Consider the following 72089-nt stretch of genomic DNA (forward strand, 5'->3'; position numbering starts at 1 on the left):
CATTAACATGTTAACATTTACATTGATAGGAGTGCAAAATTAGCCCGCGGCCTGTGGCCGGCCCGAAACCCGCTCGTGGCTCGTGGGCTGCCCTGGGCGGGCCTGACCCGACCCATTGATAATGTGAATATTCACATTGACATGTTAACATTCACATTGATAAGAGTATAAATTTAGCCCGCGCCCCGTAGCTGCCCGAAACTAGGCCACGGCCCGGCCTGTTGACAATGTGAATATTCACATTGACATATTAACATTCACATTGATAAGAGTGTAAAATTGACTCACGTCCCATGGGCGGCCCGGGGCTAGCCTGGTCCGGCCCGTTGACAATGTGAATATTCACATTAACATATTAACATTCACATTGGTAGGAGTGTAAAATTGGCCCGTGGCTCGTGGGCGGCCTGAAACCTGCCCGCTGCCCAGGGCGGGCCCGGCCCGGCTCGTTGACAATGTGAATATTCACATAGACATATTAACATTAACATTGATAAGAGTGTAAAATTAGCCCATGACCCGTGGGCAGCCCGAAGCCCGACCCCGGGCCGATGCGGGCCCGGCCCGTTGACAACGTGAATATTCACATTGACATGTTAACATTCACATTGATAAAAGTGTAACATTAGCCTGTGCCCCGTGGCTGCCCGAAACACGCCTACGGCCCGTGGGCGGCCCGAGGCGGGCCCGGCCTGGCCTATTGACAATGTGAATATTCACATTGACATGTTAACATTCACATTGATAAGAGTGTAAAATTGACTCACGTCCCATGGGCGGCCCGAAGCCCGTGGGCGGCCCGGGGTGGCCCGGACTCAAACCCGGGCCACCCCGGGCCGCCCACGGGCGAGCTTCGGGCAGCGGACAAGTTTTACACTCCTATCAATGTTATTGTTAACATGTCAATGTGAATATTCACATTGTCACGGATCGGGCCAAGCCCGCTTCGGGTTGCGATCGGGCTTCGGGCCGCCCACGGGCTGCGGGCCAATTTTACACTCCTATCAATGTGAATGTTAACATATCAATGTGAATATTCACATTGCCAACGGGCCGGGCCCGCCCCGGCCCGAGGTCGGGCTTCAGGTTGCCCACGGGTCACGGGCCAATTGTATACTCTTATCAATGTGAATGATGTTAACATGTCAATGTGAATATTCACATTGTCAACAGGCCGGGCCGGGCACGCCCTGGGCCGCCCACGAGTCGTGGACAGGTTTCGGGCAGCCACGGGGCGCGGGCTAATTTTACACTCCTATCAATGTGCATGTTAACATGTCAATGTGAATATTCACATTGTCACGGGTCCGGCCAAGCCCGCCTCGGGCTGCAATCGGGTTTCGGGCCGCCCACGGGCTGCGGACCAATTTTACACTCTTATTAATGTGAATGTTAACATGTCAATGTGAATATTCACATTGTCAATAGGCCGGGCCGGGCCCGCCTCGGGCCGCGGGCGAGCTTTTGGCCGTCCATGGGCCGCGGGCCAATTTTATACTCTTATCAATGTGAATGTTAACATGTCAATATGAATATTCACATTGTCAACGGGCCGGACCGGGCCCGCCCCGGGCCGCGGGCGGGTTTCGCGCCGCCACGGGACGGGGGCCAATTTTACACTCCTATTAATGTGAATGTTAACATGTCAATGTGAACATTCACATTGTCAACGGGCCAGGCCGGGCCGAGTCGGGCTCGCCCTGGGCTGCTATCTAGTTTTATACTCTTATCATTGTGAATGTTAACATGTCAATGTGAAAATTCACATTGTCAACAGGCCGGACCGGGCCCGCCCACGGGCCGTAGGCGGGTTTCGGGCAGCTACGAGGCGCGGACTAATTTTACACCCCTATCAATGTGAATGTTAATTTGTCAATGTGAATATTCACATTGTCAACAGGCCGTGCCGGGCCCGCCCCGGGCTGCTGGCGGGCTTTTGGCCGCCCATGGGCCGCGGCCCAATTTTATACTCTTATCAATGTGAATGTTAACATGTCAATGTGAATATTCACATTGTCAACGGGTCGGACCGGGCCCACACCGGGCTGCTTATGGGCCGCAGGCGGGTTTCGCACCGCCACGGGACGGGGGCCAATTTTACACTCATATTAATGTGAATTTTAACATGTCAATGTGAATATTCACATTATCAACGGGCCGGGCCCGCCCTGGCTCGCGGGCGGGTTTCGGGCCGCCCACGGGCCAATTTACATTCCTACAAATATGAATTTTAAAATATGAATGTTCACATCATTAAATTGCTAATCGTTGAAAAAATGTTTATAAGGGTATCAAAATTAAATATAAGGGCATAAGTGTCCAAGAAAATAGTGTAAATCAAGAAAATGGACTTTATGGAATAAAACTGTACATACATGGGACTAAATGGGTTAAAAAATTCCTTCATGGACTTCTTGGGTTAAAACACTTCTAAATTGGACTTATCAATAAAAATCCCTTTTCATTGCTTGGTTATAAATTATGATTAGAGGATGAAACTGATTCATGATTTGAATTGAATGTTTATGTAGAATGGAACCTCCTAAAAGGTGAAGAATATAGTTTCTGTCCTTAATGCTAGTGAAGTGCCTTCTCAGAATGTTGTGGGTAAGTAAATGCAGAATGAAACTTACTGCTAAATTGGTGTGTTTCTATTCTAATTTATATGCTTTCTCCTGTTACTATTTTTATTAAGTACACCATTGGTGATTTGCACATAAAACTTCATTAAACTATCTTGCAGAAAATTAAGGGTCAAAGTTTTAAGAATGTTTCTGTCATATGCTATGTTGGTCTCAGAATATGGGAAATCTCACATGGAAGCAGCAATCATATTTTATATTTTATCCTTTGGCTATCATTTCGAACTAGGATTGTTTAGAGGCTAAAATTAGGATTTCGGAGAACTTTCTATTTTTGCTTCCGTAGTTTCTATCCTATTAATTTTCGTAGGCAAGAATAAATTGATTGGTATTTAAGTACAAATTCGAAGTATTTGATGTTGTCTTTTGGTTCTTCAAATTATTGATGTTTGATGGGTTTTTTTTTTCTTTCACAGAGGTGGTTATGAGCCCGTATGTGTTCTTACCATTGGTAAAAGATTTGTTGAGGCCTGATTTTCACATTGCTGCTCAAAATTGTTGGGTCAAAAACGGAGGTGCTTTCACTGGTGAGGTTAGGTATGGTTCATTATGCTCTTAATAATCTGTATTGCATTGGCAAGAGTTGAATTAATTAAAGGCATTCAGTTGCTCCTTTAGAATTGCCATTTGGAAAGTTGTAGGAGGTTTCCTTGTGTTATGGCTCAAGGATAAGTAATCAACACGTATTATTTGAGTATCATGTCCCAATTTGAAAGATGAGGTATTTCCTCATGCACTACTAGTCCCACAATGATCCTTCTATCGAGAAATGGTTTCATATATTTCTGATTTTAATTTTATGAATTTACTTCAGCATCCCATTTCCTAGTTTAGTCTTCTTTAGAGTTATTATAACTTTTTCTACAGTTATCCATTTTCATAATGTGCTTCAAATTTCTGAGCATCTATCATGTGCTTCAAATTTCTTCAATGTAAAAAATTTAAATTGATTCTTTTGAATGTGCAGTGCAGAGATGCTCGTCAATATGGGCATTCCTTGGGTCATTCTAAGATGAGGGCTCTGTTAAATGAATCAAATGAGGTAACCATTGTTTCATTCATGGTGCAACGATTTTTCGTTTATGATGATGCCAATTGTGTTGTTGATTATTATTTCACATGTTCATAACTTGGGACATTTTCATTTTAGTTTGTTGGAGATAAGGTTGTATATGCTCTTTCTCAAGGTTTGAAGGTAATTGCTTGTATTGGAGAGACTCTTGAGCAGCGAGAATTAGGATCTACCATGGATGTCGTTACTGCACAAACTAAGGCAATTTCAGGTACTTATTTCAATGCTGTTTATAAAAACCTGTGCAGCATACTTTAAAACACGTTTGTATATTGTCTACTTGTGGACATTAGTTGCCTCTATTATTTTCTTGTGAAATAAGCTTATGAATGCACACTACCACTCTTTTTGCTCGGACCTGTAGCCTTGCATGCGTGGGTTAATGTTCCTCTTTATTTCTGATGATAATACTTTCATAACTTGATTTGCCACAAGGTTCCTAGAATCTGAGTCAGTGGGTTTCTGGTTTTCTAAATGGAGCTGACCTGAATGTTAAGTTATTTTACTTCTCTCTGATGTAGAGTAGAACTATAGGGGATTCACTCTAAAATTTCTAGAACAACTTGTTCACCTTATGGTTGAATCATCTGAGAAAAATGGAACGAACTAAGGTTTAGGGTTTATATTCAGCTGAGAATTGGCCTCCTGCTAATGGACGATAAAACCTATCTCTACAGTAGACTGGCCTTCCATCAACAGCTGCTGCTAGATCATCATCAGACTTCACCTCCATCGACAATCTCAGCAGCTCATCTTTTCTATATATTTACATAGACATAGCAATGGCAAAATAAAAGTAACATTTGTATATCTAAGCTGTAGATTTGAAACTAAATCTATTTAAATACCTTATATTGTTTTTTTTTTTTTTTTTTTTGTTTTGATCTTTGAAGCTGAAACATTGAATGAAATCCTCTACTGGGGTAGCAAAGATAAATAACACTGCTGAAACTAGCTCATTGCCGAGAAGATGCCAAGTATGTCAATTGCTTTCCTGTCTTCATTAGCTCATTGACAAGAAGATGCCAGAGTTGTTGGATTTTGATAAGGATCTCGTTCATTTGGAAGCAGCCTCTAAGGTTTGCATTTTTCTTAGTGTAATATGTGAGTGAGGTGTCTCTAGTTGATTTGTACAATTTATTGCTTGTTCTATTTGCATATCAAATGGCTAGATCCAATTAAAATCTTTAGCTGAAGAAATACAAGCTGTGAGTGAAGGTCTTAAAAAGGTTGAGCAGGAACTCACTGCTTCAGAGAATAATGGTGCCATCTTTGCAAGCTTCCAAAAGGTAGGGGACATACTTGGGACACTAGGTTACTTCTTCGTTTTTTTTTTTTTTTTTTTTTTTTCAAATTTATGTTGGATTTTCATAGATGTACATAATTCTAGTTTCATGACAAAACTGGTGTATGTTTGTTGACAGTGATGCTGAGATATAAAATAAAGGGGATTTGCCAATATTGAAATTTTAATCCTAGTGAAAAATTCAGCAGTAAATTTGGTTTGATTTTTCTTTTGTTAAAATTTGCAAGTTCTTGCTTAGTTAAGTATACTGACACATTTATCTTGTAGGGGAAGCGCAGTATTTTAGAGGTGTATCTGTATGTAGGTTAGATTAGATGATGGAAGTGAAAATACTAACATATTTTTCATTGCATGAGTCTAGCTAACTTGGTTAAGAGCCAAATTTAATTGAAATATTTCTAACAGTGTTACCAAAAAATGCCTATGCCTTAGAGATTTAGGGCTTTAAGTTTATAAGCTACTACTTGGTTTGTTCACAAGTTGCCGCACTTTATAAGCAGGCCTTTGTTTGGATGTGCATACGGTTATGGAAGGTTATGTTCTTGTTTGTGTGTATATATATATTAAAAATAACTTTCTACGGCATGCAAAATTATGTCATGAAAAGTGTAATAATTTATGGTGTGTAAGAAAATGTCGTAAAAGATTATATACGGCATACAAAATATGTCATAAATATATTAAAAATGACCTTCTACGGCATATAAAATTATGTCATGAAAAGTGTGATGATTTATGACATGCAAGAAAATGTCATAAAATATTATATACGGCATACAAAGTATGCCATAAATATATTAAAAATAACTTTCTACGGTATGCAAAATTATGCCACGGAAAGTATGATGATTTATGACATGACAAAAATGTCATAAAAAGTTATATACGACATACAAAGTATGTCATTAATGTTTAATTTATTACTTTTTACAACTGTACCTACATGCCGTAAATGATACTCAACTTTTCACGGCATGTCATATAACGGTATTTGTGTGCATGCCGTGAAAGAGTTTTTACAGCATGCATCGCAAGCCGTAAAAATTCAATTTTGTTGTAGTGTTAACACACATATTTCGAGTTTGCACTTTTATCTAGATCCAAAGAATCTTGTATACAATTTATTTTTGATATAAAAAGAATACAATTTATTTTTGGTATAAAAAGAATAAAAACAAATGCCATGCGTAAAGAAAAGTATACAAATAAAGGATTGTTTTGGAAAGTTGATTAAAAGTTAATTTTTTTTTTAAAGAAAAAAACATGTAAAAAAATAGAGAGGTGATGTGATCTATGAAGTTGTTTGGGATGTGCTATGTAAGTGTACTTTTTGACTTTTTAATTAAAAAAGTAGAGGAAAAAATATGTATATTTGGGATAATTTTTTAACTTTATACGAAAAAATATGGAAGAAAATATTGTAGTAAAATCAAAATGATCATTTTACCCTTTTGACTTTTTGACTTTTAACTTTTTGACTTTTTGAATAGTTGAATTCAAAATGCAAAATAATAATTTTACCCTAGTGGCTTCCCCCACAAGCTAACCTTGAATAGTATAGACTTTTTTAGTTTTTTTAGATTTTTTTAGTTTATCCCAAACAAGACCTAAAACAGATTAAAAGCTAAAAATTAACTTTTCGTCAAGTCCTCAAATTAGGCCAAATTAATGTGTTATCAGAATGAATCTAAGGGCTTGTTTGGGAATTTAAAAAAAAAATCAAAAAATCAAAAAGTTATTAAAAAATTTAAAAAGTTATCACTATTCACCAAAAAAAATATAAAAATATTAATATATATAATATTAAAATATAAATCAACTTCACGCCACTCTAGGGGTTGACATCAAACCAAAGGCAGTGAAAGAAAAAAAAATTATATGTGTATATTCACTAAGTCGGATGGTAAAGTCGGGCTCATGAGGGCCCACCATGGGTCCCGTTTTGATAATTCGAATCGTTCAATATGTAGAACTCATCTAGTACTATATGCGTGTAAAAAATCACGTCTATCGGATATCGCTAACTACATGATCAAATCAGTTTTATATAAAAAATGGATGGTGTTATAGTTAACAGTTGACCAAAAAAACTAACACGATCATATAGCTATCAACATCCAATCAACGTGATTTTTACAACATATAGTACTCGACGAGTTTTACACATTGAACGATTCCGATTAGAAAAACGGAACCAATGGTGGGCCCCCACGGGCCGAACAGCACCGTCCAATTAAAGCTTGAAAAGAAGGCAATCTTTTCCAATCTCCTACCCAACCAACTGCACTGCCCAACCCGTACGGCCTACTTCACTATCTTCTCCTACACACTTATTTATATAATTTTTTAATACACATTTTTTCATAAAAAGTCAAAAAGTTAACTCAAACATCCATATTTTTTTTAACTTTTTATTTCAAAAAGATAAAAAGTACACTTATTTAGGACACCCTAAACAACCCCTAAATCATTTTTATTGATACATTTCTATATATTTTTCAATGTGTTTATTATTTTTTTTACTATATTTTATTTATTATTTGATATGATGCATAAAATTTATTAAATATTAATCAGCCGTACTTGAATGTCATTAAATTTAATTAATTGTAACATATAATATTATTCAATGTATAGCAGTCTCTTGGGAATACATTATAAAGGTCAACTTCCTGATTTTTTAATTTTTTTAAGTTAAAGAAGTCAATTTTTTTACTTAAAACAATCTAAATTTTTATCAAAAAAATTATTTAAAAAATTAAAAATTAAAAAATTAATTTTTTACTAACTTTTCAAAACATCCCGTAATTATTTTGTCGGTGATTATGTTTACAAAGTCGAGTGGCAGCGGTGCAGCATTTTTGTTGTCATGATTATCTACAAGGGTAAGATTCATAATCACCCATCACTCTCAAATCATCACAGTTCAGGTATAACATCATCATCATCATCAACTTGCTAGATACAGTTATATATTATGATGATGGTGATATACGTAGTGATTAAAACAGTAATTCGTGCAAAAGTCAAATTGAGAGTTGACAATAAAATTCACTGTAATTATTAATTTGTGATCTCCCTGCAACGCTGTGATACCATTTACTATTATGGTGTTTTTTTTAGGAAATAGTTAAAAATTGACTTTTGATTTTTAATTAAATTTTTTAGATTTTTTAAAAAGTGATTTGAGAAATTAATAAAAAATTATTTTTGATTTTTTTGATTAATATTTATTTATAATATTAAATTACAATAAAATGACCAAACTATCACCACTTAATTTAAAAAATTTATAATTTCACCTATGTGGCTTATTTTGATCCATGAATGGTATAGTTGTAATTTCGCAAGTAGCTTTCTTTTACCTTCCCAAATGATTTTAATGGTAAAAAATTATTTTGGCCTTTTTGGGAACAACTACAAAACACAACTTTTTTTGCAAGTTGCCAAACACAGCACTATATCGTTACTATTGTACGCCAAGCGTAGTAAAATATCAATTGAATTTAAAGATAAATTATTAATAGATCTTAATAGTTGTACTTAAATTTTATTAAGTGTTACTGAAAATAAGTTATAATAAAATCGTCGTTGAATAATTTTTGTTAACGATTTTTTGCATGTTACTAAAAATTAATAATTAGGCCTCGTTTGGCAAGAGGCTATTTTAGCCAATTAGTCAAAAAGTTACTAAATTAGCCAAAAAGTTACTAAATTAGCCAAAAAGCCAACAACCCATACCAAAAAGTCAAAAATTCTCTTTTCTCTCTACTTTTTGCACATCTTTTCGTAATTAGCCAAAAAGTCATCCCAAACATACAAGTTTTTTTTACCTACATTTTTAGCCAAATAGCCAAAAAGTTACTAAATTAGCCTGTTCCCAAACGAGGCCTAGTAACTTTTTTGTCACGATTTTTATAAATTGTCACTATTTATAATTAGTTACTTTTTCTGTGATAAAATTTTCAAATTGTTACTGAAACACTACAACATATGAAAGTTTTAGAGACCAAATTTTTTGGTCTCTAAAAGTGAAAATTTTGTTACAAAAGACATTTAGGGATCAATTTACATCGTCGTGAGGATAGTCACTAAAAAGTCTTCCCGAAAAGTAAAAAATAAGGCTTTTAGCGAAATTTTTTTGAAAATGTCACTAATAAATACACTTTTAGAGACAAAATAATTTGATCTCAAAATGATTTATTTTTTGAGACAAAAAATTTGGTCATAAAAAGATAATAATTCATCACTAATGTCTAATTTTCGTTGCTAAAAATATAATAACGACACTTTTCGTAACAAAAATATTTGGTTTTTAAAAAATAATTTTGTCACTAAATTTTGGTCTCTAAAACCTTAATTTTTTGTAGTGAAAGTTGAAAATTAGTAAAGTTTTTTTGCGGCGATTTTTATAAATTATTGTTAAAACTTATAATTAATAACATCTTTTGTGACAATTTTTAAACTGTCGCTAAAAATTAATAATTACTAACATTTTTTAATAGTATTTAATGAAAAATACCATTAATTATCATAAGACTTATTAAATAATAAATTCACTTACTAAAACATATAGGTAAGTCCCCTTGATTTAATTTATTTCCCATACGATTGTTATCATTTAAAAAGAAAAACAAAAACATAAGACTATTGTTTATATGGTTTGGACTGATAATTGTATAGATTATTATGAATATGTTTTATGTAGACATGGTTTGGTGACTCAAAGGTTGATTGTAAAACTTGTAATTTCTCTAGACTTAAATATAAAGTAGACAATGCTTGACATGCTCAAATCATAATTTTTTATATAAAAAAAAAATAAAATTGAAGTTTGTATGTGTGTGTGTTTTTTTATTTATTTGATGGATCAAATAAATAAAAGTCACGTGCTATATATCTTAGAACGTTAAAGACAAAATGATATATACATTCAGTTTGGCTTTCAAAATAGTTAATTATACTTTTTGACTTTTTATGAAATATGGGTTGGATATGGGTTGGGTTTGAAGTGATGTGACTTAAATAAGATGATGTGACTCAAATAGGATAGTGACTTTTTGACTTTTTGAATTTTTTTAGGAATGCCAAACTTCTAAAAGCCTATGAAAACAACCCTAATGTTTCTTTAAGTTTTTGAAAATCCTTTTTCATACAAAAATAAAACTATGAGTGCTTTAAATTTTACATTATTTTTACCAAAAATACAAAAAATAAAAATGAATATGACGAAAAGGAAGACGAAGACAATGATGATCAAAATGACCCCGATATTGGAGATGTTGCAAATCACATTAATGATCTATTATTAATTTGCACAACTTGGAGTTCCGAGTGTGATCTTTTCAGGTGTTAAGTTCAATACTCACAAGTTGGTCTATCAGAATCAATTGAGATCCGTATAAGCCGGTTTAGACATTTGGTTATAAAAATAAAAATAAAAAGGTTAGGTTTCTCTCCCGTCTATAATTAGATTGGAGCGTATTGTGGACCCATGAGGACTCACCACGGGTCCCGTTTTGATAATCCGAACCGTTCAATATGTAGAACTCGTCGAATACTTTATCCGTATAAAAAATTACATTGATCGGATTTCGATAACTACTTGTTTGGATTAGATTTTTGTCAATAGTAAATATAATTTTCAAAATAAATTGTTGACAAAAGTATGATTCGATCAAATAGCTATCGATATCCGATCAACGTGATTTTTTATAAAAATAAAGTACTAAACGAGCTTTACACATTGATCGGTTTAAGTTATCAAAACAGAACCTGTGGTGAACTCTATGAATCCAATAATACCGTCCAATTCACTTTGTGAACTGGAGACAACCTGCCCAAAAAAACTAGTACAATCTTTTTGTTACAACTTATAAGTTGTGATATTTTTTAAGTACATGTAAATATATATATATATATATATATATTTTTGGGTGTGGGTAGAAGTTTCAGTTCGAATATGTTAATTCTTTAAGTTTATTTAAACTAGACTCTTCTAATTTTTTTTAAAAGAATTAGTAGATTTTGAAAGTTCACAAAAAATAAGCATTTTTTTTTATAGATTCTTTCTTTCTTTCTTTTTTTTATAAAATTTGATTTTTGTTCATCTTTCATGAATTTTTTTTCCAAATTTTTTTTTTAAAAAAAATAGGAACGTTGATATGAATGTACCCAATTTTTAAAAGAATTTATTAATTAAAAAAAATGACTGCACACACAAAAAAAAAAAGAAAAAGAAAAAAGAAAAGAAAAGAAAAAAAAAAGTAAAATAATAAGTTGGTGCAAAGAATCGAAAATGCACATGTTACTGTAGCTTTATTCTAGATTCTATGAGGTCACGATCACGAGTGGGAAACGTAGACTCTCTCTCCATTGTAGGCGGACACGCGCCATGTTCCCAAAGCGCTAACTAACATGTGACAAATATCGTCTTTTTGTCAAAAAAAAAATTCGGGGAAATCAGAGGATGTCAAATCCTATTTACTTGTATGAATTTTTTGTGGGTAATAAAAGTGCATTAAATAAAAATAAATTAAAGTATCATTTCTTAATTTTTTTTATTAAATTTAAATTTAATAAAAACTAATCAAACATCGTCCCCAATTAATCAAATTAAAAAATAAATATTTTTTTTATCAAATTAAGAATTCATAAAGTATTAAAAATATTTTTTTTTCATTAAATTTGACAAAAAGGAAAATTTCGAATAAGAGAGAAATTGTTTAAAAAAAGTAAATGAAAATTTGACAAAACAATTGAAAAAACTCATATCAAATTAAATTTCTTTACTTAAATTTAAAATAAAATAAAATAATAAAAAAATTGGGGAGACACTTAGCCATACATTATAATTGACCCATTAAAATCATCATACAAGTGACAAGTGTCACAAAGAAGAATAGCATTGAAAATTTATAAACTAGTTTCATCATTGCTCTCGTGGTTTCCTAAGAATATTCGAACCGTAAAGTTTGACTTAAATTTTTTTACAATATCCTTAAAAAAATTAAATTTTAAGTTCAATATTATAGTTTTTAAGTTAGTCTATACTAATACAAATTTTAAAATTTATAACAAATAAATAAATAAGTTTGTTGAAAAAAATAAATTAATATTGTTAGTTTTTGAACAAAATTTTAACTTATTTTTTATAGTGAGCTTTTAAAAATTGTTTCAAATATTTTTTTTAGTTTTTAACTTCATTCAGTCTAGACAGACAAAAAATAATAATAATAAAAGTTTATTAAACAAAAACAAGTTGAAAAAAAAGGTCAAGAAAACTATAATTGGACTCAAATTTCTGGTACTTCGGAATTTTCCAACGTTTCAACTCCAAGTAGATAATTTCTGCTCAAATTAGAATCAGTAGATGCTTATGATTTATATCAATCAGTCCTTATTGCTATTCTTACTTTAAAAATGGCAATCGTAATTGTTGGAGAAATGTTTTACATTATGCATGTTTACATATTTGTGATTGAAGAATGCTAATAAAAATTTGAGTTAGGTTAGGGATCGTAAATGATTTATCAAATTTTTACTAAACTTTTTATCAACAATGATAGAGAGTTCTACTTTTGGAGCTTTAAAAGAGTTCTAGTGATGTGGCAAGAGGGAAAAAAAAAACAAACAAACAAACATAGGCACACACATCATATTACTGAGAGCCTTGATCCAACCCCAGGTGCAGTCGCAATCCGCAGAAATAGCTTCAATCAGAGGTTGCGCGCAACCGCCAATAAAGATATTGCTCTAAAACTCCTTAGAGGTTTGAGAGTGAAAGAAGATTCATCACCGGGCTGGAGATGTCCGAGATATAAGAGCAGAAGAGGCCAAGTGGAAGGTAGCTAACTGCAAGACATAAAGGCCTTTCAGCAGGCAGTCAAGCAGAAGTCTTAGAGGGGATTTTGGAACCGCATACTGACTTTTTTTAATTTGAATAGAAGAGACCTCCAGAGTCAAGAAAATGAGTTTGTTTTGGCCAACGAAAGGTTTGGGCTAATGCGCCGCAGTCGAGGGATTCGACCGATTGATTCGAAATCGATTCTACTTCATTCCCACTCCTTACCGCATCACTAAAACTCTCTTTGGAACTTCAAATTAAAACTCTCAATCTTTATTCATTTTTTATATACTTGTGAGACTTACACACATAAAAATTCTTAATGATTTATCAAATTTTTTACTAAATCTTTCACATAGGCGTGAGATCCAATATAATTAAAAAAAAAATTAATAAATTATTTGAGATTTATAATATTTTTCTAAAAATTGATTTAGTACGTCACATGTACTTGTTTCAAAATTATTATATAATTTTTCAATAAGGCAAAACAAACTCCACTGATGGCGATAAACTATAATCACTACAAGTCATTGTGGGGTGTATTCAGATTTCAGTCCTAAATTTTTCTACAAAATTTATCTATCATATAACGTGATATCTCATATGTCATTCAAATTGTTAATATAGTTATTATATATTTTGTTTATTATACATTAGATCTCTTTTGATGAAGGTTAAAAGCAGTTTTTTTTTTTTTAAACCTTTTTTTAAGTAATATTATCTCTTTATTTTTTTTATATGTTTTTTTCAAAAAAAACTAAAAAAAGTCAAAAAAATTAATTTTTAATCTATTTCTCAAAACAATCTATACCATATTATATTTATTATCATATTAGGTTTTTCTCCTTGTATATAAGGGAATCTTATACATTGTTATAACATCTAATATAATATTCTCCTTACCTCTCTTACATATTGTATTATGGTATCAAAACTATAAGATCCAACCCATCTTTCTAGTTTACCATAGGCAACCGGTGGGGAACCTTATCTTTGATGGCCGCTAATATTTCAAGACATACCTTTACTTTTTGTCTTAATTTATGGCTCCAACTCTTTCGTCTCCATTACTTACTCCAGTGGCCTACTGCTTTGTGACCGCCTACAACTTCTTATTTTTGGGTACATCGGAAATGAAACCCCCTAAAACTTCAACAGAAGGCCTTAGCGAGTCCTAAACAACTGAACATATGTTGTCACTGAAAAAATATTAAGAATTTCAAATATTTTATTAAATATTTTATCAAATATCTCACATAAATATATAAATCTCATATAAATCTCATAATCATATAAAATATTTAATAAATATTTAAAATTTCTAACATTACAATTTCAATCGCCCTTCTTTTATATCATATGGTCTTTCACATCTGATTTGTCCGCCACTTTGCTATTGTTCAATCACATGGGCTGGTCGCCTTAGTGATTTGTTTCCTTTTTGTCTACTTCTCCGTCTTTTCAAGCCCAATTCTTGTTGCTCTTACGAGTCATCATCTTCCACTAAAAAAAATAAAAAAAAAATTGTTTTTTTTTTTATTTTTATTTTATTGTTATTATTTTAATCATCATTCCCTTTTAGTCTTGCTCGCCACTGTGATGCCACCCCCTCTGGTACCATCAACAAATTTTCAATTCACCCACTCTCACTACCCCCCTCTCTAGAAGAAAAAAAAAAAAAAAAAAAATTTCTTTTATAATAATTTTTTTTTTCTTTCTATAATATCACTATATTGATTTATTTCTACCCCAACTCATTTTGTTTTATCCCCATCATATTTTATTATTTTTACTTGCAATTCAATTTTATTATTATTATTATTTTTTTGTTGTATGCTTCCACTCTCTCTTAGTTATCTCTTTCAATCTCAAATAGGTTTCTATTTTAAAACCTATTTAAATTTGAGAGGGATAATATACTTATATTATAGTAAGCATGGTGATATACCATGCAAACCACCCAATCCGCCCTCATTGGCTCACCACCTAAGTCATCCCTTGGCTTACCACCCAAGTCATCTTCATTGGCGCACCACCTAAGTCGCCCTCCTCGGCATACCACCCAAGCCGCTCCCTTAATGCAACCACCGAAATCGCCTCCTTAGCACACCACTGAGGCCACCCTCATTGGCATACTATCTAAGTTGTTCCCTTGGTGTACTACCTAAGTCTTGGCGCACTTCTTTAACCATCTCCCTTGGCGCGCTCTCTTAGCTACCTCCCTGGCACACTCCTTAAGTTGCCCCATTGGCGCATTTTTTGTTCCTTTCCAAGCCACTTCTTGGCGCACGTGGATTATTTCCAAGCTGCCCCCTAGCGCAAATGGTTCCCTTTCAAGTCTCCCCTTAGCATACTTCTTTATCTGTTGCTATCATGGTTTAACACCACGTCATAGGTTAAGTGTGTGCCATGTTTGTTAGTTTAACATCCAGTTCTGGAACAGTCCAAAATGATCCTAAAAACTATCATCCGGTTAAGATTTCTTTGCTCTCAGCTTCTTCTATGACGGTCCGGTACGACCTCACCAAAAATTATCTCCCGACATTAGCACTGACCTCTAATCTATCTCAAGCGCCCTTGCACTCCAATTCGAACTCTACAATCTATTTGCCTTGGTTCTATCCGTATTTTATTTTATTATTAGTTTTATTTCATGTTTTAGTTTCTTTTTTCAATATATTCGTTACCATACTTAGATTTCTCTCATCTTACATAAAGGAGTCTTGTATACATCATTACAACATTTAATATAATATTCTCCTTCTCTTTCTTAGATATTGTAACATAAATATTGGTATGAAATATGAGATTTGTTCTTCCAATAGCGTCATTATTGGATATACAACTCCTTATAAGATTGCTCTAAAAACAAGTATACAGGTGAGATGTCAAATACCATAAAATAAATAAAATAAATTTTAAAAAAAAAGTGAAATCCTTCCTAATACCAATTACTTTTAGGAGATATGAAACTTGATTTGATAAATAGAATGAGAGCTTGGTTGTCATAGATTAGAGTGGTGGGAGCCTCATCGTGGAAGATAAATTATTGAGTATATAATACCACTCCCTGTGACCTCCCTAACACCAATTGTTTATACCTATCCCAAAAAAAAAAATATCAGTTGTTTTAATAATGAAATTTATCTTAGTATTCACCATAGGAAATTCGATTTTTAGCGGTGTTTTAAAAACGCCGCGAAAAGCCTGAAAAACGCCGTAATATCTTATAGTGACATGTAAAATTTTCGCCGCTGATAGGGCCGCCGCAATAGCTACACAATGTTTGAAAAACGTCGCTAAAAACATTATACGGCGTTTCTTAAAACGCTGCAAAATCTTTGACGACCGTCTCGCCTTTCGTCCCCAATTAACGAAAATGCCACTGATTTTTATTTTTTTATTCCCTACACGAATTAAATGTGTGACGTCACAATGACGCCATTTTGTGGCGTTTTTTCAGAAAACGCCACTTTTTTTTTTTGGGTGGGGGTTGGTGGGTTCTCTGCCGGTGGTGGAAACTGAATTCACAATTTGGGGATCTCATGTTTTATGTTTGCTCTATGCAACCAAACTGCTAGATTTAAAACCAATCCTCAATACATGCCATATACATGCATAATATAATCTCACCAGAATCATCGTTTCAAGTGAAAATTTCACATCTAGTGTCATATACATGCATATTGTCAACTAAGACATCTAAGCAACCATGAGTCTGTAACACATTGTTTCCATAGGACGCAATTCAAACAAAGGATTCCATGTCCACGTTGAGTTTTAGAAACTCAAGACAACCAAAAAAAAATTTGCTTGTACTTTGACGGGTCTAAGGCTTTCCCTCTCAACCATGATTCCAAAGCTAAAAATTTCCACCTGGCAGGAAGATTATAGTATGGTAAAAATCCTATCAAAGAGCCGAAAGATACCTGTAAAATGATATATTGAAATTCAGAAACAAAAATAGAAATAATAATATAATAAAATGGAAAATTAAATTGCAAGGATAAGACAATGCGCAACAGTGTGAGAGAAGGTAATCTGATTAAATGTCTTTAAAGGAAAAGAGATGTAACCACCGTTGCTAAAGGAAATGACCCACACTACACAATCCAAGACCTATTTTCCCTTGCCAATGTAATTTTTTATCCTTCTCTCTTTGTTTTATTTTCCAGTCATAGGCAAGAGTTGGATGTGAGCTCCATCCCCCCCCCTCCCTTCTGTACAAAGCATATGCAGTTTAGATGCTTAGCTCTACAGAAGTTTTTTTGAGGTGAATAAGCTCTAAAGAAGTTAAAACAGCCGAGAATGCATCAATAATCATTGATTATTTATTATGTTGGCTGAAAAAGCATAATAACAACACAAGCCCATCACAATACTAGGGCTTTAACTCTCAACTTCCGCCAATAGGATATACCACTCCCACAAATGGCCAGAAGCTATCCATATTGATAACTTGATAAGACACTCAATGCACGTACCTTTCCCACCAGTGAGGATTGCTCTATCCGCATGTTATCTTCCAAGTCTTGTAGCTTCTTTTCATGGTAATCTAAAAGATCAACCTTGTGTCCAAACAATCCCAAAAAGCCATCACGCCTCAACCTTTCTCGAGTACGATTTGTTGACTTCAAGCGAACAAGCCTCCTATTCAATTTATCTGCATCACTCTAGAAGAAGAAAAAAATCAAATAATTAGAAGTCACAAAGGAAAAAGAAAGCAAGTTGATATAGGTTTAGGATGTGCACTAAACCACATCTGATGTGTTATATCTAAAATAATTTTGTTCTAATGCTCCAATTGAACAATGTATCAAAAAGAGTGCAGACTGCAACTAATTTAATCTTCCAAAAGGCTCAAAATTTCATTCACATGAACCAATTACACAAAAAAAAAATGACGATGACAACAGTAACACACTTACCAAAAAAGGATGATGATAATAATAATTCCTTCGATTCTAGAATAAAACTTAACTTTACCAAAAAAAAGATGATGATAATAATAAGAGCACAATAAACTATTCTAAGCTTTTAAGTATGTCTTGAGACACTTAAACATACAATCCATGCATTTCATGTATTAAAAGAATCAAATCTAAATGTTGTCTGCCATACAACTTGAAGTTGGTCTCCATAAAACATCAAGTTACACATGTAGCCCACAAATGGAGGAACCATGATGGGAGAGAGAGCTGAAGGTAATGGTGAAGAACCAGAGAAGACATAGGAGGAGAGAGAAGAAGAAGAAAGAGAGGGAGCTCGTTAGTGCTTAGTTTTTCAATAAGTAAGTTTTTAGGCTTTACCAATAAAATAAAAAGCGCTTTTCTCGAAAAGTGAGCAGAAAGTGACAATATATATACATACTATTAGCTAAAATAAATAACCCTCATAAAAGAATGAAACAATAAAAGTTTCCAACAAATAGAATTTATGACCATGATAAAAGGGTAAGCAAATAAAACTGCAGTTTCCCATCAGAAAAGAAAAGAAATCTATAAAGCTTCCACACAAAATGCTTACAAGTAGCTGCTGAAGTTTGCCTGATTGACGAACCACTGAATGCGAGAGATACGTGGAAGAATGATACTCTGTAAAAAAGTTTTGAACACTTTCAGGGACGCTGGTCCCAGATGAGACGGGGATACTTCTTACTAATATAGTAAATTGATGCGGCTGAGGTTTGGATGCATAGAAATAGGCAATCCTTTTTGATGAAATATAGTTAAACTCCTGCAGATTATATCATATTCCAGATGCGATTAGAACTCCATTGATGTTTTTTCTCCCTCCAATAAACCAGCAATAAAAATGGTACACAAAATATTACTTACAAAATAAAGAAGATAGCAGACAAATGCCGTGAAAACATAAACAGCACAAAAGTGAATCCATAACCTTAGGAAAAGCCAAAAAAACATAGTCAGGTTTTCTGCATCAGACTTAACTAAATACATACTAGAAGGCAAAACAATTAAAATAAATTGTGATTCCATCAATGACTCCATTCAGAACTTCTTACACATTTATATATTTTAATATATTTTTTTAAACTTCCAAACTGATATACCCAATTAACAGAACTGGACTACCTTTCTTATTTAAAAAAGAGGATTTTACACAGATTTACTTATTTTCCCTTTCTGTCACAATGTATGATACGGAACAGAATGGTTAATATAGGGTTAATCTCTAAGCCCGTACCGAATTGAGACTAATCTATTACTAGATTTGAGAGAGGTGTTCATACCTTAGTCATGGATGGATCTCTAAGAATGTTGAGTTGGCCTCTCCAACATTCTGAAATGGGTTTCAGACAAATGTTAATAGACCCATATTTTTAGATTCATAAATTCATTTACAATAATGTGGCCTATTAGATTGATTAATCCGGAAAACTAATCTCACCACTCTCTTATGGAGATCTCAACCTTGTATAGACTGACCCCAAGAAATTGTTTGCACATAAAAAGTTATGAACTTGAGACTTTAAGAGCACACCTCAAAACCTGAGGCCAGCCCCTTGAGTCAAATTAAAAATTGACACGTACCATATCATATCATTGGGCTAATTGTGGGAGCTTTTTGGGGAATCTCAGACATTTTCCTAAATTTTCTCAACAAATTCAAAATCTAAATATAACATAATTGATTGGTGAAATGTGTGAAATATGGTATCAATAGACTCAATACAACTATTCAACTATCTTCTCTTATACAAATATATGTATACACACATAAGTTTTGTGTTAGGGGAAAACAATGACATTAGAGAAAGAGAAAGACAGAGAAGAAAATAATAGAGCAGAAAATCATGGAGGTACAATGGCTGTGGAAGGGGTTTGCAGTGGCCTGCCACCACTCCATATTATATTGGATATGGGAGCAATATGATGATTGAAAATTAATTTTGTAACTTCAGAAATGATAATATTAACAAAATGAGATATGCTATGGTATATTATAAATAGTGTTTTATAAGCATAAGAGGTAAAAGATATAAAATAAGAAACAAAGTTAAAATGAATTTTTTTTTTTTTTTTTGGAATTTTAGGGAAATAAAATATATCAATAAGTGCATAACCAAATCCTCAGATGAGAAGCAATAATTAACAATGCACATCATAGAACTCAACTAACTAGACTGAATCTGAAGCCAATCAAGAAATAAGTGAGAAGGAGGAAGCAAATCCAACTATAATGGTTTAGAATGAACTTGAGTTTGTCATATCTACTTCTTCTTCTTCTTCTTCTTCTTTTCTTTTTTTGATATGTGAACCTGCATTTGATAAGAACAAATAACATGAATAAAATGTCATATGAAAATTTCATAATTAACTATTACTCACTTCCTCAGACGAACGATGACAATTAAACAATGAGGTGTATGCATGGGATTGTTGTTGTGAATGCACATGTGTAGTAGCTGGTGCAACAGGCCCACCCATGGCCTGTTGAGACTCCAATTGCTCTATTCGGGCTTGTTGAGCTTGGATTGTGCTTTGTATCTCCATTTGTACTTTCTGTTGATTAAGCATAGCATCCATCATCTCCTTCATTTGCATCTCCATTTGTGCTTTATATTGGTTAAGTTGCTCTTGGACTTGCGTTTGGATGAAACGAGTTTGTTCTTGCGATTGCCTATATCCGCCTCCAAAGACATCTGTCGGGGAAGGACCCAATCCATATATTCGAACACGACCAGGTCGCTCAGGCCCTAGAACCTGTGTGATAATTTCTTCATCTGTAGCATTGGATTGCGCCCCAAGGTCCTTCATTTGTGTCTACAATTGTTAATTAGTAATTAGCCACCAATAAAATTGTTCATAACTAGTGCCGTTAAATGTAACCTGCTTCCATTGGGCCATATGAATCACTACAACAAAAGTAACCTATGGTGACGAAAAGTAGTGAAGAAAATAAATTTCGTCACTAAATAAGAATAATTCGTGACGAATTACAAAATTTTGTCACATATAATAGAAAAATAAAAATAATAGGTGACGAAATTTATTTTCGTCAACAAATACTTATTTTTAGGTGAGGAAAAAATAAGTTTCGTCACCGAAAGTTTTCCACTAATATTTTTTTGGTGGCGCCAAAATTTTGAGACTTTTGGTGACAAAAAAATTTGTCACCAATTATAAAATTATTAGTGAGGAATATATTTTCGTCACCAATAATTTTATATATACATAGATATATTTTTTTTGAAAAACTTGATTTTAAATATTTTAAGACCATTTGATGAGAAATATATTTTTATCACTGATAATTTTTAATATTTTGAGGCTTTTTAGTGAGGAAATTATTTTGTCACTAATTTTGGAAGGAAAATTTTGACATATTGGGCGGTAATGAAAAAAATAGACTACTAACTCCCCCTCCCCTTTTTATTGTTTATCAATTTTCCTTTCCCCTTTTTTCTCTCTCTCTCACTCTCAAAACAAAACACAAGTTAATTAGTTCTTTAAGTAACCTATGGTGACGAAAAGTAGTGAAGAAAATAAATTTTGTCACTAAATAAGAATAATCCGTGACGAATTATAAAATTTTGTCACATATAACAAAAAGATAAAAATAATAGGTGACGAAATTTATTTTCGTCAACAAATACTTCTTTTTAGGTGAGGAAAAATTAAGTTTCGTCACCGAAGGTTTTCCCGCTAGTTTTTTTTTGGTAACGCTAAAATTTTGAGACTTTTGGTGAGAAAAAAATTTGTCACCAATTGTAAAATTATTATTGAGGAATATATTTTCGTCACCAATAATTTTTTATATATATATTTTTGAGAAACTTGATTTTAAATATTTTAAGACCATTTGGTGAGAAATATATTTTTGTCATTAATAATTTTTAATATTTTGAGACTTTTTAGTGAGGAAATTATTTTGTCATTAATTTTGGAGGGAAAATTTTGACATATTGGGCGGTAATGAAAAAAATAGACTACTAACTTCCCTCTCCCCCCCTTTTTTTTTATCAGTTTTCCTCTCCCCTCTTTCTCTCTCTCTCTCTCTCTCTTTCTCTCAAAACAAAACACAAGTTAATTAGCCCTTTAAGTAACCTATGGTGACGAAAAGTAGTGAAGAAAATAAATTTCGTCACTAAATAGAAATATTCCATGACGAATTATAAAATTTTGCTACATATAATAAAAAATTGAAAATAATAGGTGACGAAATTTATTTTCGTCAGTAAATATTTCTTTTTAGGTGAAGAAAAATTAAATTTCATTACCAAAGGTTCTATTTCTAATTTTTTTGGGTGGCGCCAAAATTTTGAGACTTTTGGTGAGAAAAATATTTATCACCAATAATAAATTATTAGTGAGGAATTTCGTCACCAATAATTTTAAATATTTTTTTTTAAAAATTTTGATTTTAAATATTTTGAAACTATTTGATGAATATTTTCATCGTCAATATTTTAACATTTTAAAATTTTTGGGGAGAAAATTATTTTATCACTAATATTGGAGGAAGAAGTTTGTGATATTAGCGGTAATGAAAAAAAAAAAAAAACCTACTAATGTCCCCCCTCCCTTTGTTTTGGTGTTTCAGTTTTCCTCTCATTCTTCTCTTGCAAAACACACTGTCTTTGCCATCAGCCCCCCTTCTCCTCCTTCAACTTTTTCTCCTCCTTCTTCAGTGCCACCACCGACGTCACCCGCGTTCTCTTCCGAGCAATCATTAGCGCCGCCGATGTTGCTTATTCGAAAAATAAAATTTAAAAATTTTAAAAAATTAAATATATATATTATATCTGACTAAACAAAAATTTAAAATATATATACATATATAATTCACTCCACCATTGAAAAATAAAATTTACTTGAGATTATTGTTTGAAAAAAATAATTCTTTAAAAAATAAAATTTACTTGAGAAAAATAATTCTTTAAAAAATAAAATTTACTTGAGATTATTGTTTGAAAAAAATAATTCTTTAAAAAATATATTTTTTTGAGTTCATCAGACCACTTGGTCTGGCTCTTTTTCCATCCTTTTCATTCTCTCATCTCTCTCTCATTTGTGCTCTCCCAATCCAGAACCTTCTCATCACCGACCCCCTCACTTTATCTCATCAACGACTGTGAGAGTCTTTCTCCCAATCCAGAACCTTCTCTTCTCGTTGTCGATCGGTCTCTCATAGTTGACATCCCACCCCCCTCTTTCTCTCCATCTCTTTCATCTCCCTTCGGTGAACAACAGTTGACGAGGATCTAACATCACAAGCCCCTCTTCGATAAACATCTGTCGACGAGATCAAAGATCACAAACCCTCATCGCAAATCGCAGCCCTATTCATAGATCACATATTACAGGCCCAAACTCGCAAGCATATTGAAATATAGGTATTTCTTGTTTAAAATTTACATTAGATTTTGGAATCTTTGCTTGAGATTGTTGTTGTTTGGTTGAGATTTGTTGAAATTTGTTTGAGATTACCAATAATTTTTTTGAAATTGATTAATGCTGTTGTTTTCGGTGAATTTGTTTTTTTTTTTTTAAATAAAAAAAGTTTGTATGAATCTGTTTAAAACATATCCAAAAAAAAAAAAAAATTTGTTTAAAGAATTTTGTTGTTAATTTGGTGAAATTTGTTTGAAAAAAAAATTAACTATGTTTCAATTGACAAGGTGTGCCAAGATGCATTTGATTTGATCCTATGCCTGTGAATTAATAGACAATGTGATTTATAGGCAACAAGCTCATCCTCAATTAAATGTTTAGGTTCACTCCTTAGAAATAGAAATTGAAGATGACAGTTTTGTAGGTATGCCATTTGTCCTTATGTCAGGTGGGAAGTGGTTAACGAATGATGGTTTAGACATCTATGTTAAATTTGATACTGGATACAAGCAGGAGCAAAAGGTTGCTTTCAGTTATAGGTTTATTTTTCTTATTTGTCATCCCACAACATTTTTCAGATATATTGCTTAGGCATTGTTTTCCTAAAAGGGATGCTGGTGATGGCCAAGGTACTGCAAAGACATTGTTGGATAAAATAGCCAATATGGAAAGCGAGGCACAAAAGTCCTTTATGCACCGGTCAGTAATCTTTGGATACTTTGATAGTCTTTTTTTTTTTTTTTTTAATGCCTTACCTTCTGGTATCTTAGGTAAATTTTATGTATGGTTAGTTTCAGTGTAGTATTATGATTTGAGGAAATGAGTGTTTTGGCTTTAATAATAGAACTTAACCTTTAATGTTTGTTTTTTCACATTTGTTCTGTCAATGTGCATATGTTGCGTCTGTGTGTTGTGAGCATTGCTTCTAGAAATACGTTAGTTGAGTAAGCCTAGGTAGTCTATGAGAATTTTGTAGTTTCATCTTTTTCTATTTCATGGATGTTGTAAAATTTAGATTGTTTTCAGTATCTTGCATAATAAACCATATGTGGTAGTTAATTTCAAGTGCGGTGGTGTAGGCTTCAAGAATGGAGGGCTTGGACTGGACTTAATAGATTTTAATCTTTTATGTTGTGCTTTTTGGGGCAGAAATATGATAGCTTTAACTTTATTTTGGTCCTCTTTGGGTTCAGACCATTTCATCCTCACAAAAATTATGCTTTTATGGTTTTAATGTGGCTCAACCCTGCATGTGTAATAAATGCTCACTATAGGAGCAATAACCACTAGGACAGTTAAAATGCTTTATACCTGGTTTGATTCTACACTATTTCTTCTGTCATCTTTCAGGTAATTTTTGTTTTTGGCTCATCTTGATTGTGGCTTATGATGAATGGCTGTTATTGTTGGTATATATACAATCTGTCATGCATGGAACTTCAACTAATATTTTTGGTTTTATTTGCTAAATCATGTTTGGGGTGCTGATTTGGTTCATTGTTATTGAAGTTGTAAGTGTCAGCAATAATCACTTGCATCAGTCTGAAGAACTTAAATCAACTAGGCATGACTTAGAAGGCTCCTGGGTGGCAAGGTAATGAATAGAGTAGTTATCGGATTTGAAATTTCAAATTTCACCAAAAATTGAGACAAAAATTACGCATTGTTTTGATGCTTGACTTGTTTAATAATCGAGTCAAGTTTGAGTAGAGAGCTTGGTTTGAATGGGTTCGTAGACACAAAGATATATAAATTAATGTTTATTTTAATAATATATCAAGTATATTTGTATAGGTTTATTTTATTTATTTATTTATTGTTTATATTTAATGTTTGTGCAAACTTTCATATGGTCGAAGTTTGCTTATTGTTTACTGTTTGTTAATTTCTAGTTGGTCATAACAGATAACTTTTCTTGGACATAATCATGTTGGTTGTTCTTTTGTTTAGTCGAAATCAAACATTGTACACTTTTAACTTTTTTATGTCTGGCCCCCTCTTACTTTTCTAGAAAAAGGAAATTTGGCTGTCACAGGGGGCGAAAATGAAAAACAATCCCTGAACCAATGTATGGCTATCACAGGCAGTATCCTTGTGATTTGGCTTTTTGGGCGAAAATGCAAACAATCCCTGAACCAATGTTAACACTTAAATTGTCTGTTTATTTTTTTTTCTAATCATTCACACAGGTTTGATTCTTGACTGTTTTATTTTATTTTTCCCTCCAAAATACTATGTATATTTCTTGAGAAAAGATTATCTGCTTGTTAAGAGACTGACATTGGATTGAATCTGTGTTTCTGTTTTGTATTTGACAGGGTTGAATAGTCACCTACATGTTGCAGGTAAAGCTTCCATTTTTTCACTTTTGTTCCCTAGGATGCTTTTTGGTCTCACAGTTAGCACATGTAGATTTTATCAGTTTAGGGTATAGCTAATGTTACCTGAAATTAAAAAAAAAAAAAATGCCAAAGCCAGGGGGTTTTATTGGTTAGGGGTAAAACAATGTATCCTTAGTTTAAGTACAGCAGAGAGAATCTAATCTAATTTAATATCACACATATTATTATTTAAGTATTCATAGTTTCTTCCATATTAAAAAGATGAGAGAGGTCTGAGACATATCCTTTGAGCATATATCCACTAACATCTATTAGTCAATTGAGACAATCTAATATATTACATCAGATTCCTTGCAGAAAACTATCATCTCAAAACTGTACTGCATATCATAAGTCCCTGGTTTAGAAAAGTTGAACGTGGCCCAAATTTATTTTGTTGTTTTCTCTTGTAATGACTTGATCAAATGATAAACAGCCGTTGATAGACATTTAGTTTGTTATTTAGAAATGTATGAGATGAAAAATTCTGTTCAATACATGGTAAACTACATTAGCCAGACATTCCTATGATGGAAAATACATGGGAAAGCTTGTAAGCAAGCAAAAATTCACCAAAACATGTCAATGATTTAATATGTTGCTGATAATAAGTAAGCAAAAATTCACCAAAACATGTCAATGATTTAATATGTTGCTGATAATCTTTGAATTGGCATGATGCAACAATATTTTCTTTGGTGTTGTGACTGGTGTTTCAGTCAATCATCATGTCGACAAGGCAAAATTGAGAGCGACTTTTGAAGCAACTTTAGTCATTGCATGTTTTCTAATGGCCTAGTGTAGCTTTGAGTTTTTATTTATGAATTATGAAACTTGTGAATGGGACAAGGGTATCCATCTTCATCTTTGATGGATTGCAGAACATGGAGATTGATTAAAGCTATTAATGTGAAGCCAACAGAAACTAGGACTTGTCCTTCTCATGGCTGGTTAGTTTGCCAACCAAGTGGATTGGCCTTGGCCTCCCTCCTTGCAATAATGCATATTTCGTTTAGGACTGAAAATTGATATTGTATAGCTTAGTTTTATTCACCAACATGTTTTAGTGATGTTGAATTGCTGAGTATTAAATTGACTTTCTCCTTTCAGCTATTGAATCACTTAGATTCTGCATATCAGTTGATGCATATATTTGTCAGATTTCATTATGTTCTCCTTCTATGGTTGTGTTCATTTAGATCTAAATAAATGGTGGAAAAGAATGAGATAACAATTAGACAAGTGAATCAGGTGGTGCAGACATAATAGCCATTCATCTTTTTATTCTGAATGGGAATCAATTTTGAATGACTACTGTGGTGAATGCAATGGGGCTTGATATTCTTTTCCTATTTTTTTTGTTTTTTGTTTTTTGGAGTAGAATGGAGAAAAAGGATTCACATAGCCTTCCCTACTTGATTGGGACACAAAGCTTATTTTGGTTTGGTTATTATTTTCTAATGCATTTTTTTGTGCCTGTTGATATTCGAGTAATTTTCAACATGGTTCTATTTTTAGAGTGACTAAATTTTATCCTGAAGATGATGGTCTATGTGTTGGCTTCCTCTGGATGTTTTGATTTTTAATTTCCTGACAATTATATATAAACTAATTTCTCCTTTTTAAAGGTGTATTGGATGTTGGAATTTGTGTGGGTGCATTTGTTCTCTCTGTACAATTCATGCCTGTTCTTTTATTCTAGTAGTTGAGAAAATTCACTCAAATCACCCAAATCCTACTCAACCAATCCCACTCAAATCACCACTGTTATTAATTTGAGAAGCCTGAAGTGAACTTTTTTGTTGATTATAGCGAACACCATATTTAAATTTGTTGGCACCTATTGTTTTGACGAATATATACACAATATGTAGCTCTTGCACATTAATTTTGGTTGTTGTTTATGTCTGTCCAGAAGCTTCGGTGTAAAAAAAAAACTATATATATCTTATTTAATGATAGCAACACAGCGCTGCTGTTTTCGAACAACGTGGCTTGATATGTCTTGGATTTGTGAATTTTGATATGTAATCCTTGATGTAGTATCAGTATTACTTTTCTTGATGTTTACTGTTCAATAATTTTTATGTATCTTTTTATCACATAAGCATAGTCAACTGGTACGAGCGTTTACATCTACTTATCTCACACTAGAAAAGGTAGAACTAAATGAAATCAGGGTACGAACTTTTTACTTCTGCAGGATGTTGTTTTGTAAAATATACTACTTCTGAAGAAGCTGACAGGGCAATGAGTGCTTTACAGAACCAACACACTTTGCCTGGGGTGAGGTCTTTTGCTGCTATGCATGGTCTGTCATGTGAGTTGACTAGCTTTTGTTTAATAGTTTGATCATTCTTGTGTTTTTCAGGGAGTGCGTCCTATCCAAGTAAGATATGCTGATGGAAAGGGAACGTCTGGGTAATATATTATGACTTTCTGTGTCTTTTGCTAATGATACCTTCTTTCCCCAGGGTATTGTGCAGACATACAAAATCATATACCTATCCAATCTAAAAAAACCAAGCTTCTGACCTGCATAGCCTATTTATGTCGGTATAAGCAAACTTAGTGTTCAATGACACTCGTCTTGTTTGAGTTCTGTGTCTCTTCTATAATATATTATTTTCCATAGTGGTCAAAAGTTGACCAATTGTCAGATCGAGTTTCTGTATTATGTTGTTATGCATTGTACAAAGACCAACTTATGTGAACTAAGGGAGGGGATAAATTTCTTGCATTTTATTTTATTCTTTTACTTTTTTACAAATAACATTTTATGATAGCCTTTGTTGGTGAGTGAGCAATTATTATGTTTATTTTGGCATTTTTCTTGGTCAGTTTGGTGGCTGTTTATCAGGCAGTGTGATTAAAATGGTTCGAAAGCACGGACACTTCTAAGAAGGTGACGTATCCGTGTCATGTCCGTGTCGGACACCGACAGTCTTAGGACACGTGTCCGACACTCTTCAAAACGTGTTCTATTTTTAAATTTTTTTAAAAAATTCAGACACTCTTTGGACACTCGGATGACACAAGTGTAAATCGCTGAAACACACGTGTCTATCGATTAAACACATGTGAAACTAATTATAAATTTGAACAAAACAACTTAAGATACAATTATAAAACAAAACCCATATAAATTTATAGGAATTAGTGTCATATTGCATTTTTTATTATCTTTGAATGATATATTTATGTATATAATATATAATAAATATATAAAATTATATATTTCATGCGTGCCCCCCATGTGTCATGTCCTGCATTTTTTGAAAATTAATGTGTCGGCGTGTCTGTGTCGTATCCGTATCGTGTCACGTGTCCGTGCTTCTTAGGTTCGAAGTGATCGAGCTTACAACTAGGCGTCTAATTAAACCTGGTTTTGTAGCTTATTGAGTTTTCTTTTACACAATATGCTTTAAGAATATTTCCACATGGACAGATGTTAAATCGTTGGCCAATGATTAATTACATTCATTACTGAATTATATGCTTAGAATTGTCTCTCTGCGCGCAGATTCTATCCACGAATGAAAATGGGCCAGATACTTGCTTTTCTTGAAGTTAAGGTTGTTTTTCCTTTTCCTCTCATACCTAATTATTCATTTACTTTGAAGAACAGAAGTTGGTAATAATTCTGTTCTATATTGTAGCCTGGCTATGGGACATTTGCATATGATTTCCATATTTTGAAGAATGCAAAACCTTCTGCAGAAGATAAAGTGGTAAGTATTGTTTAAACCATTTTGGATAACACAAATAAAGTTCTATATGCTCAGGCAAAGTCTTTGTGATTTATGAGATATATTTGATTTCAGTGGAAATGTTTTACCAAGGTTCCTATATTTATAATCCTCTTTGCTCGACCTAATTTAATTGGGAAACATTCTGCTATGTGACAAACCCACCAAACTTGTGTCGCTGAAATGCATGCTACTACTTTCTCGAAATTATTTAAAATAAGGCCATCATGTAGCTGTCGTCCCATGTATTTGAGGTATTGGAAGGGCTGAGGGTTATAATGGATGTGGAACTAGCTTAAATCATGTGAAATGGCTGACATGCTTGACTGTTTGAAATTTTACTTCTGCACCAAACAGTGGCTCTATCTTTCAAGAAGTTATAAATATTCTCTTCTTAAGCTACTTCTTAATTAATATTATGTACCTTTCCTTGAAAGTCCACTCCATTTGACTTTTAGGATCACTGTCCAGCTTTCCTTCCATACCACTTTTTATTGCCTAGCTTAATTCATGGGACCATTTTTGTTAAACATAATTATCCAAGTTCAGTTTTCTTTTTCACCTGATTTGTAGCTTTTCTTCGTACTCGATGTATTAATGTAATTAATTTAATATATATGTCATAAGTCTTGCTTATGTTCCAAGAAGCAATCTGTAGATTGGAGCAATATTTGTTTTTTTCCAAGCAATCAGGGCTATCAAGAATTTTCTCAGTTTTTGTTTATTTATTTATTTTTCCTATGGCATTGTCATGAACACTGTTGTGCAAATAATCGGTATGATCAGATGGATTGAGACCATAATACCTGTCCATTGTGGGTGGTAAGGGGATCAGTAGGCTGTGGTGCCCTCTGGGAAGTGACAGGGATATATCAGTGTCTTCTGATTCAATTTTTTTGATTCCTCATCTTGTTATTTTTCCTATCTATTAAATGGTAAAAAATATTTATTGAAAGCACTCAGTGGGTTGCTTGCTTAGTTAGTTTGCCTTTGTTTTTCCTGCAGCGGTTATTTGTGGCTCAAACAGATAATATTGAGACATCTTCATGTATCACAACACCCCCACAAGTGAAGTATGACCTTTTTTCTCCCTTGTTTTTGGCTAAGTTGAATTATTACATTTTCATTCTGACCAGCTTTTTGTTGTTTAACTTCTGTAGCTTTCTGTTAAATGGAAAAGGAGTGGATAAAAGGACTAATGTGTTCATGGTTTGTGCTTGTTTAGTTTTGGGGAAGTTATTTTTTGTGACAACATTATGCACAATGAATGCAAATTGTAACAAACATTTTGTGTTTTCCCCCACCCCCATTAGGACACTGGTCCACAGCTTCCAACTGTCGTGATGCATATGCTTAAATATGGAACAAATCTTCTTCAAGTTGTGGGTCAGTTTAGTGGTATGCTTGAACATAGGTTTTCTCTTACTTTCTTGTTTTTGTTGCTTGCAATTCATCTGCGCTCTGACCCAGTCTATTGTCTTTGTAAAGGAGACTATATCATAGTGGTTGCCTATATGGGCGTGATTTCAAACCTTGATCGTCCTGTCCTACAAGATTGTGTTCAGCCTGCTGTTGCTGCACTGGATTCAGGTATGCTCATGGAAAGGAATGAGACAAAAAAATAAATTATGTCAAGTGATTTTGTTTTGGTTTTTTGATGATTATATATCTTTGTGATGCTTTGAATAACTATTGTTTTTTTCTCTCTCTTTGTCATATTAGATTCTGAGATTATTGAAGGGCCATCACGAATTTCACTAAATTGTCCAATAAGGTATGCCATTATATGTGTTGCCGACAAACTTTGCTGTTCATTTATCTTCCGAGGTTGACTGTAAATTGCTCCTTACTTCCCCTCCCTAGTTGTATTAATCTTACATGCAGTTTTTTGTAACGCCACTTTAGCATATTGCTATGTCATTATTAAGTTCAAGTACAAAGAGAGGAAATTCAAGCACAAAATAAAGAGATAGAGAAGATGAATGGGTCGATTGACGAGCATTTTGAGATCACATCAAGCATCATGGAGTTTCTTAAGAAGCAAGGTTTCAAAGGACAATTTAGAGGATGAGGTATCCCATGAACTCGTACATCGCCTTTTTGGTAAGTCTCGCTCGCTTTATCATTTTATTTTTCTCATGTTGGTTAGTATATACTAGTTAAAGTACAATAGTTTGACTACTTATTAACTAAGATTTAACAAGTTTGAAGATGTATTTAATGAAAATAGATTCATTATCAAAATTCTTACTTAGCATGACTCTAGTTAAAATACATACGAACCAAAGTAGAGACAAAACTAAGTCAGATAATAGCCTGCTGTTAGGTGTGTTTCCATCTGTGGATGTTGGTATCTGTATAGCCTAAGTCACAAGTATCTGTATGCTCTGCTGTTGGTATCTGTATGCTCTGCTGTTGGTATCATTCTGCTTTGCTGGTTGTATCTCTATGCTGTGTGAGTGGACAGATCTGCTGGGCAGCTGGTCTGGGTAATTTTGCTTCAGTTTTGCTTCAGTTTTGGATGTGAATCTAATTGTAGGCCTGGTGATGTATATTTTCTATATACCTTTGCTGGGATGGGTAGCTTGCTGTGTGCGTTTTATCCTGCTGTCTGGTGTGTTTTTTGTGTTCTTGTTGGTCCGTCACCAACAGTTTGGTTTTGGTGCTGTGCATCATCCCCCTCTCCCCTGTCCTTTCTTGTCCCCTTTATTGATGTATTTTCTCCTTCTTGTAAGGTTCTTTCATCAATAAAGTTTTTGTTGATCAAAAAAAAAAGAAAAAAAAAAAAAGGAAGCAATCAATGTTAAAACAAAATAATACGTATAGCAGTGTGTATTATTTTCTAAATTTAGAAGGGAGCTGTTTTTAGGTTTTGTGCGTGGCCTTTTAATGCTAATGTTAAAAATAATAAGCTTATTATCTACATCCATTTTGGTCATTGCTGTCACAACTCACCAAGCTAATGGTCCAGTTTTCCATTTTTTGCATTGTAGGTTGTTGCTCTCTCTCTCTCTTCAAAATTTTTTTAAATCCCATTTGTGCAGTAGCCACAATATTTGTTCCTTCCCATTCTCATTGACTGCATGCTTTGGTTCTTACCATGAGATGTTGTAGTGTTATAACTGGTTTGGCTGCTGTCCGTGGGTCACAGCCAGTTTTTGATCCGAGCATAATTCTAGGGATATAGTTAATTGCCATGTTAAGGTGATCATTGCAAAGCCCATGGGTGGGAATGAGCATGGTATTCATCTTTTTAGTTAATCTCTGTTAATTTCTATTCAAATAACTTCAAGCTTGTGATCTGGAGAACAGTTCTATATATTTGTTAAGTTTCTGATATTTGGCTTTAAGTTTATAATAAAACTTTGCTATTATAATAAACTTTATATATATACATTCTATGCTAATGTTTGCCTTGTTTATTTTTTTTGTAGATTGGTTTTGATGATGTTCGGAAGCATACTTGCAAATGAAAATCAACTGTTGAATTTTTTTCCTAAACTGATGCTTAGTTGTAGTTGCAAATTAAGATTGAGTGTTGATTTTTTTTGGTGGACTCCACGTTAGTTTATTTTGAGATTTACTTTGATGGTTTTTTTGTGATACTTAATTGATTATTATTAAAGGTTGTTTGATGGATATATTTTGATTTATAAAATAAATTGTTTAGTGAATTTTTTTGTGGAGTGCTGTATAATAGCTAGTGGATTTCTTAGTACAATTAAAAGGCTATTGGGATATGAGTAGGGATATTTGTGAAATAATAATTTAAATTGAATATAAAATATGGAACAAGTTTAGTGATGAATTTGTTTCGTCATTTGTACTTGTTATTATGACAAAGTGATTATTCGTCACCAATAAACTTTTTTTGTGACAAAATTTACTGCAGTTTATATATGAAAGTTTTTATTTATTTTGTTGTTTGGTGACTAAAAATTTCGTCGCGTATATATATATTTATGACGAAATATATTTCGTCACCCATGTATGACTTTTGAAGACGAAAAATTTCGTCACCTTTACATCTTATTGTGACGAAATTATTTCCTCATCAATGATCAACATGCGTGACAAATTTATTCGTCAACTAAAATTATAAATATGGTACTGAATAATTATTTGGTGACGAAAATGAGAATTTTTGGCAACAAAATGTTATTTTATTGGTGACAAAATTATGACTTTTGAAGACGAAAAATTTCGTCACCTTTACATCTTATTGTGACGAAATTATTTCCTCATCAATGATCAACATGCGTGACAAATTTATTCGTCAACTAAAGTTATAAATATGGTACTGAATAACTATTTGGTGACGAAAATGAGAATTTTTGGCGACAAAATATTGTTTTATTGGTGACAAAATTATGACTTTTGAAGACGAAAAATTTCGTCATCTTTACATCTTATTGTGACGAAATTATTTCCTCATCAATGATCAACATGCGTGACAAATTTATTCGTCAACTAAAGTTATAAATATGGTATTGAAAAACTATTTGGTGACGAAAATGAGAATTTTTGGCGACAAAATGTTGTTTTATTGGTGACAAAAAATTTCGTCGCTGAAGTAATTTCATTGGTGACGAAATTATTTTTCGTCACGTTGGTTTTTAGTGACAAACATTCAATGACGAAACCGGTGACGAAAATATTTCCTCACAAATATCTATAGTGACAAAATTAGCTCTTTGAAGACAAAAAAATTTCGTCACTCAAGGCCCAACTTGTTGTAGTGAATTCAATAACATCATCAATCCAGATTCAAAATTGTTTCAATGACACTTCCACTTCATATGCTCAAATTCATAATTCATAAAAATACAGTCCTTGACTTGTAGATTTGATAGCAAAAAAAGGTAAATGGAATCAAACAAGAAGTTTTCACTAAATTCAATTATGTGAAAAAATTGAATGAAAGATCCTGTGTTAAAGTTACACAATGGCCTTAGAATAGCAAAGGGAACAAGACTAAATTGGAGTTTGAGTCAAATTAGAAGGGAAAAGAAATATCTTAAGTCAATTGAGTAATTTGATGTAACATATTATGTGGTAAAAATTAAATTAATCTCTGAAGAAACACTAGAATGATCACACTTTCATTAGGTGCAAAGGCTCCTGAGAAGTTTCTGCCTTCTAGGTTAGGCACACTAATCAAAAATAATTACTGAGTACCTTATATATATGTTAGTAGCAGATTTATGTCTTATTGAGACAAGTATCTAATACATTCCATACATGCAAAGTATATAATTATGGTGCTACATACCATGACCTCAACAACTTTATCATTACTTGGTTTGTTATCCTTCGTGTACCCAGCCATCCACACCTCTAAGTGAGTTGCAGGAACTCCATTCTTTTTATTAGTTTCCTACAATTACACTTAAAATTAAGTAACAAAATCAAAATATACAATTTCAACTTGAAATATAAAGAAACTATATACCTCTACTCGAACAACTGAGAATGGTTTTCTGCCAGTTATGTGATTTAATGTCTTCTTCTTCCGAATTTCTTTGTTTTTTGTACTTTTTTCTGTTACATATGAACACAAACACAAGATAATTTATTAATTAACAAACTTATCTTATGAGATTACAATAGAGTTCAATAAACAATTTAAATGATACATGTGCCTTCCGAGTGCCCCAATAATAGACTAAGCTTCGTCATTGATGCTCATGTATTCTTTCGGGCCGATGAGTTAACCTATCAGCATCGTTGTCGAATGGCGTATACCTCAATTGTTTAACTCTAGCCTTCCATTCTCTCCATTTTTTTTCCAACAGATGCCAAAACAAATTTCTTCATTGACTCGTCGGCATCTATATTGACCTGCAAATAATTGGCAACTTTGTAACTATTGCATACACACAGCAGCAACAACATACACGCAGCAACATACACACAACAGCAAGCCCACAATAGTAGCTAATTTCACAAATCAAGATAATATTAGCCGTTCCTGTGACCCAACGATGATGATTGAAAAATTCCAAGTGTGCAATGGCAATGCTGGTATTTGTCTTACAAACAAGCACTATTTTGAGTAATTGAATATAATAATTTTTATTTTTTATTGTGTAAGTACATGTAATTACTTGTATAAATACACACACATATATACATAGATATTCAGCTACTTCATCGAATTCTCTCTGTTCATCTTCAGTTCCTTTGATTCTTTCCCATTCAATCCCATAAACCCATTTTTGAGATTATATGTTTGTTTGGAGCCTTGCAAAAGGGGACTTTTAGAAGGTTGTAAACCATTTGTTGGACTTGATGGTTGCCATATAAAAGGTACACACAGTGGGCAATTGTTGACAGCAATTGGTATTGATCCCAATAATTGTTGATTTCCAATTGCATATGCTATAGTTGAGATTGAAAATATGGACTCATGGGAGTGGTTCATTGGGTTGGTTCTCCAAGATTTGGGTATTACTCCTCAACAGCAACATCACTGGACTTTTATAACAGATTAACAAAAAGTATAATACTTGTTATTATTAATTTTTACTTTTACGTTGTATATAGCATTTACTTACTTCTAAAATTTGATTTTGGTTTCCATTTGACAGGGTATAATTCCTGCACTTAATGAACTAGTCCCAGAGTCAGAGCATAGGCATTGTGTGAGGCACCTACACAACAACTTCAAGAAACAGTTTCCTAGTTTAGCACTGAAGGATAGGATGTGGAGATGTGCAATAGCAACCACAATACGAAGGTTTACAGCAGAGATGGGGTTGTTAAAAGAGCAGGATGAAAAGGCTTTTGATTGGTTAGCTAAGGAGCCGGCAACATATTGAAGGCATTTGTGGTGTTGCAGCAGCATACACACAGCAGCAAGCCCTAAACATTCGAGTTTACAGCTCGCATCACAATTGACCAGCACTAGAAGTTAAAGAAGAGTCCTGCCAAGGACTGCCCACTTCAGCATTAGAAGGTAAAAATTCAATACACATTTCAACAGTCTCAAAATTCAATACACATTTCAACAGTCTTATACACTTTTATATATTTCTATACATTTTTCACACATTATACACATATTTCATGTTAACCACTCCCAATACGCAGTGGTTATTCATAAAATTAAAGAGGCTTCTAAATCAAAAATCTTAAAGATAGAGAGAGAGAGAGAAAAGGATTCCAATTATTCAAGGAAACAACAAAAGGAAGAAACAAAACAAACTGGCAACTATAAAATATGAAACAAATAAAATAAATAATAATAAATTAAGATTAAAATTGATATGTAAAATGAAATAATTCTTTTACCTTTACTTCTCTCCAAATTCTCTCTTTGTTTTCCTTCGGTACATGGCTCCAAGTTCTATAAGTGAGGGGCATAAGGTTCCCATCTCGAGCTAAAACACCCAAACGAGAAGCCACGGGTGTATACCTGTCAACCACTTGGTTCAACTCATTAGGCACAATATGTAAAATGCCACCACTTGGGTTCTAATCACTACCATGCATGAGTGTTGGGCCTCTCGAACTATGACCTACTCATCCAAATATCAATATCAAGTTAGAAGATACTAGAAAGAATGATAATACAAGAATTGAGCAGTCAATGGAGCAAATGGAGTAGTGTCACTTAGTTTAAAAAAAAGAAATGTAAGACATCAAAAGAAAAAAGAACATCAACAGAGAAATCTAATGGAGTAATTCAATTGAATAAAATAATTCATACCAGCAGTAGTGTCATGTGTCGAACCAGTACTCGATGATGTACTAGGCAAGCTACCTGGAGGATACCATGACATGAGTGGATCAGGTATGATGCGTGTACTCTCCTCTGGACTCTCATCTGAACTCCCACTATAAGAACTCTTATCGGCACTCCCACTATAAGAACTCTCAGAATTTGCAGCGGCTGAATGTTGCCTCTGCCTAGAGCATCGTCGATCTGTTATCCTAGTTTACAAAAGACCACAAGCATACGTGTAGAATTTTATGGGTTAGCAATGAATATAAAGTCCAAAATATTAAAAAATTTCTCTACAAATTTAAATTTTAAACACAATCTTAATATAACAGATATGATCCTTCTCAGGGACATAAAAGGTTGTCTCAAGGACAATCACGTTGAAAAGCAAACAAATGACGCATTTTAAAATCAAAGGTTTCATTAACATGAATATCCATGCTGAAAGCACAAATGTAACAATGAATATGAAACAAAATTACAAAATCATATCATTTCTTCATCATCTTCAGATTGTGTCTGTGTCGATATCCCAAGAGGTCCAATAGTTTCATCAATAGTTGTTTCAACTTCACCTGGCCTAACCCAATTTATGTCCTCTTCACAAGCAAACGAAGTTGCATCTAACTCATGGTCGCCAAATCCTTCCACTTCATTGTGATGTTCTCCATCATTAATTGGTTGTTCTCCACACACCTCATACAAGTCTCTAGGTTTCATCTTGACTACAACATCCCAATCAGCTTCAACGGGATCATTAACATAGAAAACTTGTTGTGCCTGAGACGCTAAGATGAATGGCTCATCACTATTTTGTTTCTTTGTATATAACAAATGATTGAAATTAACAAGTGTGAAACCAAACCCATCCTACTTCAGCCCTTTGTTGTTGTCAATCCAGTCACACATGAATAGCACATATCTACGGTCATATGAGTAATACAATTCAATGATATCTGTTATATATCCATAGTATGCTACTTCACCTTCCACAGGATTCATGTCTCTGGTACTTGCATAGCTATAAGTCTTTACTTTCACCATAACCCCCACTATTTTGAGTTTTTCTTCTCCACTCACGACTCCTCATATGATACCTAGTACCATTAATTATATACCCATTGAATCTCGTGGCCTTTTTACTAGGTCCCAATGCCAAAGTTTTAATCTCATTTGACAACACAGCATTTTCAACAGCTAGAAGCTCTTCAACCTATTTTTACAAAGTCAACAAAATTAAACATCAACTAACAAAGAATTGAAAATTAAAAACATGTAGGTTATTAGTACTTACATGAGAATTAAACCATCTGGGAAACTCATCATTGTGACGGCGATCTACATCAAAATCTTTGAGACGACGATGTGACCGCTTAATAAAATCACGATGCTCTCTATACATTTAAAGTACTTATAAAATACAAGATACTTATTAATGGTATCAATAAAATTTTGGAACAAAGATTGTATTTTACTCTCGATATGGGACAACCGCAGCAGTGTTAAATAACACATACCGATGAGCTTATACCCATGACGTGTTATCAAGCGCAAACCCTTTTCCTTTTCCTAAAGCATGACCCAGCAATATCCCAGGATTGTCGCTAACATCGTAATTCCTTATTGGTCGATTCAATTTTGACTCGACATCATCCAAGTACCTTGAGCAAAAGGTCATACACTCTTCAACTAAGTATCCCTCTGCAATTGAACCTTCTGGATGACTTCGATTATGCATATATGACTTAAGTGTCATAAGATAACTATAAACAAACAAATGCACACATGACTTTCAATTATAAACAAACAAATGACTACAACCTTAAATTGGAGTAGGATTGCACACCTTTTTATGAAATACATCCAGCGATATTGCACTGGACCAGCAATCTTGGCCTCCTCTACTAGGTGAATAGACAAGTGCTCTATTATATCGAAAAAGGATGGAGGAAAAATTCTCTCAAGATGACAAAGTGTAAGAGCAATTTGGGATTGAAGACGATCTAACCCATCTGGCTCTAGAGTTTTGGAGCACAACTGCCTGAAGAAATTGCTTAACTCAATCAATGGTTCAACAACTTTTTTCGGTAACAAATTTCTCACTGCTATTGGAAGTATTTGTTGCATCAATATATGGTTGTCATGACTTTTCAGTCCAGATATGCTATGTTGTTTGAGGTTAACACGACGAGAAATATTGGATGCATATCGATCTGGAACTTTGATATTCTTCACGAGTGTACAAAACAAACCTCTCTCTCTATTGTTCATAAAAAAACATGCAGGCGGCATATAATACCTGTTCCCAACCCCTTTTTTAGGATGTAATGCCTTTCGAATTCCCATATCTTGCAAGTCTCGACGAGCATTTAAATTATCCTTTCCTTTCCCATCAACATTTAATATCGTCCACAATACATTATCACACTCTCAATGTGCATTACATCAAGATTGTGGCGAATCAAATTATGCTTCCAATATGGAAGCTCAAAGAAAATACTCCTCTTCCTCCAATTATGATCCTCCCCGTTGTCCTATTTTTCCTTTCCTTTCCTAGTTCTTTTTTGTCTGTTAGTTGGTTGATGCTTAGGCCCTAGCTGTCGTAACACATTAGCCCCCGATAACCGAGTTGGACATGGTTTAAATTCAGAAGTTCCATTAAAAGACATACCATCTTTTCGAAATTTGTGACTCGCATTCAACCAGCGACGATGCCTTATGTAACAAATTTTCCTTCCATTCTTCAAATACCGATGTCGGGTACATATGTTACAACAAGGACAAGCTAGAGCACCTTTCGTACTGCATCCAGACAAATTTCCATATGCAGGAAAATCATTTATTGTCCATAGTAAGACCGCGTGCAATTGGAACATTTGACTGCATCGTACATCTGAACACCATTTTCCCACAATTCAATTAGTTCATCCACTAACAAGCGCAAGCAGACATCAATGTTGTTGCCAGGTGAAGAAGGACCATCAATGAGCAATATCATCATCATATGAGGTCGTTCATGCACAACCACGGTGGCAAATTATAAGGCATTACAATAACTGGCCAACTGCTGTGAGCAACATTCATTGCCTTGAATGGATTAAATCCATCCGTTGCTAAACCTAGTCTGACATTGCGAGGCTCACTCGCAAACTTGGGATACAAAGTATCAAAATTTTTCCAGACAGGAGAGTCAGCAGGATGTCTCATTTTGCCATCATCAATTCAGCCCTTGCATGCCATCTCATTAATGAAGCAGTTTTGGATGACATGAACAATCTTTGAAGCCTTGGAATCAAAGGAAAGTATCTCACAATCTTCTGGGGAATTCTTTGTTACTTCTTTTTATAATCATTCTTCTCACCCTCAAACTGTTTGTATCTAGGTGTCTGACACACTATGCAATCATCCCTATTAGCTGCCTCCTTCCAATACAATGAGCAATCTCTTGGGCATGCATGTACCTTGTGATAATCGAGGCCCAATTCCCTAAGGAGTGCCCTCGTTGCATAGAATGACTTTGGCAAAGTTTCACCTTTTGGGAATGCATCCTTCAAAAGTTTAACCAACATCGTGAAAGACTTGTCGCTCCATCCACTAAGGCACTTGATATGCAATAATCGAACAACAAATAACAGTGTTGAAAACTTGTGACACTCTGGATACAACTTTCTTTCGGCCTCCTTCAATAAACTGAAAAATCTTTCAGTTTTCTTATCCGGGCCTAGTTCAATATTAGAACTTCCTGTCTCATTACTAGCAAGATGAACCAAGCTTGGTGGAGGAAGTCCGAACCCCTCATATATCATTTCATTGACTTCATCGCCATCATTCGAATCACTGGCATTCTCATTCAATGGCACAGACGCCGGTAAATCTTCTCCGTGAAAAATCCATTTGGTGTAGCTTGGAAGAAACCCATTGACCATTAAATGTTCCCCTAAAAGGTCTTTCTTTACTAGTTTGACATTCCGACACCATTTACATGAACATGTGACTTCATTTGATAGAGGATTATTTTGGCATGCAAGTTTAACAAATTCCTTAATCCCTTCTATATATTCTGGATGCAACCTATGCTGATTTATTCAACTTTTATCCATCTGACTTCATCTTACACTACAAATGTCACTGCCAAATCAACAAGGTTCAAAATTATCATTTCATTTTGATTATTCTTAACCTCAATTAAGTACATTACAATGCATGCGACATGACACCATTCACCACTAACTCTTCTCTAATAGGTTGGTTTATCCTACTTTTCCATTCAGGAATGCACAGTCTATATTGTAAAAAGTAGCTCATACCGCTCTATCCATCTCTAACGAAATTTCGGCAACATCTCCCCATGATTCTCCAAGTACACGACATAGACTAGGTGTACCGCTACACCTTGTCTAGTATGCACTCAGAGAACATGAGAAGCTACTACACGAAATCTCTACGATATGGACTACATTTAAGCGGTAGAATTACTAATTACAACATAGACTTGTGCTCCTGAACTATCCCAATTGGACAATCCAAGAAGAGCTTCATCAAAGATGACTAGGTATCTCTAATGAAGATTCTTGGACGGGTCTAAGGCTATTTATGTATGCATGGATAATTACTTGCTAAATTAACAACTGTCATGATTATTGAATCCCGGTGGTGCAACCTGAATCAAAACTATCAAGCATACTAGAAGCATTTCTAGCATGAAGCATATTAATGAAGAAACTAAAAGTTTCTACAATGCTCTTGATAGATTATGATATAGAGATTCATAAAAAATGACTAGGTATCTTTATTTATCAAAAAAAAAAAAAAAAAAAGACTAGGTATCTCTAATGAAGATTCTACAAGAACAACCAGATTATCACAAGTAAGCAACAAGTTCTCACTACTACATGAACACCCACACATACCAATATATCTTAGTAGTGTTCTATTTCATTTCTATAACACCATTTTTGTTATGTCATGAACACCCACACATGCTTGGCAACAATCAATAGTGTTGAATACTGTTATGTCATCCTATTGTGATCTATTATAAATTGTATATGCACAAACACAAGAAAATATCACAATTACTTTTAAAGTAATTTAAAAGTAACACAGTTTAGGTTACGATCTTTATCATTACACACTATATTCTGTTTAATCAAAAAGAGTAATAGAAATAATCATGAATGTAATTGCAAAAACCCACCTGTCTGCCCCTTGAAAACTTTTGAGAGACACCTGCAAACAATAAATTACATTATTATAAACTCACTTTAAAGCATAATGATTCCCAAATGGACGATAAAAAGTAAGGAAGAGGAAATCTCCAAATGCAGACAAACAAGCTTTGGGATAGCTCTTTCGCACCTTATTTTGAATTTCAAGTGGGTGCACCAAACCTTAAACTAAGTAAACATGTCAGCCAGATCTTTGACAAGATTAGAACCAAACAAAGCAGTAAACAGACCTAATTTGATGATGCTGAGCACTGAGGGGTATTGATAAGCATATAACAAGAGGAACCTTTCCCCACCCAGTTTCTATGAATTTCTAAAGACTTAAAGGAGGGAAAGGTAGGCTTCAAATATCTAGAAGAGTATTTCAATAATTTACTCTGTTTGTTACATCAAACTGTCTGTCATTTGAATATCAAGATGCCCTGAAAAAGAATTGTATTGATGAGTAAAAACACACATTATTAATGCATACACCCATTATTAAGGTATAGTATACAGTTTCAAGTACTTTAAGACATTCTACTACCTTATTATTATGTATATCACACTCTTCACTTTTGCTGGAGCATGCTAAGTTAGCGATCAGTACTTACAAGGACTTGTAGATCAATAAAGCTTAAGAGTTTAAAAATACTGTTATAATCATTTTTACATGGGTTTTTTTTCAACATAAAGATAGAATAATCTGGTGCCATCCTTTGGATGAACAAAACTCTGGGTTAGCCCTTTGAGGGAGAGAAAATTTACATGAATTTAGAATGTAATGAATTTTCTGAAGACAAAATAACAAAAATTAAACAAACCATTATGTTGGTGTGAGAAAGGCCAGTTTTGAACTCCGGCTTGTTGGTGTAATGAATTTTTTAAATGGCATTTGAAATTAAAAACAACTACTACATAATTGTAAAAATATCTATGTCACATTATTATATATGCGTTTATGAATAAAAATTAAATTTGTAAATACTAAGAAGGGAATCGGTGAAGTGAAAATGTAGTCTACCAATAAAAGTTTCAGACAAAGGCCAAGTAAGAAAATAACTTCACTAACCAAGTCTTCAAAATTATGAAGTTAAAAGGTAAATTTTTATGGACAGCGCGCTTAAAATTGTACCTCATAATTTGCATATACAAACAAAAATATCATACTAATGTGCTAAAGTGAGCTAATTAATATAAAAATAAATAATTAGTATGAACTACCAATTGGAGCAATTTGACTAATGTGCTAATTTCTCATTATGATCTTACTAATCCTAGGACAAGTCAACATTTTTAAATTGACAAGTCAATATTGTTACTAACACCGTTAGATTTGGTTCAATTCTATTAAAAATAACCTATTCATCAAAACAATTACTGTGATCTAAGCTGCTTGCCCTTGCAAATATTACATCATTTAGGCTTCTACATTTATAATCTTGCTGTCATTTAAGAGTGTGTTTTTTATTACTTATATAGTATTTAAATTTGAGTCATACTTGAATTTAGTATATATATATATATATTCATGAAGTTCAAAGAAATGGGAACTTATGAAAGAGAAACTCTCAGGCTACCTAGACCATGCAATGGTAGCTTGAGAACACATTTACATGTTAAGGATAGTTGAATTGCCTTCATTGCATATTTGTATAATTTTGTGAACACATGCATATTTGCAAATGGGGATTACATAAAAGGAACATCAAGCCGGTTGTAAATAGGCTTTCCTTATGCTTCCGTTTGATTCAGTAGATTGGGGAAAATAAATTCCAAGAAAAAGCCAGATTTTGGTTTGATTGTTTTTCTCCTGGTTAATGTTTGGTTCAATGGAATGAAGTTGAATGGAATGATCATTTCATCAAATTGTCCATTCCTATGTTTGGTTTACTAAAAAATATGAAAAATACATTATAAATGGAATCGTCATTCACCATTGTAAAAGAATGATCATTCTATAAGAGAGCCTAAGGAATAATCATTCCATCCCATTCCAATCAACCCAACAGAGCATAAGTTCCAAAAATTTAACAAGGTAAAAAATTCCAGGAAAGCAAAAAAATATCAGAAAACAACATCCCAGATTTTGATCCCAAAGCTGTTTTACCTAAAAAGAATTTTGGTCAAATGTTTAACAAGGAAAGTCTCTCTCTCTCTCTCTCTCTCTCTCTCTCTCAAAAGACCCAAAACAAACACCCATTGAACCCTCTGTATTTTTTCTTACGGGTTGTTCGAATAAATGATCAATGATGAATAACAGTTACGAATATTGAATAATGATAAATATAATTATCAAACTTTTCTTTAATTTTTTTTTTCTTTTCCTTCTGTTCTTTTCTGTTTTAAATACTCCCGCACAATATTAAACCCACCCACAAATAATGGAAAGATTGTTCTTCGTGTTACATGTGATCTTTATTCATTTGTTCTATGTTATATAGACAACATTTTACACTTCGTGCTTATCCAAACAACCAACACAAAGAATGAACATCAATATCCGAGAAAGCATATAGATCTCAAATAGATTTGAAAAATTAGAGATCTGAGTTCATACAAAACATATGCATATATAATAAAAACTTACAGATCTGAGTTCGAGTAGTTTGGCAAGACAGAAAGAAGCAACCGATTGAGATGCGAGATCTAATAAAAACATAATAGAGATGCAAGATATGAGTATGAATGTATACACTCTTCAATCCAAATAAAAAAAAAAAGAAGAAAAGAAACAGCTAAACAAATTGAAACTCACAAAATCGAGAACCAAACTTCAAAATCTGCAATCCAAGTGGTGGCCTTCAAATCATCGCCAAATCTGAAATCGAGCAAGAGAGAGAGTTTTCGAAGTCGAGTGAGAGAGTGTGTTGTTTGAATTTGAACCACAAATCTGGAGGCCGCAAATCTAGAACTGAGAGCCGCAAATCTGGAGGAGTAGACTGAGAACTTTAATCACTCAAATTCAAATCTCCAAATCTTCAAATCTTCGACAATCAACAGCAAATCGCAAATCTAGAGCGAGAGAGTGCGTCTTTTGATTTTGCTCAGAATTTGAGCGAGAGAGAGAGAGAGAGAGAGAGAGAGAGAGAGAGAGAGAGAAATCGCAGCTTTAGGGCTTTAGGATGTGGTAACGGCGTCAGCCAACTAACACTCGAAGGCACTGTATAAATGAAATACAATACAGCATTTTAAAAACGTTGTTTTAATTAAAAAATAGCGACGTTTTCATAAACGTCATAAAAAAAAAACGTTACCCTACCCCTTTTTTCCTGTAGTGATTCCTCAATTTGGTTATAGATCACATCAAAGGATAAAGTTTAATTTCACCAAATAACTTTAGTGGATATAGATTTGTTAAACAAACAAAAGTGAGAGTGTTATGTAATTTGTGACAGTGGAGGGTCCTACTCTAAAGTCACAATCACAAATGGGAAATGACAAAAAGGTCAATGTAGGCGCTCATGCCATGCAAAGTTGAAACGTGACTAGCTTCCACACCTACATCTACACAGAAGTTTCTAAACATATTTTAGCAGAAGTAAAATTCCATTTTGCTCCCATGGCTAGTCCCATGGTATTAGTTGAAGTTCAAACTTTATCAAAATTGAAGTGATGATATATAAATATAAAATTTATATAGAATGAGGTGATAGGAGTATATTCAATCATTTCAAATTAAAAAGTTAATTACAGTGATTTATAATTTTTTAAATATTATTGACACATCATTTTTATAAATTTTTTTTTGTATAAACAACAAATTAGTTGTTTAACATTTTCATAATTCATAGGTACAGGTATGCTCGTTTCCAATGCATGTGGTCCTATGCTACAAACAATGTCCGGGACATAGAACGCCTCAAAATCTCGGAAAGTAGAGGTTGTTAATATCTATTCTTAGGGATTGATTTTTGTACGTGAATAGAGTATATTTATGTAATACTTTTTATTATGATGATTAAGAAAAATAGTAAAATATGAGTTATATTATTGGATATTTGGAGAATATTAAAAGGTATATATATATTTGTAATTGATAAAAGGATAATATCACTTAGTACTCTATTGGTATATAAAACTTTTTCGCCCTCAAGTCACATCTTAAAAAATAATTAATGAATTTAACAACCACCACTTGTATCGGGAATAACAAATCCAAGTGAATATAGATTTGATGTTTTTCAAATATTAGATTCTTTTATACATGAACAAAAATACTCTTATTTTTTAAATAACAAAGTTGTCCATCGAAATACCATCATCATATATTTTTTCTTTTTTTAAAAAAATTATATTATGGTAAAGTAAAATATGTAAGTACACCATAATTGTGTTGATACAAGTCTAGAAATTGTAGGACATAATTTTTGCAAAGGATAGAAAAACAATTCCTTAATTTGGAAGCTCATATTTCATCATAAAAAGAAATAAAATAATAGTGCCTTCTTAAATAAAATATAATAATGTTTCATTATCAATATAAAAAAAATTATAAATCACATAAAATAATATTACTTTATTCATCTGGTAGTTTATTTAAGTCAAAACAATTCTTTGAAATACATTAATGAAAATTTCACTTACAATTAGATTTTCATCCATTGATGTATAATGTTAGAACAAAAAAGTTAAAAGAAAAATTAATCCATTGAAAATATAATAATACAACAAAAATAAATATATATTTCAATTTATTTCAAAAAATAATAAATGAAATAAATAAAAATACCTTAAATAATAAATAAATAACCTTATGTAGAATTTTATAGTAAAATTATTTTATCTTCTCTATTATATTCTTATTACCAATAAAAACAAAAAAAGAAGGTAAAACATTTATTGTAAAAGGGTATTTTGGTCACTATGTGAAAAAAGAATTTTTTAATTAAGACAGCCTTTAAATTTCTACCTCTTTTTTATATCACTCTCAATGTATCACTCCATATATTAACATATCATTATTGCGGGTTCCACCACTTATGTTTATGGTAAATAATTTGCTAATACATGGGATTATATATTGAAGTTATGCTAAGGACTCTAAATAAATTACTAAATTTTTTACCAAACCTTTCATATGGGTGTAGAACCCACACGCATGTGATTTGTGTAGGTCCTATACCTATGTGAGAGATTTGGTAGAAAATTTGATAATTTATTTGGCAATAATGTTTGAGAGCTCTAATTTGGAGCTCCAATAAAGCTCTAATGATATGAAGAGTGTCCATGTGATATGGGGGTTCACACTCATCTCTCTATCTCTCTCTTCCACCTCATTAGAGCTTCCATTAGAGTTGCTATTTTAGAATTATGTATCACTACTCATTTATTTGGAGTCCATAGCATTTTCTTATACATTGAAAGTGGTATAAAGAGACAGTAAATGTAAAATTACTCTTTCTCAAAAAATGAAAATATTTATACTCATTAATATTTTCTTATCCGAAACTCTAATGGCATTTGTTAACAAAAAAGCCAATGTTTTATAGGGATAGTAGGACAGATTGCCACAACATTTTTTAAACTTTTTTTTATTATTATTAATTTTTTTTATAGTATCATTTATCATTACAATATTAAAAATATATATTCAATGATAGAATTCATTAAATTAATATTATAATGATACATGAATAGTAAATAATTTTTTGTACGCAAGTGTGATCATCACAATATCATTGGTCACATAGATATATTTATATATATATATATATTAATAAAATAATTGCATTATATATACATGTATTTCTTGCTCGTAGGTAGGTATGATATAAGCTAAAACTGCGGAGTGTTCCAAAACCACATTTATAGTTTGGACTTTGGAGTTGAAAAAACAAGAGACAGAGCTTGAAAATGGTTTATGTTTGGAAGAGTGGAGGGACCCAAAGTTGGCCGGACTTGGACTAAAACGTTCCTTTTCACTTTGGAATTTTCCAACTTTGCAACTCCAAAAGGATCAGATAGGGCCCATTCAATTTAACTCACTCAAAAATTACAAGAGTTCTTTAAATCTCAAAACTAAGAGACGTTATTCGGTGTGTCCTAATAGCATGCACACATGGTGCCGCATGATTTTTTTCAGTGGTAAAGCAGGTGAGTTCATCATTTTATATTAAGTGAAAAAAAATTGTAGATGATATAAGGGGTGTTTAGTTTGAATTATAAGGAGTGATTATAACTTATTTTAATTTAAGAATCTATGTCAGACTATTTAGTGCAGTTTCTGTTTATCGTTTTTTAGGCAGAAATAGTTTAAATAAACTGAGAAAAATTGATTATTTAAAAGTTGAGAAATGGGTATTTTTAATTTCTGCTTTCTAATTATTAACTTTTAACTTAAAATAAATTACACCAAACACCTTCATAATAGTTCATGATTCGTGTTTGACACGTACCATAGGATGTCCATGTAAATTGAATAGTTTTTTCTTGAATAATGTTAGAAGCACGGATTAGTGTACTAACAAACACACTTAGGGACGGCTCTACAACCACCACTGGCTGTTCAATTGAACACCCTGTAATTTTTTATTTTATTTGATATATATATATATATATATAATTCAATCCAAAACTTTATGTTAAACCACTACAAAAAAAAAACATATTTGGCGACTAAATTTTTAGTCGCCAAAAGTAAATTTTTTTTTAGTCGCCAAAAGTCGGATTTTGAGTTTTTCCAACTAAAAAATTTAGTCGCTGGCTTGGTCGCTGGAAAATTGTCGTGAAAGGTATTGGCGACTAACAAACTTTTAGTCGCCAAAAACAAAGTTTGTAGCAACTAAATTTTTCGTCGCCAAAGCTCATTTATATTTTTTAAATTATACTTTTGGCGACTAAATTTTTAGTCGCCAAAAGCTTCAGTATTGGCGACGAAAAAAATAGTCGACAAATGTATAAATTAAAAAAATAATTCACTATTGGCGACTAAAAAATTTAGTCGCCAAAAGGTTATTTCAAAAAAAAAAAATTAACCCACTACTCTTTCCAAATTTTGAACTACCAACCTTCCACTTTCTAACCCTTTAGCAACACACTCTCTCCACTATGCCACAATAACATCGCATGAATATGCATGCCAAATATATTATTTATATACTATATTGACCCGTATTAATATTAAACTATATATATAAACATAATTATTTTTTATTCAATATAATTTATGTAAAAAATAAATTATTTATCAAAAAAAAAAGGAAGCCACTTTTGGCGACTAAATTTTTTTTAGTCACCAAAAACCTTAGTTTTGGCTACTACCCAATAATTTAGTCGCAAAAAAATTAATTTTCACCTAAAAAATAACCACTTTCGGCGACTAAACTGATTTTTAGTCGCCAATACCGCCACTTTTGCCGACTAAACTCAATTTTAGTAGCCAATTGTCCACTTTTAGCTACTAAATTTTTTTTAGTAGCCAAAAACCATTACTTTTGGCTACAACATTTTTTTTTGTCGGTAAAACACCTACAATTGGCGACCAAACCATTTTTTAGTCGCCAAAACCTATACCTTTGGCTACTAATTTTTTTTAGTCGCCAAAAACCTTCACTTTTGGCTACTAAAATTGTTTTAGTCGCTAAAACCCATGTAATCAGCGACTAATCTGATTTTTAGTCGCCAATAAGTATATATTTGGCTACTAAACTGTTTTAGTCGCCAAAAGTCTTCACTTTTGGCTACTAATTCAATTTTAGTCGCCAATTGTCCTACTTTCAGGGACGAAATTTTCATTTTTGTTCGCCAAAACTGCTTTTTGTTGTAGTGAACATTCTAATCCACCTTTCAGATGAACACCCACCCAAGCCCACTTTCTTGAATATCCAATCCAATCCATAACCCTTTGATCAATATATATGTTTTGTGAAGTGAAGTGAACACATAATATGTTTTAGAGTTTTACTTCCTCAGCCTATGCAAAGTACTTCTTTGACAAAATTATATAATTTTACAATTTTCAATAAGTATACCACTTGAATATTAATGCTGATCAATAGTTTTATAATTTATCCCAATTTAAATTAGGGTAAATTACAAATACATTTCTTAAGATTTGATTAAAATACAAATCGTCCCATGTGATTTTAAAAATTACATTCCACTATTGAGATTTCTAATTTCATAACAAATCGCCTCTTTTATTAATAAATCATCAAGTCAATTAACAGTTTTTAATGATGTTAAAAATATGTTTCAATTAATAATTTAGGTAATTTTATTATTGTATAGGAAAGCAATTATGAATTTAATTTTTTTAGTTAATTTTGTTAAATAAAAAATACTAACAATGAGGTATTTGTAATTTTTCAAACCACAGAGTGCAATCTGTATTTTAAGTAAATCTCAGGGGGTGTATTTGTTTTTTATCCTTTAAATTAAAAGCATTTTTTGTCATTTTTTCTTTTATCATGCTAGTGATAAAAACAAAATATATTTATATAATTTTTTGTATCTATATTTTATTTTTTGAAACAATGATATCAATATATTAGAATTTTATTTATTTGTGTGTTGAATTTTTTATTTTTTTTTTTGAAGTTGCCACTAAACACACTAACTAAGACGCAAGATATCAATGTGGACTCCACCACTTAACATTGTCTTACTTAACATTGTATTTAGTTGATATGTTAGTTGGTACATTAATTCGTGTTTATAGCATTACTTTTTTTCTCAACTAATGTTATAGTTAAGTGAGATATGAAAATTATTATATCATGGACATCAGAGATCAAAACTGTATTAAGAAGATGTTTAGGATTTATTTTTGAACTCTTTAAATAAATAAAATAACGTGACAAACTTGTGTGCCTTTTTGCTTTTTTGACTTTTACCATAAGCCCATCCCAAAGACAGATGCACTGGATGGCGAAAATGTCCCGTCCAAAAGGGCTTCAAACATTTGTAAAATGTCATGTTTTGTTGTAAATTGCACAAATGACAGTATATTAATGCCCATGATTTGTTTTTTTTTATTTAACTAAAAATCAATTAGTAATGAATTGCAAGGTTTGGAATATATTAATTAAATGAACATACGAAGGTGACAAAGAAATAGAAGACGAGAGAATAGACCTGGACGGAGACTTAATTTATTAAAAATCATTCAAGTTTCAACTCTGATATTATGTTAGAATATTCAATTTAAAATTAATTGACAAAAAATGAAAGAATCTCTATAATATATTAACTAAGTTTTGATGACTTAAAAGATGGATGTTAAACAAGTCCAGCATGTTTTGTGAATGGACATGAATAATCTCATGGCCTAATAAAAAAGAGGTGGAATTAATAAGGAGTTCGCATTTTGTGTACTCACTTGGTTAACGGTAGAAAAAAAGAAAATCAACTCACTAATTAACTAACGAAAACCAAGAATTTTGTTTACTACCTGTCAGGGAAGTAAAGAAAATTATTTTATTTCCCAGGACCCACAACAGATTAAGGCAGGGTTCATGTTAATGTAAATGTAAATTACTACTACACACTCCACCAAACCTACCTCCACCACTCACTCCTATCACCTACTACACTCCACCAAACCTACCTCCACCACTCACTCCTATCACCTACTACACTCCACCAAACCTACCTCCACCACTCACTCCTATCACCTACTACACTCCACCAAACCTACCTCCACCACTCACTCCTCACCTACTCTCCCAAAACCTCTCCTATATAATACATCCTTGTAAAATAACAATACATCAATCTTGTAATATATATAAATCAATCAATAAATACATAAATTCTTACATGGTATCAGAGCAAGGTTAACACCTTAGTACTTCCGCTTCACCGGCGGGCGGCAGCCTCGCCTTGGCCGCCCGCTGGACCTCTACACATACCTTCTTTATACCTTCGTTGGCATCATCCCTTCCGACCCTCTGCATCTTCTTCTTACATTCCTCTTGCTTGTCTCCCTCCAGCTTGGGTGTCAACAACTTGATGTATTATCAAAAGGAGGTCCTGAAACAGGAGAGTAAATATCACTAGTGGCCTTAACACTTTCAACTGCACCAAAACTGCCACCCTGGGTTACAGCAACCCCGACTTCCGGTAATTCAACATACACAACATCGCCCAAGTGATCCTGAGCATGGTCAGTTATGCCTACAGTTGCAGATTTACCGTCGACTTTCACCAATTCATGAGAGTCGGCATACTTAAAGTCCTTCACAACAGAAGCAAATCCTCTGTTGAAGACTGAGATCCTGAGATGTGAAGCAACCCTTGAAGCCCACAATCTTGAAGCCATTGTTAACCAAGTTTACAGACCATAGCAGAACACACGGCAAACCCAGCCACCTTTCTCACTCACTCCATGTACATACCATACACAGCAGCAGCCCAGCATAACCAACACAGTCACCCTCATCTTCACCACCACCTTCGGCAGACGTGTTAGCACCAATGTCTACACACCTTCGCGGATTTCATCTTCGGATCTGCGGTCTCTCCTTCGCTCGCCGTCGGTTGCATCGCCACCTTCGCGGCTTTCATCTTCGGATCTACGCTGAAGATTTGAAGATCTCTCTCTTTACATACACACAAAGAAATGGCTACCACTCTCGTAGCTTTCCGGCCGATAGGAGTCCGCGCATGCTCCACCGGAGGTCACCGGAAACCGGGCACACACAGCCGGACAAGCACGTCTTCCGACTGGTGGACCCCACTCTTCGGCTGGTCCTCCGAACCCGACTACATTGACTCCGCCAACAGCACCAACGCCGTCGTCCTCCGATCTGGACCAGAAGTCTGCCAGATCTCGGTTCTCGCCGGGTTGCTTCACAGAAGAGAAGGCCTGGTTCTCGCCGAGCTGGCTTCTTCGGCGCCGACCAGCCGACCCTGGAGAGACACCCATGCAAGCTGTCTCGCTGCTCTCACGGGCCGATTCGGCCTTGTAAAACGGCTCTTCTTCATCCATGGACAGAGAGAGAGGGGAAGGTAAAGAGAGGTTGCTGGAGCACAAAGTCCCGAGCCTTCCATCATCTAGCCTTACACTTCACACCACCAGATTCATACACACACACACTCTCTCTCTAGCTTGGCACAAAGTCCCTCTTCTCACTGTTTCTTCCTGACTTTGATTTGGGTTTTGATTCAAAATTTGTTTTTCTTCTTTTTTGGGTTGCCGTCACCATCACGTGCCCATTAAAACAAATAAAAAAAATAATAATAATAATAATAATAATAATAATAATAATAATAATAATAATAATAAAAAAAAAAAAAAAAAACAACATCACAGGGGCTCTTTATCTCTCCCTCTCGGCAGACCGATGCACATGGGCACACACTCAACACACAATCCCACTTTTCACAATTTTATTCTTTTCTTTTATCTTCCTTTTTCCTTTTCTTTTATAACAACAACAAACATCATCATCTCTCCCACTCAACTTTCTTTTCTTTTAAAATATATATGTTTATTATCATATCTTGCCTCCAACTCCCGCACGTTGCTCCACTTTCTTTCTTTTATTTTATTTTATTTATTTATTTATTTTCTTTATTTATTTTTTTCATTCAAAAAAAAAAAAAAAAAAAAAAAAAAAAAAAAAAAAACACAAAGAGGCAGAACTGCACACCAAACTCATTTTATTCATGTCGGTGCTCCCCCGGTCACCATTTTACACCAAAAAAAAAAAAAAAAAAAAAAAAAAACCACAGTGGGATTTTTCTTCTCTACTCTGCTGCAGGTCTCTTCTTCTTGCCTCCGTCCTGGGCGGCCCTTGACGGTCTTGCCTCCGTGCTTCCCACGCCACCGAGCACATTTACTCCCTGCTCCTCCACTGCCGCATATGGCGGCCCTCCAAATCGGAACATCACGGTGGCCTTCCGCTTCAGCTCCTTGTTTTCTGCCCTTAGCACGCTTATCTCTGCTCGCGCATCCTTATACATGCGTTGGAGCAGAGCCAGCTGGGAGTTTACATGCTGCACCTCATTTGCCCTACTCTGCAGCCGGTTCGACAAATTTGTGACCGCCGTCATGCTTTCCACACATGCCTTCAGAGTATACTGATTGGCCTCCACATCCGACAGCACTGTCATTTTTTGCTCCACAGACCGCATCGGAAAGTTCAGCGGAGCAAACCCAGCAGTGTTTGGTTGCGGTTCATGGGCCACCGCACCAGTTCTCTCTCCTGTGGACTCGTTCAGGTCGGGAAAGAGAGTGAGCAGACCACGGGACGACGAAGCCATTTTCTCTCACAACAGAGTGTTACAGACTCTCTCTCTCAGCACAACAGTGTTACAGCCTCTCTCTCTCAGCACAACGAAGAGTTTTACAGAGGATTTCGCAGGTTTCTTGCTTCTGCCTCAGCCTCAGGTTCAGTCTTGGTTATATAGCCGAGGCAGCCACGCGCATCGCGCGCCTCTTCTCGCCGACAAACAGGCACGCCTTTTGATGCATTCGGGCACGCCTTTTGATGGCACGCCTTTTGAGGGTGCGGGCACACCTTTTGAGGGCACGACTTTTGAGGGCTCAATATCTACATCCATGTATATTTTTTTTGGGCAGCCTATATACACACTCATACAGTGTCTTTTACACCGGTCAGCTTTATCAATCCCTTTGTTTCAACCTCAAATAGGTTTCTATCTTCACACCTATTTGAGTTTGAGGGGGGGTTATACCAGTATAATGTATAAGTCGCCCATGGCGCACTCCCTAAGTCACCCCCTTGGTGCACCACCACAATTTACTACAACGGTCCGACATGACCCCGTAAACTGTCCTGCTACAACGGTCCGACATGACCCCGTAAACTGTCCTGCTACATCGGTCCGACATGACCCCGTAAACTGTCCTGCTACATCGGTCCGACATGACCCCGTAAACTGTCCTGCTACATCGGTCCGACATGACCCCGTAAACTGTCTTCTACAACGGTCCGACATGACCCCGTAAACTGTCCTGCTACATCGGTCCGACATGACCCCGTAAACTGTCTTCTACAACGGTCCGACATGACCCCGTAAACTGTCCTGCTACATCGGTCCGACATGACCCCGTAAACTGTCTTCTACAACGGTCCGACATGACCCCGTAAACTGTCCTGCTACAACGGTCCGACATGACCCCATAAACTGTCTGCTACAACGGTCCGACATGACCCCGTAAACTGTCTTCTACATCGGTCTGACACGACCACACAGTGTCTGCTACAACGGTCCGACATGACCCCATAAACTGTCTGCTACATCGGTCTGACACGACCATACCGTGTCTCCTATCCTGTTTTATTTATCAGTTTATTTTTCTGTTTTGTTACTCTCTCCAAACTCAAGTTGGCTAGTACCTATCCTCCTTGAGTTTGAGGGGGGCTGTTAATGTAAATGTAAATTACTACTACACACTCCACCAAACCTACCTCCACCACTCACTCCTATCACCTACTACACTCCACCAAACCTACCTCCACCACTCACTCCTATCACCTACTACACTCCACCAAACCTACCTCCACCACTCACTCCTATCACCTACTACACTCCACCAAACCTACCTCCACCACTCACTCCTCACCTACTCTCCCAAAACCTCTCCTATATAATACATCCTTGTAAAATAACAATACATCAATCTTGTAATATATATAAATCAATCAATAAATACATAAATTCTTACAGTTCAAAAGCATGAAAAATAGGCACTACTCATAATTTCTTCTACTATGGGATTTTCCAACTTTTAAAAGGGACACATACAGAGCCCCTTAAGTTTTTGTTGTTTTTTTTTTTTTTTTGAACGCGAGCCCCTTAAGTTTAGATCACTAAAAAATGGCAGAAAAACAATTGGAAGTGAGTTTCAAGAGGAAGGCATATTCCAAAGTAAAATCCACCGTATAGGGTGAAAAAGTGTCCTGCCGACGATGGATTCAATCCCACTGTTTTTTTTTTTCCTTCTTTTTTTTTTAACTCAGAGTATTCAAGTCAGTTTGCGAGCACATCGACTGATCCTAGGGAACCAATTTCACCGCTTACTAGCAGGGGACCCAATTAAAGTCAGAGCAGAATTTCATATGGAATGACCCAATACATGAATTAATAGCACCTAAGAGATGTCAAACTTGATATTTATAAAGGAGCAAACTCTTGAGTCTCAAACTTACACCACTAGGCCAATCCCATTGTTGTATTGACATTCAGACCCCAAATTTTGTTCAACATTGCATAACTATTTAATGTCCACAAATCATTAAATTATAATTGAAAAAACTAGAAATCCCCTAGATGTTGATTTGTGATTATGTACCAATTTTAAGTAGAATATAGCAATTCCAATCAAACAATCAAGACAAAGAGACACAACGATTTAACGTGGAAAAAACCACAATTGGACACCTCCAACTCATTACATCCAACAAAAACAAACTTCTTTCTCAAGGTCATGATCTGCAAAACAGTCATTAGTGCCACAATCTCCAAAACAACTATTAGTCCCACAAGAGTATATGAAAAGGCAATAGACATATGACACAGTTATCTTGAAGCAAGAATAGATGAAAACTAAGACTCATGAAAAACAACTCTCAAACAACAAAAACAAGATCATAAACCACACAAGCAATGATATGACGATGTAAATACCATGAACATACAAGAAGGGCAAATAGTGCATAGCAACATGCAAAACATATAGCCAATCTCCCTTACCAAATATATCAAAGTGTTCATGCTAAACAAACTCTTGCAATGATAAACCAAGCTCCCTTACCAACCCAAATCAAGATGAACCAAACTCCCCCTCACTAAAAGCAACCACAAATACTGAAAACAGTGAACAAGAAGAAAACGATCAGATTAGTACCTTAAAATACATAAGATTATCTAAGAAGCACCATTACAAGAAAACATAATGTGCACAGTCTGTAGAATATTCCTCATGCAAGAAAGTGATGCATTATGTGAAAAGCATAGATCCCATGATAAAAGTGTGTGTGTGACTCTTGGAGTTCGACAAACACTAGATTCAATCCTAGTAGTGATATGAAGGTTGGACCTCCGACAAGAGAATCTAAGCACAACAAAGGAAAGTCAAACCACTAGGAATCAAGAGGTATTTGGTGAGTAAAGGCGGAGGCTCCCCCTCAATCAATGAATCTTTTCCTTTTTTTTTTTTTTTTTACATGTTTTTTCTTTCTTTTGCATATTTTGTCTTCTTCTCTTTCTTTTGCTTTTGCTTTTTCTTTTTCTTTTTCTTTTTCTTTTGCACAATCATTGGTGGCTGACACGCTCAAGAGTATGGAAACCGAACCAGAGAAGCATGGATATAATAATGATGGCCTGGTTGGTGACTCTGAGGTAGCCTTTTCCTCATGGCTAGACTGCAAAGAATTAAGGGGAAAGCCATGGAGATGCAAAAAGATGGTAGATGGTTAAGAGACTCAACATCACCCAAGATATGCTAGTATAGGTCAATTCCTCTAGAAAAGCAAAAGATACAATGTCAGAAGTCCAAAAAAAAAATAATCACTAAGGCGGAAGACTCTAAAATTTGTTAATCCAAGAGTGTGTACAGAATGAGACATACTTATCAAAAACACACACTCCAAAATGAGTAATGACCACAGAAAGCACACATATATTAACAGGTAATGGATATTCTCATCAATTCCAATATGCACCAAGGACCACTCAAAAATTTCAAGCTTGCAAAACCATACTAAGAAAATCTTTTTGGGATTTTTTTCTTTTTTTCTTTTTTTTTCAAAAATAAAGCAAGACAAAAAAAATGAACAAGCACACATTTTTTTTTCCCATTAAAAACAAGACACAAAAAACCCAAAAGCTAAAACAAATAAATAAATTAAAACAAGTCAAGTTTCCTCACCCAAATCTTTTTTATCTTAACAAAATTAGGTCTAGCGGTCTTGGTAAATGTCGTGGCATTGTGAACACCCTCATGAATCTTGATATTCTGCCTGGACATGTAAGGTTGTCTCCTAATCCAAAAAGTATTCGAATTCCTACCCTTTTGAGACACTCTCCCATGCAACTTATAACAATAAGGGCGAATATGACCATGCATACCACAATGATGACAAATAAAAACAGGGTGTACCTTCTTTTCTTTTACCTTATCAACCCTAGGGAGTTTGAGAAGTCTTTCCTCTTGTTGAATCTTTTGTCCCCCTTTTCCTTGAGTTCTTGTATCATGAGATGTTGAAGCACTCTGTTTTTGCTCTTTCTTACCACCAAAGCCAATGCCACTCTTGTCACAACTCATGTGTTGAGACCCAATGATATCCTCCAAAGTCTTTGATCCTTTGTTCCAAAGACCAATGGTAGCCATAGCACACTTGAGCTCTTTCTCTTTCTTGATCATTAGTTCTTCCAAAGCAACTTGTGACATCTCAAGAGATTCAATCTTTTCTTCATACATGGCATGGGTTTGCAGCAGCTCATTCCTCTCTGTCTCACAAGTCAACAATTTTGCACAAAGAACTTGTCGATCATCAGCTACCTTGATGGCATTAATCCTGGCCTCCGAAATCTCTTCCTTAAGTTTGACATTCTCACTTTCACATGCTTTGAGTTTCTTTGTGAGTTTGTCATTCAACTTGAATAAGTTAAGAGACTCCTTGTACAACTTTTCATAAGCTTCCTCAAGCTCTTCATGATCACTCTCCGAGGATTCATTATCAGTGGTGTTCTCAACTGACATCTTCGGAGACTCTGTTTGTCCTACAGTTTCAGAACCCGCCATGAAAGCAAGGAATTGCTTATGTCCCTCTTCGCCTTGATCATCGTTGTCATTGTCATCGTCATCAGATTCTGACTCATCATCCCAAGTGACAGCAAGGGCTTTTTTCTTCCTCAAACGAGTGGGGCATTCTGAAGCAAAGTGGCCAAATCTTTGGCATTCATAGCATTGGAAACTTTCAGAGTTCCCTTGTATCTTTCCTTTCTCCTTCTTGGCTATAGGATTAATTTTGAGTTTATCTTTGCCTTTAGATTTATGAGAATGAGTAGATTCCAAAAGATTAGGATTCTTTTTCAAAAAAGATTTTTTAAATTGTTTAACAAAAGCAGCCATAATCTTGGAATCTATTTCGCAATCCTCATTAGAATCCTCTACCACTTTATGAGCACTACTAAAAGCAATAGTATCTTTTTGTTTCTTTTTGAAATTCCTATGTACTTCATAAGTTTGAAGATTTCCAACCAACTGATCCAGCTTGAGGTTGTCAACATCTTGAGCCTCCTCAATAGCCGTAACTTTTGGTTGGAACCGATCGGGCAAGGATCTCAAAATTTTTCCCACAATTTTGGATTCTGGAATTTTTTCACCTAAATTGAAACTGGAATTAACAATGTCACTCAACTTCGCATAAAATTCATCAAAGGTCTCACTATCTTTCATTGAAAGGTTTTCGAAACCAGATGTGAGCCTTTGAAGTTTTGAATGTTTCACAGAAGGAGTGCCCTCATGAATAGTTTGTAAGATATCCCAAGCCTCTTTTGCGACTTCACAATTACAAATACGACTAAATTCTTCAGGTGTGACAGCGCAAAAGAGAGAATTGATAGCTTTACTATTCCAGCTACTATTTTGGTAATCAGTTGTGTCCCACTTATCAATTGGTTTGGGGATTGTAACTCCATCAACGGTAATTGTTGGTTCAGTCCACCCATTCATGACGGATTGCCAAACTTTTTCATCAATAGATTTTAAAAAAGATCTCATCCGAGCTTTCCAAAAAGAATAATTGGATCCGTCAAGTAGGGGTGGTCGAACCATAGAATTTCCTTCACGAATTGTATCCATTATCACAAATCAAACAAGATCTCGTTCTAAAAGAAATTTTTTTTTTAAAAAAAAAAATTGAACGACCCGCTCTGATACCAATTGAAAAAACTAGAAATCCCCTAGATGTTGATTTGTGATTATGTACCAATTTTAAGCAGAATATAGCAATCCCAATCAAACAATCAAGACAAAGAGACACAACGATTTAACGTGAAAAAAACCACAATTGGACACCTCCAACTGTGATCAAAAAAATCACGGGCAACAGCCACAAGAACAATCCACTAAGAAGATTTAAAGGAATTACACAGGTATACTCTCAATTACCTAGCGAATCCACAACGCCTAATTGAACCAACCTCTATATGCCTCTTCCAACCCCATCTTCGCCACGAAATTGTCTTTCTGCTGAGCCACTCCCGATTCCACCAAAGCTTCAGGCTCGAATTCTTCAGAATCCACAACTGAAGAATAACTCTCTCTTTTGTGTATAACAAACAAACCTTTAATTTACTCTCTTTAAATCATGAGTTGAAGACTCAATAAAAACATCAAAGAAAACAAACAAAATATCCCCAGATATAAACTTTAAGAACCAAAAAGAAGATCTGGAGGACTTCAATCAATCACATAGTTTTGGGAGAAAACCAAGTATTTATAGAGAACCAAAAGTAATCCAAGATTGGAAAGAAAACAAACTTCTTGAGAAATCCGGATTCTGAGGTTCGCTCGAGCGAAGCTTTTCTGGCTCGAGCGAGCAGTGTATTTTTCATGATTTCTACTAGTGCCTTGGCTCGAGCGACGGATCCTTGGCTCGAGCGAGGAATACACTCTTTCAGGTTTTTGTATGGACGCAATCCTTGGCTCGAGCGCGCATTCCGTGGCTCGAGCGAGACCTAGCTCGAGCGAGAACTCCTTGGCTCGAGTGAGCAACGACGGACATGCAATTTTGAATGCAATTTTGCATTTTGCTTCGGCCGCGAGCTGTCCGGGCAGCTCGACCCCCGTAATAATCAGCGAAGTGGCAATCTTGAAAGCATTAACATCACAAACTTCTCTGCATGGTTCGATTCGGGTTTGGATTCGTATCTAATAAACTCATAGCCTCACTGAAATAAAAGTGCGAAAATTAATACATCTGAAAGGAGTTTTGTCAAACGGGGTTGCCAAGAATAAAAACCTAACAATAATGAAGCGCAATAATTGCTTCATTATTATACAAGAAGGGGGGAAATGCATGACAAATTAGTAGCCCTATGGATTTGTTACAAAGATACAAATAAATAAAGGGCTTAGAGCTTCTTATATCTAACGGTTTATCGGCTGTATCATATGGAGGGATAATGAGTACTTTTAATTTTTGTTTTTTTATTTATTTTTAGGCCTCGTTTGGAAACTCTCCTTTTTAGCCAAAAAGCTAAAAAGTTACTAAGGCCTCGTTTGAGATGCTACCTTTTTAGCCAATTAGCCAAAAAGTTATTAAATTAGCCAATTAGCCAATTAGTCATACTGAAAAGTCAACAATTACGGTTTCTCTCTACTTTTTGCACAGTTTTTCGTAATTAGTCAAAAAGTCATCCCAAACATACAAGTTTTTTTTACCTACCTTTTTAGCCAATTAGCCAAAAAGTTACTAAATTAATCTGTTCCCAAACGAAATTAGTTAAAAAGCCAACAATCCATACCAAAAAGTCAAAGATTCTCTTTTCTCTCTACTTTTTGCACATCTTTTTTGTAAAAAGTTAAAAAGTCATCCCAAACATACTAGTTTTTTGTAGTTTATATTTTAGCCAAATAGTCAAAAAGTTACTAAATTAGCCTATTCCCAAACGAGGCCTTAGTTTATAAGAAGTTGTACCAACAGATCAAGCTCATGCTATGTGAAACCTGTGACTAGTTACTGTAAGCTAGTTTGTGCAGCAATTTGATGGCATTTCTCTACTCTTTTCGCAATTATGCCTTCATTCATGCTTGGATGAGTACAATTTCTGGGAACAAACTTAGATTTGATGTTAAGCCTCCTAGGAATGGCAGAATTTCTAGCTAGAATTGGACTACATATACAATAATAGAAAAAAATAAATAAATGAAAATTATAAATTAAACAAGTATAAGAATATAATATAAGATTTACATGATTATGCCCAAATGTATGCTTTGGTGATAAATTTGATAACCACTTTTAGTAATCTGCATATGTCAGCTCATAAAAGAATAAAAAATTAGCACCAGGACCACACCCTCTCTCATCTTATCACCTCTCTCTCTCTCTCACTACAAACATTATACATTTTCACTCCATTTAGATCATGAGAGGAGGTGAAAAAAGAAATAATTGTAATTTTTCACTTTGATGAGAAAAGAAAAGAAATGATTATATCTTCTCACCATTATGTTTGGATGAATAAGAGAAAAGATAATGTAATTTCTCACTTATTTTGTTCAAATAGAGTAAGTAAAAGAAATTTAAAAAAAATAAAAAGAAAAAGAAAAGAAAATGTTGTATTTTATTTTATCAAAATAACCTTCTCTATTAATAAGGTATGTTTTTTCATAAGGGTAATTTTAGTATTTTAATTTTTTTTTATTAAATCCAATTTATTTCTCACAAAATCTCACCACTTTTGGTGAGAAACAAAATATAGGTTTGGTGAAAAAAAATTTCTCATTATTTCATACCATTTCTCACCAACTTAACCATCTAAACAAGTGAAAGAGTTTCATATTCTCACAATTTCTTTTCCTTTTTTTTCTCACCAAACCCCTCTATCCAAACAAAGTGTTAGGGGTTGTTCTGTTTTATGAGATTGAGGTGTGGAATTAGATTCTATGTCCAATAAATTTACCAATCCATCATTTGGTTAGTTTAGTAAATGTTAGACTAATAGTTAAATATATATCATTTCTAATTAAATAGTTTGAATACTATTTATTTAGGACTAACAGCCTATTGTATTACAATCTATTCTTTTCCAGTGAAGAAATTTAATCTCAATTTAGATTTGCATGTGTATGGTATCTCATACAAATATAGAAGAAAAAAATTGCATTAGAAAAGAAGGTAAGTGACTCTACATGCACTATTCGGTCAAAATTGGCCAATGTAGGGAGCAAGGTTCCCCTCTTGACTTACTTAACTTTTTATTTGATAGGTCATTGGGTTTATTTTTAGGTTCAATTTCAACGACCTGAACCGTTCATATTTTAGAGTTTGTCATGTACATCATACCTGTAAAAAATCAAATTGATCGAATATCGGAAGAACTAAAAACTGTTTATTAAAAAAAATTTAATAAACAATTTTATTATTTAATAAAATTTTTAGTTCACGTAGTTTTTGATATCCAATCGACTTAATTTTTTACAAATATGATATATATGACAAATTTTAAAATATAAACAGTACAAATCATTAAAATTAGACCCAAAAATTGGCCCAAAAACTATCAAGTAGAAAGTTATGTAAGAGAGTCAAGGAGTATCCTTGCTCAATGTAGGCACCACTGTCTCAATTGTCAAACTTTCCCACTCAGTGGGACCATAATCTACACCAATCACATTGGTTTCTCAAGAAAAACATACAAAATTTCACATTCAGGAAGCACCCACTGTCCGTATATCCAAAACCAAATGCCCAGGATGATGAAGACACGTGTCGCTCATACAAAGCCTCCAAATCATTATAATAGGCCACCCAAGTCCACTTAGCATGGCAGTACCACCACGTAGTATTCCACCATTTACATTCAAAAAATGTCTCCCAAGTGCTTTCTAGTGTTGTTACTTGCAGTGGTAGCTTTCACCACTGCCTCATTTGCTGATTTCGACATACCACCCCCTCAAGAGCACAGACCACCACCCCCAACTGGAGAACCACCCAAGGGAGACGAGCCACCTCCATATGAGCACAAGCCACCACCTTATGAGCACAATCCACCAACCCCAATTGGAGAACCACCCAAGGGAGACAAGCCACCACCATATGAGCACAAGCCACCAACCCCATTTGGGAAACCAACTAGGGGTGAAAAACACTTACTAGAAGAACACAAACCACCAACCCCAATTGGAGAACCACCCAAGGGAGAGAAGCCACCACCATATGAGCACAAGCCACCAACCCCATTTGGAAAAGCACCTAGGGGTGAAAAGCACTTACTAGAAGAACGCCAAACCACCAACCCCAATTAGAGAACCACCCAAGGGAGAGAAGCCACCACCATATGAGCACAAGCCACCAACCCCATTTGGAAAACCCCCTAGGGGTGAAAAACACTTACTGGAAGAACACAAGACACCAAAAACCCCAATTGGAAAACCTCCCAAGGGAGAGCAGCCACCACCAGAGCACAAGCCACCAACAACCCCAATTGGCAAACCTCCCAAGGGAGAGAAGCCACCACCAGAGCACAAGCCACCTAGGGGTGAGAAGCTTGAGCACAAACCACCAACCCCATTTGGCAAACCTCCCAAGGGAGAGAAGCCACCAAGTCATGGTCACCACCCCGGACACCCTCCGGTGGCAAAAGTTGAAGACTTCCACAAGCCATATATTCCCCACAAGCCACCCCACAAAGTTCCATCACCTCCCCTTTCCGACTGATCGGTGTGTCTTTGTACTATGGGTATGAATTGAAATAAAAGTCATTACCAGCTGATCTTGTTTGTTATATTTTCTGAGTTGGTGTTGTATGATCGGCTTACTAGTGGCAGCGTGCTCATGTTATCAATTATGTTGTTTCCATTGTAGTGTGACCTTGTTTTTTTATATTTTCTGAGTTAGTGTTGTATGATCAGCTAGTACTAGTGGTAGTGTGCTCATGTTATATATTATGTTGTTTCCATTGTAGTGTTGGTGCTCTGTACTTGTTGGCTAGATGATGGTCAGCTATATATATGGAGAGAGCTTATGTAGCATTTTCATCTCGTAAATTAGTCCGGACATTTGGTTATAAAATAAAAATAAAAATAAATTATTTGTGGTTATGATTTCCTGTTTAGTGTTTAATAATTAATTATATGGGATTCTTGTCATGTCCCCTCTAATTACGTAATGCTGCCAAAATATAACATTTAAAAAAAAGAAAAAGAAAAAAAAAAGTGTTATTGGACATAAAATTCGCAAGGCCTGCTCATGTGTAAATCAACTAAGCAATGCCTTAAAGTCCCCAGATATCTAAACATGAATATAATACAATTCCTATTTGTAGATTATTTATTTTTTTTAAAGAATCAAATTAATCTAATAACCATAGGCATGTGATTTTATAATAAATATAATAAAATTATGTAATTATAATTATGAAATCAACCAATCTCATTTTTTTTAATAAATGATCTACACAAAATTTTAAAAATAAACAAATCAAACCATCGACAAGGGATCATTGTGAACCCATGGTTAGACTACACCATCCAGTCAATTTCTCTTCATTTGGAGAGAAACTAAACTAGTCAAGTTAGAATAAGCCGAGTTGTTAGTAGGGAAGCGTGCAACACAAAAGTATTATCAAATTACTTCTTATAAGATTTGAACCCACAAGCTCAATTTTTTAATTCAATTTATTTATTTTTTTAGATGCGTGTATAAATAAATAAAAAATCAAATTAATTTAAATATTTGGAAAATGAACCATTCATTCCAGGCCAAAACTCTTTACTGCTAGATTATTTGTGCGAATTCACTGTCGCATCTTTTAGCTGCTAATAAGTCCAGCCACAAAATTGCATGTCAACCCCAGCCCATCTGGATGGGCCCAGGCATGTCAGGGCCTTGGGCCTATTTAGACTTAAAGCATTTTATTTATTTATTGTTTTGAGCGTTCAAATAAAGTGTTTTCTTGTACAAAAAATTATGGTTACCAGTCACTTTCCTCTATAGCTTTTCTAATTCCAATTTTATAAAAACCTAGGTAGAACCAAAATAATGAGAAGAAAACAGTAAAAAGCATTAAAAAAAAAAAGTTTTCTTTGTTTAACAGAATAATAAGACATTATCAGGGGGAAATAGCAGTAAAATATTAATGTGTCATGATCATTCTCATTTAATTTATTGACAAGTGACGTGGACCTGCACATTGTTGAGATAACTATCAAATTCAAAATAGTTTTATACCCATAAATTATTCAAAATTAAAATAAACAAGATTCATTCACCATACACATCATTTTTTAGATAAAATTTAAATTAAAATTTTATGATAAATGGAATTATTAAATTCGAAGTCCAAAGACAAAACATACTTGTAGATGAAGTCACAACACGCCCTCTATAAAATGGCATTCACAAATTCACAACATCATCATCCACAACAACCTCCACAATACGCATCCTAACTAAAGATGAGAACTCTTATATTCTTCCTAGTCCTTACCCTTTGTCTCTCTATTCTCACCACCCTCTCTTTGGCTAATTATGGTGACGAAGAGTAAACCCACAGGCTGCATCCCCAAAAAAGCACCGTCATGGTCATCATCATGGGCATGGGTGTGGACCACAGGGTCCAAAACCACCAAAAACAGCACCTCAATCAGCACCATCACCAACATCAACGCCGCTAGAACAAACACCGCCAACAACACCAACGACACCACCAACACCTATCGCACAGGATCCAACACCGTGGCACAATGGACTACCAAAGCCCAAGGCACCGAAACTAGAATAAAATGCCTACTAGTTTCATTCCAACTATAGTTTTCATACTTTTTTACAGTACAACATATTAGTAGTAATAAGAGCTATGCTCAATTGCTGTACTCTTTTTAGTTATTCTATGATATATTTCAATTGTTCTCTATATATTCCAAATGTTCTCTTCCATATTTGAACTGTTTTTGATATGGAGTTTTATAAATAAAAGAATTATATGGTGTGGAACCTTTCATCGCAAATAGAAATTATTTGGTTACCAAGAAAGATTACTTAATAAACCCACTAACAACTATGCAACTTTCAAGAATATATATGGGGTTTAGCATTTCAGTTTGATCTAGCATGTCCAACTACTGCAATTTTAAGTTCTTAGCATTCATGTCAAGTTTCAAGTTATGTTTAATAGGGAGTTGATTCTCTCCGGTCTACTGGATTGGATATGTGTGACAATGGTGGTTGACTAAGAAATTCATGAAATAATTTGACCAGTTGATGATGAGATAATAATTTTATTTTATTATTTAAGAATATCGAATCTAACTTAAAACACTCGTAATCTATCTCAAATAACCCAACAAGTTCAACGCATTGCTGCAAAGTGACATGCACTGTATTTTGAGTGAATTCTATCATTTTATTCACCTTTTTTTTATTAGTTTTTTTTTTTTTATTTTAAATTTACTCTTTATTTTTTATCTTGATCAGGGTGGAAAAATTGGGGAGGTCTCGGTGGTAGGGCGGGATATGGAGGCAATATGCAACCTTTAGAAAAAGACAAAATTAGATAATAAAAAAAAAAAAGACGATATGACAAATGAGCGATAACAATTGATGAATTATATCGGTTAAAAAAATTAACGATGATAGATAAGGATATATTTTGATTAGGGATGGCAATGGATAACCTACCCTGTGGGTATCCATGGAGACCCAACCCAAATACATGGGTTTTCCCCTCTTTTTCTTATCCATTGGGTAGGGTAGGTGATATTCTTTAAATACCCACAGGGGATGGGTTGGGGATGGGTACCCACTAATTTCCCCATATGTTTTTTTTTTTTTTTTTTTTTTTTTTTTTTTTTTTTTTAAGATTCACAACTAAAACTAAATATACATTCAATCTTTTTTCTTTTTTTATTTATTTATTTTTTCAGGTTCACAACCATTTTTTTTTTTTTTAAGATTCACAACTAAAACTAAATATACATTCAATCTTTTTTTTTTTTTATTTATTTTTTCAGGTTCACAACTATTTTTTTTTTTTTTTTTTTTTAAGATTCACAACTAAAACTAAATATACATTCAATCTTTTTTCTTTTTTTTATTTATTTATTTTTTCAGGTTCACAACCATTTTTTTTTTTTTTAAGATTCACAACTAAAACTAAATATACATTCAATCTTTTTTTTTTATTTATTTATTTATTTTTTCAGGTTCACAACCATTTTTTTTTTTTTTTTTAAGATTCACAACTAAAACTAAATATACATTCAATCTTTTTTCTTTTTTTTATTTATTTATTTTTTCAGGTTCACAACCATTTTTTTTTTTTTTTTTTTAGATCCACAACCAAAGCTAAATATACCTCTAATCTTTTTTTATTTTATTTTTAAGGTTCACAACCATTTTTTTTTAATTTTTAAGATTCACAACAAAATTCGTGGGGGACTAAAGGAAAAAGATGGAGGATGGATTGGGTGTGGTAATGCATAGATATCTTAAAATGAGTGGTTCAGATTTGTTAAAGGTATAATTAGATTTTGGATAAATTAAAATGAATTGTTCAAATTTGCTAAGAGAAAGATGGTTTAATGTCTAAATTGTCCGTGGCTAACAATTCCTTGTTTATGCCCTGATGCAATTTAATATGAGTCTTATAACACTTTCTTCAAACAAACTTTTTGATTTTCTCAAAATTATATATTTGATTATTATAAAACAAACTTTTTAATTAATTAATTAATGTGCATTTGATTTTGTTGTTGAACCAAATAAAATAAAATAAGATTGAATGTATATTTAGCTTTTGTTGTGAACCTTAAAAAAATAAAAAATAAAATAAAAAAATAAGTTGTTAACATTAAATATATTAAAAAAGAAAGAAAAAAGATTGAAGGTATATTTAGCTAAAACCTTTATAAAAAAAAGACAAAAGAAAAACAAGAAGGTTGTTAACATTAAATATATTAAAAAAGAAAGAAAAAAGATTGAAGGTATATTTAACTTTTGTTGTGAACCTTAAATTAAAAAAAAAAAAAAAAAAATTGTTAACATTAAATATATTAAAAAAGAAAGAAAAAAAATTGAAGGTATATTTAACTTTTGTTGTGAACCTTAAAAAAATAAAAAAATAAATAATAAATAAATAAATAAATAAATAAAAAATGTTAACATTAAATATATTAAAAAAGAAAGAAAAAAGATTGAAGGTATATTTAACTTTTGTTGTGAACCTTAAAAAAATAAATAAATAAATAATAAATAAATAAATAAATAAATAAAAAATGTTAACATTAAATATATTAAAAAAGAAAGAAAAAAGATTGAAGGTATATTTAACTTTTGTTGTGAACCTTAAAAAATAAAAAAATAAAAAAATAAAAAAAAATTGTTAACATTAAATATATTTAAAAAGAAAGAAAAAAGATTGAAGGTATATTTAGTTTTTGTTGTGAACCTTAAAAAAAAAAAAAAAAAAAAAAAAAAAAAAAAAAAAAAAGTGGTTGTTAACATTAAATATAAAAAATAAAAATGGGGATTAAAGTGGGTTGGGGAAATCCATACCCATTAAAAAATGGGGAGGGTGGTACCCATGGGGAATGGGGAATGGGGAATGGGGAAAATTTATTATAGGGGAATGGGGATGGGGAATTAATATCCACCCCATTGCCCCCCATTGCCATTCCTAATTTTGATGTTTTAATTGTATTATGCTTAACAAATTAAACTACATATATATATATATATATATATATTCATTAAAATGTATTATTTAATGTGATAACTGAAGATGCTAGGAGACAAGGCAAATTGTCATCCTTAATCCACTGTTAATTGTAATGTAAGCCCTTAAGATTAGACAATTGTTTTGAATAATAAAATTCAAAAAAAAATTCTCTTTTTAACATTAAATTTTTTTTGGTTTTATTTTTTTATAATTTTTGTTCATTTCCATATTATTTTCTTTATCGACAGGGTCACACTTCAAAAACTCAACCCACAAATTGGTTGACAGGCTTAGGCTTGGGCTTAATTTAAATGAAGTTCTCTCGTTTAAAAAAGCTATCAAGCAAACAAATAATTGAAAAAGATATCAACAAGGTTCTCTGGTTTCACATTGACTACCTCCATATATTTCGAAATTTTTGGGTGTTGGTCATAGTAGTAAACAAGGGTTGGGCCTGAGGGGTCGTCCGGCCCACCACTGTCCTATTTCAATTATCAAAATTGTATATTTTGTAAGGCTATATGTATATCATTTGTGAAAAAAAAAAAAAAGAATAGAAAGAAAGTCAGATTCAATAATCATAACCTTTTAATTTTATCGTGTTTATCTCTAAAAAAAATAAATAGTTTATTTTCAAAAATACACTTGTCATTTATTATTTTTGAAATAAAATCGATAAAATGATAATGTTATGATTATTGAATCAAACTAATTCTTTTTCATATATAATATATATTGAAGACCCTATAAAATTAATCATTTGGATCATAGAAACAAGACTCATGGTGAGTTCCATAAACCTCTTAAATTTTCTCAAGTTTAAATTTAAATGTGAGATAAGCCCAACTCAGTAAAAAATAGTCAAAGAAACATAATAGCTATAAAGTTTGGAAAATAGTTTGGTATTAAAAAAGAAAAATAATAGCTATAAAGTTTTTCAACATTTCTAAATATGCAAAAAGTATATCAGGTCAAAAGACATTAACAATAATCGTACATGTGCGAAAAAACACTACAAAGACAAATATGTAGAAAAATCAATTTGTTGGCAACAATCACTACAACAAAAATCACCTTTGACGACTAAATTTTTAGTCGCCAAAGGTCCATTTTTAGTCGCCAAAAGTCACTTTAATACCTTCCCCGACTGGTTTTTTTTGTCGCCAATGTTGTCGCCAATAAATGGTCGCCCAAGGTTTTGGCGACTAAAAACGTTTTAGTCGGCAAAAAGGTCTTCAGCGACAAAACTTTTAGTCGCCAATACTCAATTCCACTTTTTCAAATTATCCATTTAGCGACAACTATTTTAGTCGCCAATAGGTCATGAATCGCCGACTAAACTCATTAGTCGCCCAAAACAACACATTTGGCGACGAAACAGTTTAGTCGCTGAAAGCATTTTTCCGAAAAAAAAAATTCAACCTTTGCTACTCCCAGGTTTCGAACCACTAACGTCCCAGCCTCTGTAAACCTTTACCAACACTCTACCCACTACGCCACAAGAACATCACATGTATATAATTGCAACATATATTATTTATATAATATATTGACCAATATTAATAGAAAACAATATATATATATATAAATAATTATTTTTATTTAATATATTTTACGAAAAAAATAAAGTATTTACTAAAAAAAATAGGGGAGCACTTTTGGCGACTAAATATGAATTTTAGTCACCAATTCTATGCTTTTTGGCTACTAAATGCAATTTTGTCGCTAAATGCAGAATTTCCGCCCAAAAAAAACAACTTTCGGCGACTAAACTGATTTTTAGTCGCCAAAAGCTCCACTTTTGCCGACTAAACTCAGTTTTAGTCGCCATTTGTCCACTTTTAGCTACTAAATTTTTTTTAGTAGCCAAAAACCTTTACTTTTGGCTACAAAAAATTTGTTTGTCGGTAAAACACCTATATTTGGCGACTAAAGTAGTTTTTAGTCGCCAAAACCTATAGTTTTGGCTACTAAATGCTTTTAGTCGCCAAAAACCGTGCCTTTTAGCTACTAAAATTTTTTCAGTCGCTGAAACTCCTATATTCGGCGACTAAACTGACTTTTAGTCGCTAAAAGGCCTATATTCGGCGACTAAAGTGCTTTAGTCGGCAAAAGTGCTCAGGTTTGGCGACAAAACTGATTTTAGTCGCCATTGGTACTACTTTCAGCGACGAAAATACTTATTTTGGTCGCCAATTCTGCATTTTCTTGTAGTGAATGCTATAGACCACTAAATTCCTACCACTAACACCATCACTAATGATGTGGAAAGCAAAAAAAACAAAAAACAAAACAAAACTAAGACACAAAATACATGTGGCAGTGGGTGAGACCCACTGCCACATCATTAGAGCAACCACTAATTAGTGGTCTCCATCATTTTTCATTTGTTGGTGTGGTGGGGTGGGGTGGGGTGGGACTATTCCGAAAATA

At 33.8% G+C, this 72089-nt stretch overlaps 2 protein-coding genes, 2 long non-coding RNA genes and 1 pseudogene across 5 annotated transcripts; 2 read left to right on the forward strand and 3 right to left on the reverse strand.

Annotated features, from left to right (window-relative positions):
* Window positions 1–3792: 3792 nt before the first annotated feature.
* LOC114264695 (uncharacterized) lies at window positions 3793–5181 on the forward strand. Its single transcript, XR_014331330.1, has 2 exons — window positions 3793–3925; window positions 4608–5181. It is a non-coding gene; the product is annotated as an uncharacterized LOC114264695 (long non-coding RNA).
* An 11324-nt stretch (window positions 5182–16505) lies between these two features.
* LOC145792158 (hyperosmolality-gated Ca2+ permeable channel 2.3-like) lies at window positions 16506–18807 on the reverse strand. The gene is made up of 4 exons (XM_082872829.1): window positions 18707–18807; window positions 18396–18605; window positions 17354–17542; window positions 16506–16798 (listed from the first exon to the last, which is right to left on the reverse strand). Exons 1-4 carry the CDS (start codon window positions 18791–18793, stop codon window positions 16658–16660), a joined length of 627 nt encoding a protein of 208 aa, XP_082728955.1. The 5' UTR covers window positions 18794–18807; the 3' UTR covers window positions 16506–16657.
* A 1288-nt stretch (window positions 18808–20095) lies between these two features.
* LOC145792160 (uncharacterized) lies at window positions 20096–45558 on the reverse strand. Its single transcript, XR_014331331.1, has 8 exons — window positions 45049–45558; window positions 44881–44939; window positions 42281–42312; window positions 37069–37292; window positions 36651–36877; window positions 34810–35198; window positions 34630–34734; window positions 20096–20656 (listed from the first exon to the last, which is right to left on the reverse strand). It is a non-coding gene; the product is annotated as an uncharacterized LOC145792160 (long non-coding RNA).
* On the forward strand, window positions 28944–31618 carry LOC145792159 (E4 SUMO-protein ligase PIAL2-like). 2 transcript variants are annotated; one of them, XM_082872831.1, is made up of 6 exons: window positions 28963–29183; window positions 29268–29339; window positions 30363–30430; window positions 30518–30566; window positions 30671–30947; window positions 31080–31618. In XM_082872831.1, the coding sequence occupies exons 1-6, from the start codon at window positions 29145–29147 to the stop codon at window positions 31187–31189; spliced, it is 615 nt and encodes a 204-aa protein (XP_082728957.1). In that variant the 5' UTR covers window positions 28963–29144; the 3' UTR covers window positions 31190–31618. The 2 variants fall into 2 exon arrangements, with proteins under 2 accessions (XP_082728956.1, XP_082728957.1); XM_082872830.1 differs by having other exon boundaries at window positions 28944–29183; window positions 30363–30566.
* A 6675-nt stretch (window positions 45559–52233) lies between the features above and the next one.
* On the reverse strand, window positions 52234–52554 carry LOC145793856 (glycine cleavage system H protein 2, mitochondrial pseudogene; annotated as a pseudogene).
* Window positions 52555–72089: the final 19535 nt, after the last annotated feature.

This window comes from Camellia sinensis, chromosome 6, assembly GCF_055761805.1.
Source record: "Camellia sinensis isolate YWXY chromosome 6, ASM5576180v1, whole genome shotgun sequence".
Lineage (NCBI taxonomy): Eukaryota > Viridiplantae > Streptophyta > Magnoliopsida > Ericales > Theaceae > Camellia > Camellia sinensis.

Excerpts from the sequence above, each read along its gene's own strand:
- LOC145792158 (XM_082872829.1), bottom strand. The coding sequence starts at position 18,793 with ATGTTTTTTTGGCTTTTCCTAAGGTTATGGATTCACTTTTGTGCTGTT. Across the intron at positions 18,606-18,706 it reads TCTGCTATCTTCTTTATTTT|GAGTTTAACTATATTTCATC; the intron begins GTAAGTAATATT and ends TATAATCTGCAG. Across the intron at positions 16,799-17,353 it reads AATCCTCACTGGTGGGAAAG|GTATCTTTCGGCTCTTTGAT; the intron begins GTACGTGCATTG and ends ATCATTTTACAG.
- LOC145792159 (XM_082872830.1), top strand. The coding sequence starts at position 29,145 with ATGAAAATGGGCCAGATACTTGCTTTTCTTGAAGTTAAG. Across the intron at positions 29,340-30,362 it reads CTTCTGCAGAAGATAAAGTG|CGGTTATTTGTGGCTCAAAC; the intron begins GTAAGTATTGTT and ends TTTTTCCTGCAG. Across the intron at positions 30,567-30,670 it reads AAAGGACTAATGTGTTCATG|GACACTGGTCCACAGCTTCC; the intron begins GTTTGTGCTTGT and ends CACCCCCATTAG.